Below are 72,089 nucleotides of genomic sequence, written 5' to 3' on the forward strand. Positions count from 1 at the left end.
ATGGACACTGGTGGTGTCACGCTGGTTCATCTGCCTTTACATCGACATCCTTCCAATAGAGGTAAGGATATCTGTTCGGTTAACTCCAGAGTCCAAACCAAGATCTCAGGTTGATCATCTGACTGGAATCCTCTATGTTTCTCTCGCTTCCAGACTGTTCTGAGGATCTGGGATTGCCTTTTCTACGAGGGCTCCAAGGTTCTTTTCCGAGTTGCCCTGACTCTCATCCTCCACCAGCAGACGGAGATCCTGAGGGCGCGCTCACTGCCCGACGTCTGCGAGTGCTTCAAGCAGATGACAAGTGGATCTTTCACTCTTGACTGCCACACCTTTATGCAGGTGAGCCGAGAAGGTCAAGGTTACAAATGCACCCATTAATTCATCTATATATATTCTATTCTAGCAAAGGCAATTATTTATTCTGCTATAAAATATACCCAATACAAAAAAACAATCATGTAATTTTTATCCCGCTTTTTTTTTTCTTTCTTTTTTTTTTTACAGAAAATATTCACAGAACCCGGTCGATTGTCGATGGCAACTATTGATAAACTGAGAGAGAAATACAGAAAACAAATCCAGGAGGAGGAATCCAGACAATGAAACTTGATATCTTTACTATTTTAGATAATAAAACAATGTGGGCTTCTCTGGGTGAGCATAGCACCTGCAGAATGAAAGCCTCCAGCTGCTAAATAGCTTTGTATAGATGTTGGTCTATTTCTGATGCTTTATGACACATAGTTGATTATTCTGTAATTCAGTAGATTTAGTATAAACTTTAAATCTTTTTGTCTGGAAAAACTTTCTGCTTTTCACATAATGAGATTATATATTTATTCAATAAGTATTAGAACCCCTGATGTTACTATAGTTCTTGTATCAATGCCCCATTGACAGAATAGTTAATTTGCTACCATATAGACTTCTGGTGTTTAACTTGTTGAACTGAATTAGTACAAATAATACAGCTTTACTTTGGTGCGATGACCACACACACACACACATATATATATATATATATATATATATATATACACACACCATCTGTTTCAGAAGTTAATGAAAACAGAAAAGAGATTAAGTTTTTGATTTAGTTGGTATTTAAAAGAGAAAACGTGAATCTGTAGAACCCTGTAGCTTTAACAATTAAAAACAAACTTTCACCACATCTAGTCTTCAGGGGAAAACAATGATTTCAGCAAAGCAACATGTTGATTTCTCTGTTTAGACACGTCGTTTTAAGGACTTTAAGTCCCGCTTCAAACTCATGACTTCCTCTAAGAAAGACTGTTGATTAGATAATTTAAATAAGATCTAATTATAGAGATTAAAGGGAAAAAAAACTTTTACTCAAAGGCTTGACTCAACTTATAAACTATGAGATACTGCTCTTTTATGAAACTTTGTTCTTTTTTTGAACCATGTTGAAAGAAAACACTTTTTCTGTGATGGAAATGTATGAAACCAGTATATTTATTTACTGACCCTTTGTGCACATTTCCAAGCTATACTCTTTCATTCTAATAAAAGTACACATACATCTGCCTTAATTTATCACATCAAGGACATATTGCTATTATCAGACAAATATATAAACTATCAACATTCTGATTTAGGGGAAATTGAATGAATTGGTGCATTTTTGAAAATTTTCACAAGAGTTAAGTTGTTCTTTATAACTCAAACAATGAGCCACTAACTCGATAAATGTATTTCAACATGAAATGGTCCTCATGAAAAGTGTTCTTACAATTAGTATTGAATTTTAGCAGATTTTAGAAAAAGAAAATCAGAATCAAATGTGAAAAAAGGATCAGATATGGAAATATTTCTGCAGCAATTTCTACTCCAATAACCCTTATTAAAACCGGGCTAATTGCTCTTCAGATGTGTGTAATTTAATCTTAGTAAAGAACACTATAAAGATCCTTAAATAAAGGCACCTAAAGGCTGAAGGAAACCTTAGGACAGTTTCCTTCAGCCAGGGCAAGAAGGCTGATCAGGGCAGATATAATAGAGCTAAATGGATGGAAATCTTTAGGGAAAAACTAGTTAGAGGTTTTAGAAAGAACACAAAACCAGAGCTACAAAGGTAGGGTTTAAATTTATTTAATAGGTCAGACTGGCCAGGTCAAAAGTTGGCACTTTTCTAAAGGAGGATCTATTAATTCAGACTCTCGATGCAACTGATCTGCAAACAAGCTCCACAGAAGGAGCTAACTTTTTCATGCAAATAGCTAGTTGAGACACACCTTGTAACAACTTGGAGCAGCAACAAGAGCAAAAGGCTCAACATTTTAAGTTCTTTAGAACAAAGTATACTTTTTCATTTCTGTTTGTTTAATCATAATTTTTAAGTTTTAATGTCATCTACATTTTTGGTTCTTGATATTAAATATTTTAAATCTGAAGTTTTCAATAAACATCTACAATTACAAGATGTTTAACCAATTTCTAACTCCTAAAGAACCCCGTGCATAAAACTGTTGTGTAGACATGTTGCAGTTTTCTTAGTTATAAATTGAACAAACTCAAATGACTCTAAACCCTGTGCAATGGACGCATCAATAATCTATTCTACTTCCACTTCTAGGACCTTCAAACAAGCAGGAACAGGTCTGACCTGATGAGGATGAAGGCAAAACATAAAAACACAAACAGCTTCATTCTTTCACCTTTATTGACTTCTCTTTTAAAAAACAGTTCCAACAATTCCAATAAAATATTATTTCATCACTATGTATTAAGGTGGGGAGAGCAAAAAAAAAAAAAAAAAGCATAAATAAGTATTTATTGTACCTTGAAACGATGCATGTTTTAGTTGCCGTAACAGTACATGGAGGCTATGTGAGATGTCTCCTACATGGCAGCACACTGTCTCAGTGAGGGTCTTCCTCTGTAATATTGGCTTGAACTGGATCCCACCCACCTCACAGCTGGGAAGGCACCGATCAACACAAGCGTTTGGCCATTTGGAAATCTTTTGTTCAGTGCAACATCTTTCCCTTTTAGCAAACAGAACCACAGGACCTACAAATGTTAGTGTTAAATGAAATGTAACTGGCAGACATATTCCCTTTTTAATCAAACTAACCTTTGGGAAGACCGATAAAAAAAAAAAATGGCCACCCGAGAAAAGGTGAAATAATAATCTGCTCCGATTCCATAATTCCTCTGCATTCCTTTCACAGAAATCATAAAATAGAAGAACGCAGCGTGACACCCTGATCAACATGCATCCCCTGCTTTACTGGGTACCAGTGAAGAGTTTTAATAATCTCAGTACCATCTCCCAGCAGAGTCCCTTTAGTATTGAAAGAAAGTTAGCTCAGAAAGCAGATGTCTAGTGTTACTGATGAAGGCGAAGAAGAAGAGCAAGCACACAGAGAGATAGAGGATGAAGGGACAGAGAGGGGGAAAGGTTGAGTGGTTAAATTCAGGAGTAGAGCAGCCCGCTCCAGCATCAGTGTGAGATCCATGAGCTCAGATGGTTTGGTAGCCGGCGTGGCTCCTCTTCCTGCCGATGAGGTAGGCCAAGAGTACGATGAAGACGAGTCCTGCCAGAGCTGCTCCGACTATGATGGGGATCAACATGTTATCTTCATCCAGCTGGCATTCCACAGCTGACAAGGAAACAGGCAGAATGGATCAGAGACACTTAGCAGAGGTTGTTTGCTTATATCTCACAAAATGTAAATAAAGAGTTTACCTGCTCCAAACTTATCTCCAGACACCTCAAAGGGCTGCAGCTGCACCTGGAAGGTGTTGATTGACAGGTTCTGGGACACGGTCAGGGTTTGCTCCATGCGGCACATGTAGGAGAAACCAAGAGTTCCCTGCAGGGAGTCCAGGCTGCTGTTCCTGGCAGAGAAGTTACCCACTGCAAAACAAAGGAAACAAAACACTCTGTAGAAAACCATTTCTCGTAGACTTTCTAGTGAGGTTCTAAGATGCAGGATGATCTCAAGCAACTTCAAAAATGATACCTACACAGCAGCCATAATTTTATTTTATTTTCACTTTACACTGCCACAATTATTTCAACTAAAGAAACTAAATCTACCATTTTGTTACAGCAGCTCAAAACATTATTTCCCTAGAGGGTGCCAACATTTAGTCACATTAGAACTATATATGTTCAGTCTATTTTTGGGGATTTGATGAAACAGGCACACATTAATGCAAAATTGTAAAGTAAACAGAAAGTTTCAAAATTTAAAAAATAAAAACAAAACTAGATGCAATTCAAGTAAACGACAGTGGGTTGATCACTCCTTAGTGTTTTGCAGCAGACCAGCAGCTTTGAACATTTAGAGACAGAGGTGTTTACTCCTTAAAAGATGACTCAACATTAGCTTGAGTGGATTGAGATAGTCTGCGAAGACCAGTGTTAAAGACTGGTTTATTCTTAGCTAGATTTGGCTCTAGACCTTAACTAAACCATCTAGTTTAACCATCATCATATTTCTTTGACCTGCTAGAATTCAAACCTCCACACCAATCTCTAGCCAGAATTTCTTCCATCGCTCCATGCATTAGCTTTAGCTGTGAGGACAGCTTACATGTCCATACAAGAAAAAAGCTTTTCAATAGCATCATGCTGCCACTACCATGCTTCAGAATTGATGTGCTTGCATGCCATCTATATGAAGGTTATTTTGTTGAATTTGAAGTTGTAGAGAGAGTTTTGTATTTGTAGAATTTAAATAAAAAATTAAATTAAAAATTCACAACTACATTTTTTTCATTTTTATTTTTGTTACACCTGTTCGAATTTTAAGTACAAGTACACAAAACGGCACTTGTTCTACAGGTGGCATATCAAAAACCTCTTATATTCTCAGTTTTTCTCCAAATGGTCCAGAACTATAGCTGCAAAACTATTTATGCATTGTAACTTTGGTGCTTTGTAATTGCAGATTTTTTTAATCTGTCACAATTACAACTTCACAATTACAACTTACACCTCTTGAAATTCTTGAGTACAAGTACACAAATTGTGTTCTGCGAGTTACACACCAAAAATGTCTTCAATTCAGTTCTGCTACAGTTGATCTAAAACTAATGGCACAAAACTAATTCAAACACATGTATCAAAATCTTCAAAAAATAAAATAAAAACATAAATCATATTTTTTTTTCCTTAACACAAATACAAATAATTAAATACAGCTGCACAAATCTGCTGCTGAGAGTCACAAATTCAACTTTACAAGTTATGCCTTTGTTTTCACTGTTGACACATATGTCACCAGTAAAAATTATCTTTGACTTGTGGGTAGTACCCTTGATCGGACAGCAGAGGGCGCTGCCTGCTCGATCAGTCTGTACCAACCAGAAAGGAGTACTGCCATGTTGCCTTTCAAGGACCCAGCCCATGAGAACAAAATAACCTTCATAGATCTACTATCAGCTTCTAAGTTCACTGTTGGTCTCTTAATGACTGAAGCACCTTCTACCTGTCCATTGTGTCACCTATCTGACTTATGGATTAACATTCAATCAGACTTTTAACAGCTTTCTTTGAAAATGCTTTTTCTTGCCATTCCTAAAAAAAACAACAACAAAAAAACACCGGAATTTGGTCCTCAGTGATAATCCTTTCAACATGCACCATTTAAATCTCTGAACTCTGGATGATTCAGTTTAGGATTTGTGTTTCTTTAATCTTCCTTTTACAGATGCTGGATTACATCTTTGAGATGTGAAAAACATGGGATATTCTTTAATACCCCACCCTTGATTTAAACTTCTCCACATATCTGACCTATCCATTTTGTTCCTTGTTTTTCATGATGCACTTTGTTCACTGTTGTTCTAACAAACCTCTGACACGTTCACAGAACAGATGGATTAAATTACACAGACGCAAATTGATGACTTCACCTTTATGCGCTACTTTCCTTTGTTTCAATTACATAAAATCCCAACAAACCACAATGGGGTTAAAGGATTTAACAGAAGAAACGTTTAAATGGTCTGATTAGTTTTGGAAGGCGACAGATTAAGCTGCAAATAAGCATGTAGTTATAGAGTCAACATTTAATAAAGTAAGAGCATATTTAAAAATACTGAAAAGTGAATTTGTGTGCTTTAAAAGGTTAGTCTTTAAAATTAGATTTTGTTGAACTGGATAAAAAATTGCTGAGCCACGATGGCTTAAAATCCACAATTATAAATTTAAACCAGAGTAATAATTTGAGTTCCCCTAATTCATCAATTATCTAAACAAATCTGAATCCAGATCAATTCTAACAATTTTCTGAAAGCCTAAAACATTCAAATGCAAGTATTTACAGAAAATCTAAATTTTAATCACATATCAGGACAGATACAAGGAGTTAATCAGAAATGAGGTCTTGTCAGGTAAGGAGGCTCACCTTTAGGATCGGACACAGTCGTTGTCAGAGACGCCTCACTCAGGTGGTACTTACTGGAAGTAGTATTCTGGAGAGAAAAAAAAAGGATAATATGCTCTAGCTGCCATCTAGTGGCGGGGTACAAGAAGTACAACCTTATGATATAGAATAAACTTACCAGAGTGAAGACGAAGGTCAGGGTGGTTTTATTTGCATCCGTTTTCAGCTCCAGCACAGCTCTCTCTGCTTCACAGGAGCCTGAGGCTTGTGTAACGTTGGGCTTAATGTTCACAACCTCCGTAATGATCTGTAGAGAATCAAACAGTTACAGTAAGTGACTGTCTGCAGCTTGGAGTTCCATGTAAACAAAGGCTTCAAGTCAGCACCTTCCCCTGGGAGGTGGAGTTGTAGGTGATGTTGAGCTGGAGGCCCATATAAGCCAGTAAGCAAACTGTGTTGTTGCCGTTGGTCACGTTGTACGTTCCTCTGTCAGGCCGCCCGGGGTCTGTGTGAGGCGCAGCGGTGGTTTGGGCGGGGGCCATTGTGGTAGCAGACAAAGCGGCAAAACTGTGATGCAAGACAGCAGCTGAAAACACAAAGTGGATCAAAATTTTAAAATTTTCCCCCTTTCTTTGACATAAAAAATTTTTTGTAAAAATATGCATTTAAAGTTCTTTTTTTTAAGTAAATAAATAGTTAACGTTAATCTTTAATACCGACCTCTCCGATAAGAAAACAGGCTCTAGTCATCTGTTCATCAGCTCATGGCTGCTACAGTCTCATTTATTCTCAGATAGAATTAGGTCTGAGCCCAATCAGAAGCATTTATTAAACCAAAACAAGCTGATGTTTATTATTAAACTTCACATATTTAAGTTGCTAACAATACAGCATACCCAGCCTTAGCAGATAGAATTGTTCCTTTCATTTTTCTTAAATACCGTATGAAAAACTAACAGCGGCGGTTTCCTTTAGATAAAAATATAATCATAAGTACAATTATAATACTTCAGTTGATTAAAAATACTTATTTCCAAATCATGAATCATTTTCTAATTGTTTTAGCTATGAGGATAGAAAAAAAATACAAATGAAGGTTGTTAAAATGTGAAGATTTGAAAAGAGGCTTCAGTATTGGCTATTTCAACCTCCCAAAAACCAATAAACACTTAAAAACATCATCAGGCGACTAGTGATTGTTTATTTACACAGTTCAATCAACAGCAGAAGTTATGTACAAAAACAAATGCTTTTATAACCCAAAGATTTAACTTTTTTCTGCAGTTTAACGAGCTAGTGAGGCGGTTAGTGTGCTTGTTTACTTTAAGCCATCCTCCTCACTCAGCAGCAAAAGCTAATTAGCCACAGAAACTCTGTCACAGTTTTAGAGATATTAAAAGTCTAATTATCCTTTGACTGTAAATATGGAAAGGTTAAGGTGTGCAGTTATTTTCCTGTCGCCGTTTCTGACTTACAAAAATTGCTGCATTTTAAGAGACGGTATGTTTTCCTGCCTTTAGCATTTTGTCCAAAGCCGTCCACGTGTATTTTAACATTATTCAGAAGGGCTGGGTATTTTCACCAAAGTCCTGAATCGATTGGATTTTGATTAATAAAGTTCTAAATCGATTAATTTCGATTCAATCTGTTTTTAAAATAATGAAAGTGGTTCAACTGTGTTTCAAAATACTTTTGTATTTTATTTTTTCCTGTCATATTAAACACAAAGTGCAAACTTGTAAATCAAACAGTTTAAACTTGAGATGGGAACAAAACTGTCTCAAACGTGCAAACTTGTTTGTGGAAAGTGAAAAAGTGAAGCCTCACTCGAGCGAGCAGATGTGACACAGCGGGGACACAGCAGACATGCGTGAGCTGCATTATCTTCACTGCACAAACCATATTTGCAGCGGTTTGTCTGTTCAGCCCCCATTTGTTAATGTCTTCACTCAACCTATTTGCTATATTTGCTGCTGTCTGGCTTGAAGTAATCCTGAGTACATCTTTCCTGCTCATTTGAATGTGAATGTCACGTGTGTCACTATAAAACTAATCGATATCATTCCCTAGACATCGATTTTGAAAAAATGTAAAGGAATCGATTCAAAATTGAGTAAATCGATTTTTTTACCCTGCCCTATTATTCAGTGAGAAAAACTGCAGCATCTATTTTTCTTTCCTACTGAATCCTTATGTCATGTTGCTTTTCTTATTATTTAGTTTGAGATCATGCTATGTATAAAAAAAAATACAAAATTCCTTTACATAAAGCTTTTTTTGTTTTTCCAGCAGAGGAAATAAATGTGGAGAAAACTTTATTTTTTCATTTAAAAAAAAATAAAATAAAAAGAATAAAAGTATCCCCACTCAAAAAAAACGGACCAATTCAAAATAAACTGCTTACTTTCTTTACGGCTTGACCTTTTATTTAAGTGGCTTGATATTTAGCTGTTAACAGTGAAGTCAGACTTAAATAAATTTAAAAGTTAAAAAAAAGATTATAATAATCCCTTGCATTTATTAAAATCTCTTGACTTTCAGCTCTATAGAAGAAGGTAAGCTTTCATAAAAACACAAAGAGCTTCTGTAGAGCGAAATGCAGTGCGGGCAGCTCTGGTTGTGTTGAAACCTCAGTACTGCGGTTATTTGATGCAAAGTTTCAAAACTGATCAACAGCTGCTGATAAACTCAAACATGTTACTCAATATTTTACAATAAAAATAAAAAAATAAAAAAAAAACATTAAATTCAGCCATCATACTCAAATCCTTAAAACATGCTTGCTAAGGTTTTCTGTACAATTAACACACTGCACAAATGCAGACATTTGGATACTACTTAGTGTATACGGCATAATATAAAGAAAAATAAAACAAAGGAAGACTTTAAAAAAAACAAAATTTCTACTGCGGAAAAGAAAAAAATACAAAAAAACAAAAACAAAGAGAATATCCTTTCTAATATGGAGGGGTCAAGTGTAGGGAACAGAGAATGTCACAAGTAAAAATTGTCAAACCACAGAGAGCTTAAGCTCAAGTCAACCAAACAGTGAAGTTGAAAAGAAGTTCTGCAGCAGGCTGATCCAGTTTACCCAAATATGATAACAGAAACTCAAACTGGTATTCTGGGATAAATGACAGATTGTGTTCTTAGGGGTACAGTCTGGTGGCGTGAGATGGATCTAAACAGGATGTTCCAGAGATTTATTTCGGTCAGGGGAACATGGAGCCACTGCTTGCATCTGTGACCAAAATGAGGCTCAATTTCTGACCCTGCATACAACCTTTTTTTCTCTGGCAAATTCTAGTCCCACTCTAGAATATGGCTGTGAACACAGGCCCGCCTCATGAAGTATATTTCTAAAACTCTGGCCTGAGAAATTCTTGCCAATGTCCCACTGGAGGTCACATTGTGCGCTCTAGCAGAACTCATCCATTTCCTCCTTGCACAGAGGGGCAGATACAAGTTAAGCAAAGCATACACTGTGCGATTTTTTCAATCGTTGCACGCAGCTACTGCTCACAGTGTATGACTAAACCGCAGGGTTTCGTCGTACTGTGCGAGTTCCCACTCAGGATTTATGTTCGGCCTGACGCTTTGATGAGTCTACCTGCTCACACTGTACGTCTAAAGACCACGTCGGACTCAGCTCCGCAGTGAGATGGAGCTGCTCTGACTCGTCTATCTGGGAGCCAAACAAATACAAGGGGGATCTTAAACTCACTAGAGTGGAACGCGCTGCCTTGGCGATTTGTGCAATTTTGTGCTGAAAGCCTTAAAAAGAAAAGGAGACGACATATTTGGAAAAAGACATGGCTGAGCAACTGTGGCTACTACTGTCAATATTACAGACAGAACTCCATTTCACTCATTGCACCCCCGCCATGCTTCTGTATTTACATCTGAGAGGAATAAGAAAAAAAGGAATCCTTGTTTGCGCATGCCCACTGAGCAATTTGCCCACGACGGTCAGGAGAAAATTAAACATGTTTAATTTTCTCCCGATTCCTGATCGGGACGTGGTCATGAGAGGCTGATCGCCACTCGTAACCCCCTGTACACTACACCACGCACGATTAGGCTGAAAGTTGGACAGATCGAAAAATTCTTGCACAACTGGAAAATTACCCCGAAAATCGCACAGTGTACGCCCAGCTTTAAGCTTGGGTGATTCTGTCCAGCTTGTCTGTCCCATCGCATCTCTTCGATGCTCTTGAGACTCTGCTAAGACATGAATCAGTTCTTCTGTAAATAGTACTGATCTGCTATCCTAGTTAAGTTAAACAACCTCTGTATGGTCCAATTATCACCTAATCAAAGTGACTGGTCAAATACATACCTACTTCACAGCAGGGATGCACTGAATTAATGTCGATGGAATGACACCGATCCAGGACTCTGACCAGTTCCTTCAGTTCTTTGTTTGCAATGCCGATTATTCAATCATCATGCAGAGCATGCACAGCACATACTTTATCTGTGTTTATTTGTTACGTTTTTGTTTTTGGTTAATTATACAGTTAATTCCTTCAACAGTAGGATCAGACCTGTACTGGCCGAGGCACTCAGCTAAGGTATCGTATCTGAACAAATTTGACCGATACATCTCTATGAAAAAGCAGTCGAAAAACTTTTCTTATTGGGGTCTTCACATTGGGGCCTTTATCCGTTTCTTTTATTAACACCAAAAAACATTGGCTAATAAAAGATGAATAATGGAGAACTGCAAAAATCTAATAAACTAACAGGACATTGAATTTGTGATTGAGTCAATTTTCACTTAGAAAAAAATATGATGGTGAAAAAATGTTAATGTATGATAGTGGGTTAAAGGAACGATTACCAGCACCTCATCCGATGTTATGATAAACTGCTGTATGCTCCCTACATTTCAGGGTTGGACAATTAATTAAAAGATACATTTATTTCAGAATAATAACTTAATTCTCTTTTACAGCAAATTGCAAAATACCCAGAATCGCCTTTGGTTGAATGATTCATAAAATACTTGGTTTGTAAGCCAATCTATCAAACAATCTACAGCCTCTGCAGAAGAAAAATACAAACCAAGATGTCAGTTGCATGATGGGAGGAAAAAGATAATGGAAACAATGCAGATTAAGCCCAACTAATTTGCTTAGTTAAATTAGCACTGCATAACTCTACAGAAAAACCTAGCAAAGCCAAATAATATGCAGTTCAAAATATAACATATACAAGCTAACAGGATATAGTAATAATATTTTTAACTATTAAATCACATTTGTTAAGAATGAATATTTTTATGCTACATTTCAAAGATATAAATAAATAAAGACCCCTAAAAATTTAAGAAAGTGTAGTTTTGACCCCAAGGAGATCTTAAAACATAATCTTCTCTCTGTAACAGCCCAATCATTGAATAAACGATAATGTTTAGTAAAAGTTTCAACCCAATAACATTTCTTTGTAATTTGCTATAGATGGTCAAATACTTATTCTTTGGACAATAGCAGAATTTTCCCACTGCTTTACTATCCAGTCCCAAAGCAGTGTGCATGATATACAGCTATCCTTAAAGTTTACATACCCTCCTATTAAAGAAAATTATAAATTCACACTAGTAATTCAAATAACACAAAACTGAAATAAAAAATGTACTAAATGTTAATTTTGTAAAATAAAATATTGATTTAGAATTTTAAAATATAATTTAGCTGTTTTTTTCCTGTCTTTAATAGCAAGAAATGTATGTTTAAAGGACAAGAAACTGGAAAATTTAAAGACAACGCAAGAAATGGAGGGCCTCAGCATCTATATACTTTAAAAGCCTGGAAATTGCCTACATTATTTGCTTTATTTTTCATCCAATGTTGCCTTGAAAATCACCTTTTTTGGTAATCAAATAGAACCTTGTATCTGTCAAATTGTGTTTTCTATAGATTCTTTATAGGTTTACTAACAGGACAAAACAGCATTTCTGTCTTTGTCTGCTAGTACAAAACAATCCCATTTAATGTGGTTTCCTTGTCCATTCAGATGCATAAAAAGCAGGTTCTTCATTGATTCTATGAGCCGTCTTTCCCAGAAGTCAGAAACATAAATAAGACACATTCCTCTACATAAACTCTTGTAGTAGATTGTAAATTAGTCAAATAAGGGCATTAAATGATAAAACTTTGACTATGTAAGGTATCCAGATAAAACAAGAACAAGCAAGACCTTTTTTAAAACAAGTTGGAAGAAATACTGAGTTGCTGAAAGAGAATAACAAATAAATGTCTTAATACTTCATATTATTTCCAAAAAAGAAACAATGTACAATACTAAAAAATAGAGTCATTTGACTATTCTATTGTTTGTTGAGACAGAAAATCTGATTTCATTTTTGTTTATTTTGTTCATATTGTGAAGCATTCATGTTTTCATGAGAGCCACAAAATGTTTAAAATTTATTGGATAAAGAACATGACATGTTAAATTGTTTTGACCCAAATGGATCTGGTAAACAAAAAAAATAAAAAATAAAAAATAAAAAAAATAAAAAAAAAATCAGCTGAACTTTCTATTCACTGAACAAAAATGGTATGTAGGTTAAAGGTAGCAAATTAGGATAGGGATTTATATTTGTTTTGTTTTTGAACAAAAGCTTGACATACCTCAGGACTGGAAATTCAACCTTTATAACTACTTTTTTTACCTAAACATGTCCATACAAAACAATTTCCAAATGTTTTTTAATTATCTGCATGTTTAACAAATCATTACAGGAGATTTAACACTCAGATAAGCTTTTTTGGAAAACAGGCTTACTTATGAATAATCCAAAAAAAGTCCTTTATTAAATGACTGTACACTTATCAATGGGGTTTGACAGTAACCTAGGTTTCCTACACATATATCCTTTTCAAAATTCCTGAATTAATTTTATCATTTCTATCAATCTGTTTAGGATATTTAATGTTTTCATTTTGTGTACATGTTGTTGTTGTTTGACTGCAAATCTATGCCAGAAAAAAATCTTCACCTTTAGTTTTTATTAGGGCTGCAACTAATGATTATTTTGCAAATTGATTAATCTGTCAATTATTTTTTCGATTCGATTGATTATTGGATAGCCAAAGGTTCCTTAAAGAAGATTTTTTTAATTAAATTAATCCAGGTGAAAATAAAACTTTTACACTTGAGAAATTCTGGATGGAGCAGATTGACAGACGAAATTTTCTTAATGCAAAAATGTTTACTAATATCATTAGAATTTTTTTTTTTTTTTGCAATTTTAATATAATTACTGCTCTAAGTGTATTGCTCTGTCAGGTAGAGATGTTTTAGAGTCTCTACACTCCAGTTACTGATCAATCGATTAGTTGACAATTATTTCAATAATCGATTAATCCGATTAATTGTTTCAGCTCTAGTTTAAATCTTGAAATATATTAATCAAAACATGAAAACTTTTGAGTTGGGTCTAGTAAATGCTCAAGTCGTTAAGCAATAAATCAAAGCTAAACATTGCTTGTATGGCATTCTGCAAATAAAAAAAATAATGTTTTTTGTTTTTGTAACTTAATCAAATACCTATCAATTAGTTTACACTAAACTGCAATCTACAATTCGTTGAATCTTACAAAGCCATGTTTGAAAGCATAAAGATACTCGATGTTTGAATCAAATACATTCCAGACATTGTATGTCAGGAAATTCCAAATTAGTTCATACAAAGAAAAAACACAACTTCATTTTAGGTTGTAAAATTGTTTTATTCAGAACAGAATGCAAGATATGTTTCTGCTATATGGCAAAGCATCAGCTGCAAAATTTAGCAGTGATTTTTTTAAACAATACTATAGTGCTTACATAAAGAGCTTTTTATAAGTCAACCATCAAAATGTATTCTAATCACTTAAAAGCATTTGCATTTTTACAGGATATAGGTCAAATTTTAGCCTTTTAGACAGCCTTAATTCTAATCTACATACATAATCTGGGTATAATTTGGAAGGTACGAGTTTATTTATTCATTATCGTTTATTAGTAATTTTTACATACTTGAAAACGTATTAAAAATGATTATATCAAAATCTATACTTTTCTAGTCTGACTTAAAAGAAGATGTGAAATTTGAGACGAAGCTGTCGAGGTTGAAAGTAAAAGCGTGTGATGCTGCTTCAGATGTTCACGTGACTCCATTACAGTACATTTAATGTATTAAAAAAATACTATAAACGATAACTCAGCTTACTGATATACTTTAATGCGGCTCTGAAGCATGAAATATTAGCAGGGCTAACTGGTAGCAACGTTTAAAGATAAATATCTGCACAGCTTCGGAGTTGCTAACGTTGTTTACCTGAATAAAGTCACTGTAACATAAAGAAAAGACTCACCTATAATGAGAAGGAACATCATTCCCGTCACTCTCCGTGACCGTTCGCCAAAAGGCATCATCTTTCTTCGCCGAGAAAAACTAAAATCACAGCAACAACACAACAAGCAGCTAGTTAGCAACGGTTGGCAGAGCCGTGCTAGCTAGCTAGGCTAACGTTGGTATCACAACGAAGCAAAAAAAATTAAAATAAAAAAACGGACAGGCGAAATTTATAATGCAGTGTTAGCGAGGTAATAGAAAAAATAGTTCGAGTTTAGTAGTCTAGGATTCCCTTCAGTCTGGGTAAGAAGGTCTGGAGGTCAATAAGCTCAAATTTGTCACTTTTATCAGCTCTGCTAACGCTGACTCCAGGGTCACGTGACTTTCGGTTAAGAAACAACGAGAAAGTCACGTGCTAACAGCGGCGGCGGCTTGACTTGATCTCATTTTCTTGCTGTTAAAGCAAACACTTTTATTTACTCAGTGTAACAATGACTCAGGTCATTTGACTGAGCTCAGGTTATGAAACATTTCGCAAGGGATTGAAATATATTAAGAGATCTGCATGAAGTGAAATTTCTATTCTATTAGGTTTAATTAAAATTCTATTACTTATTAGGTCAATATAAATTCATAATTTAGGAATTTTACATATTTTTGACTTAATTTAAGTTAAAATTACTGTTTTCTATAAAATCTGAATTAGAAATCAAGAAAAACTGATAATTTCAGCCATAAAAATTAGAGCAATTTGTTTTGAAAAAAACATTTAGTAAATAAAAACTGGGATCCTATCTCACTACCCTTGAAGCTATCACCTTATTGTTTTTAAATAATTAGTAAAACAGAATTCGTAAAGGAAAAACATTAAATAGATCCATAGGAGCTATCAGTAACCATGTCTGATCCAATGCATATCATCATGAGAATTTTTTTAAGTATCATGTCTTCAGGACAGGGGCCAGGACATGATCTACAGGGGTACTGACCCCCGCTGGCCCCTTTCTTGAATCGCCCATGATCAATGCACACATTCAGCGACACACAGGAGCTCTTTCAAGCTGGGCACCTTTTCATTCACAACACCTGTCCCATCAACGAGGAATCAGAAATACTCTAATAATCCCAAGGCGAAATTACTTTTGTTACATTAGAGTGACTATAGGACCAGACTGATATAACACAATTTCATACAGTATATACAATAAGGGCATCCCTGCTCCATCTCACCATCAGTTTGGGGGTCCTTGGAATTAAAAACGTTCAAAAAACCTGTTGTATGGGATCAAATGCTGATCCTGAGACAGTTTACAGGTATGGTTTGAATTAACTTTAGGTTAAGGTTATGTTTAGAAATATAGAGGCATTAGTTACAGTTGGGCTAAATATTGGGGTCAGACATATGTATGCAAAAATAAAATGAATGTAAGTCAGTGTTAAGTCTTAATATGGATAGCAGCTTCCTACAAATGATTGTGGACTCCTGATGTTTTATTAGATATACTTTTTCAGCTATTTGTATGTAGGAAACCAGCAAACATTGCAGTTAACATTGCATGTAAGCAACTAGATGTGGTGAGACTTGCTGAAATTTAATGAGTAGTACAACCAGGATGAAAATTAGATTATAGGGGTTTTGAACATGGCTGTTTAAGGGAGAAGTTCTGATAAATTATTTCAGCAACCCCTGAGCTACTGGGATATTTACTTACAGCCATCAGTCTGGTTTATAGAGATTAAGCCTGGAAAGGAGAAGAAATCCAGGGACCAATGGTTGCATGAACGTCTACCCTGCTGATGTCAGGAGGAAAAGGGGGCCGATTCAAGGTGATGGAAAAGAAGCAGCTAGGAACGTAACTCATAATATCATAACATTAATCACCGTACATCAAAAATGTCAACACTTCAAACAGTAATAGAAAAAACACACCTGCATGCTATTTACATGACCATTTACATTTACAAAAAAACAAGAAGCTTCAGTTTACACAGACACACCCCAAATTAGACAATAAGAATGTAAAGATTATTCCTGGTCAAGTGAGTCAGTATCAAATAAACATTTTTTAAACACTACAGCCATTCTGTGTTGTTCCCAAACATATCCATCCCACTGCCAATGTCTTAAAGCACCATTTCACAAAACTCCAGTGATCACTAATGCCAACTTTAAGGTCAAAAGTCCAAAAAAAGCACCATTTCCCCCCTGCTAGCTACCAATGTGTCTGCAATGATTGTGGGTTGCTGCTTTATAAGAATCGCGCAAAATATTTGAAACATGTTTTAGAGAACTTTGTGAATGTATGCCACAAAGAATTATGGGAGTTCTGAAGGCAAAATAGGCTCCAACTAGGTACCAACAGGTTACGGTTAATAAAGTGATGATTGGATGAATGGTGATGATTCTTTATGATTGGTTTAAGGCTCTCATAATACAAAAAGTTCAGACTCAGTATCGATATCTGGGAAAGTATTCAACGCTCTATACCATTTTCAATGCCTTCAATGGTGACTGCATAAGAATACATCATACAGCTAAAGGAGTCGCCAGAAGATTAATATTCTAGCTCTTAAATAAGTTTGCATCTCTGAGTGACACAGACCCCAGGTATGATGCTACCACCACCATGCTCGACCACAAGTACAGCTTTCTTACATTTGAAACATCTGAATTGATTTTTACAAACATTGTTTTCATCACTGAGACCAAATTGCTCAAGGTTTGTTTCATCAGGCCAGAAACCTCTTCAATCAAATGTGTTTGTCTTGTTTATCTTATGTTGGATTTTCATCATGTTGGAAAGGGACCTTGAATTTCCAACATTTCAGTTTATGGCTAGTTTAAGACTTTGTGACTCCTGAGTATTTTATCTGATTAATTGACTTTCCTCTGCCATTCAGATAGTATAATCACATTTAACATGATAATGACTGTTGGATTAATTATGTATAAGATATATAATGTTTGTTCTTATGATGTATAATGTGTGACATATTACTGCTCCCAAACAGGTGTTGCACAAGCAGTATAGGTCAACTCTCAGGAAGTATTGCTCAAGCTTAACGAAACCAGCCGTTCTCGGAACATTTGACCGCAAGATATTTAAATGCTCTACCTTTGACCTGTTCACTGAAACTGCAAATTGAATTGTCTATCTTGTTTCCTTTAGTGCAGCACTCAGGTATGTAACTAGGGAATGCCCTGACTTTAATAAATTGTGAGGAGAAAGCTGAGACCGGCAGAGTGGGTTGGAGATTGTAACTGCACGTTCTCTTCCTACTCTCTTCGCGTCAGAATTCTGACTCTGTGCCTTTCTTTCCTTGTCTTACAGTATTTTAGGTGTTTGAACCTGATAATGACACATCCACACACACCTCCAAACTACGGTAATTTGGAAAGGGATTTACAGAGTAATGTTGCTAAAATTGCTAAATAAATTTGATTATATAGATTAGATTCTGTTCATTTATATTTTATTTAACATTGCTCACACTCAGTCCAAAAACCAAATGAATCCCAGCTAATGAATTTGAAGTCCTCAGTGGTATCATGCTTGTGCTTAGAACAAATACCTTTTTTGTTAAATTGTTGGATTTTGTTTTCTCTTTTTTCTATTGGGTTTGATAAATAATGTAAAATCTTGGAAGTGTGTTCTGTTCTAAAGTTAAACTCAGTCAAGAGTCTTTGAACGAGTTAAACACTGGCACTTAAGTTGATTCTCCATGCTGTGCAGTCAAAGCCAGGCTCACTAATCTGCCTGCGGCTTGTTCAACAGTTTCCCTCAAGTGCACGAATCAGTAAGACTGTTCCGCCTCCGAAAGGCTTTGGAAGGATGCAGAAGTCTTATCTCTGTTTCCCCTTTCCCCTATAGAGACCCACTAACATTTAACTAAAGGAAACATATGTACTGACCTTTAGAGTTACATATGTTAAAGCAGCATTGCATTCGGGTGCTTCTTGTCTCCTTGCAGGTCTCCTTTTTACTTTTATGTGCTTTCTAAATGCTTACAGGACCATTGGCAATTTTTTTTTTTGTTGAAGCCTTTTAAAACTAAATGAAACACAAACTGTTGACTGTAATTGCCTCTTTTACCTTTCAATTGAATAAATCCGATTCTTTTCTTTGTGTGAGCGACAATGTAATAGCTTTTATTTTCCTTTATAAAACAAAGCTAAACGCAACTATTATGTTTTAGAACTATTTTATTCTTTAACATGGATGAACTTTTTGTATAATTGAAATTTATGTAAAGAGAAAACATGAGGAGGTGATTCACTCCATCTTGCAACCTAATAGTTTTTGTTTTTGTTCAGAAGTGTCCAGAAGTAGTTTGAGACTATATGCCAAATACAGCAGTAGGACATTGTTACACAATTTACACTGTTAATTTGGTAAATAATGCAAATTATAAAAGAAAAGATGTCAGTTGAGACCCTCAAGGCGGCTTCATTTAGTCTAAAAGTACTGAAGCAGATCAGATGAGCAGCGCAGAGCAGGCGTGATGTGAAGTGGGCGTTGAAGGTTGCAACAAAGCTTTATAATCTAAACCACGCTGTCTGAGTCCACTGGCAGGTCGTCATCCAGCCACTTCCTCTCAGCAGAGAGATCAGAGAGCACTGTGAGGCAGCTCATAGCAGCTTGAGAAAAAGATCAGTTTGGCGTCTAGAAACAGCCATGGATGCGCTGATAACAGGGGTGGTCGTGCTCTTCTCTCTTTTTATGCCCGTTCGTTGTTCAGGTGAGTGAAATACTTACAAATATTTTCTTAAACTCCATGTTCTGATTTGTTGTGTTTCATTATAAAGAACCATTTTTTTTAGATAAAGCCATTAGTTTGTATTGAGGCAGTTAGGTTACATGGAATTTAAACTTTCATTTTGTTTTAAAGATTGTTTCTTTAAACAAGCTGGTTCTACAGCAATAGTCTGAGTAGTCTGCATTAGCTTTGTGGTAAATATCCGGTCAACAGAAATGAACACTTAAAACATTAAATTATTTATGTTTTTTTTTTTTTTTTGTTACTTTTTTTGTGCAAAAAGTCTTTTTGTTTTTGTGTGTTTAAGATTTGTTTTACAAAGGATGTCAAATTCCAGGATAACAAATGAAAACCCACAGAAATATTATTAGATGCTCTTTTCTCTGATAATCCAAAATTAATTTTGGTCAAAATTAAAATTTTTCATTTCATTACTTTGAGTATAATCTCTTAGAAATCAAAAGTCAGTTAAAGATGTTATAGATGATGTTGTTGGTTCATGGGAAGAATTTTTTTTCTGATCTGGTTATAATTTATATTTCTCCACATTAAAAGATTTAAATTAGGACAAAAAGGAAAAAAAAGTATGCTTTCAAATCAAGATATCCTGGTTTAGTTTACTGTAATCAAAGTTTTCATTATTTAACTATAAAGAGTTTAATCCAAACAAACAAAAATGTCATCTTTATGTAGTTTGGTAAATATTGTATTTTTTATCTAGCAAAAATATGCAAATTTCAAAATACCTTTAAATTAAACTGCTTCACTGGGAAAAAGAGAAAAATAATCTTCACTGTATGGTAACAAGCCTCATTGAATTATTTATTTTTTATAGTGTTTAAAGATTTTATTTTACACCTTAGAGAAATATTACCAGAAACAAAAAACAAACCTTATGTCCTTTGTAAATCATCTTCAGTTTATAGGGGCTTTATGATTTTAAATAACATTTGTTGAATATTTTGCTTTGGAAGCAAGGCCATTAAAGATATGGGTCTTCTTGGCAGGGTTTTATGGGTTGATACCAGAAAGCATCAGCTGTCCGTAAAAACAGACAAACACAAGGCCAAAGCAATAAATACTTTCATCTGTGCGCATATGAGTAGTCTATGAGGACGACATTCACCACGCCACATTAAGTTATATTTCCGCTTTATTTCTGATGGTACTGAATTTATCTGTTCCCTCAAAATTTTAAAGGCAATACCTTATTATCACTGAGTGGAAAACGTTTTTTTTTAGATCATTGCAAATTTATTACAAATAGAGGACTAAGACATCCCATTTATGCAACTCTCTTCGGCCAGTGCAATTAAGCTCTAAATTAATCTGAGGTGTATATTGTTTCCACTGATCATCCTTAAGTTTTTTCTAAGGCTTAAATTGAGTCCACTTGTATAAATTTGTGTAGTTGGACAAGGAAAGGCACATAGTGTAATGGCTCAGAAAGTAGGACCCAGAATTCAGGCAAGACGCACAGTGAATTACCCAAGAAGTGTTTATTCAAACAACAACGGATCGACTCTGCAGTGGCAGTGGCTGCAGCGGCTAGGGCGTTTGAGGCAGGAACACAGGTTAGTTAATACGATAATCTGACGGAGGATTATTATGAGCACTTGAGTCACTGACCTGGTTTGACAGTTCAGTCTGTGCCCAGAGAATGAGGGTGAATCCAGCTAGTCGACTGGCAAGGCGCAGCAGAGAGTTCAAGATGCTGAAGCCTTGAAAGCTGCAGAGCTGACAGGAAATCAGATCCAAGAAGATGAAAGAAGGCAAGATGATCCACAGGGTAAAGTCAAGAGGCAGATCCAAGTTCAGTCCACAGAACAGTCCGACAGGTGTCGAAAGACAGACCAGGCAAACAGATCAGACAGGGGCAGGCAGGCTCAAAAGTCCAAATACAGAAACATATCAGACAATCAGAACACTATATTAACGGTAGAGAACTCTCAACACCAAAGGGTCAAGAGTAATCTGGCACTGATGGCTGGAAAACAGACAGCTTAAATACGAAACTGGAACAGGTAGATCTGATGAGTGATGAGGAACAGGGCAGAGGTAGACAGGTGAATGAAAGGAGTAATCAAGCCAGCCAACCGCGCCAAAACCATGACACACACCCATATGTATAACATGCCACAGAGAAGTCAAAGGAAATATCTGTAGTCCTCTGGGATAGGATTTTCTTGATGCATGGATCTGGGGAAGGATACAGAAACACTTCAGCCATTTTGAAGTCTTAATTTACACAGTGGCCCCCTTCATTTAAAAATAGAAAAAGTTTGGAAAAAGGGTTTGCTATAAGGCTCCTGAAAAACTCTTAGACCATGAAAATACAAAATTATCTGGTCTGATGAAGCAATGACTGAACACTTTCGTGTTAATGAAGAATGACTGCGTATTATTGGGTAAATTGACTATTTAAATATGTGTTTACAGTGGTATAGATTAAATGAATATACAGTGCTTTGAAAAAATAATGTCACCCAATTTTCTTATCCCCCTAAGTGAAATCACGTGCAATAAACAACCTTTAGAAGAGTCAAGTTTTTTTTGTCTGTTGTTCGAGAAATTAAGGTAACAAAGAGCATCATGAAGTTGAATGGTTTTAAACAGGATTAGACTTTCAATTTTTAATCCATCATCTAAAAATGAGGAAGGTGTAACATGATTTAAAATCCAGGGAGGAAATCAGGACCATCAATAGTTACAGGAGCTGCAACATGTTGGCTGTAATAAAGTCACAATAATTGCATGGCCTCACCATCATAGACTTTGTCCCTGTTCATGGACATTTGAGGGAGATTACATTTTGCCTGGAATTTCAGGACCGCTAAAGACCTACTGAGTCAAAGCTGCCCACATAAACTGGGTGGAAGGGTCTAGGCAGAGAAGCAGCCAAGAGGCTGTTTGAGCTGCTCAGTTTTTACAAATGTGTTCCACAAACCTGGCAGCTTTGTGGAAGTGGAGCAAAAGAATAGCAACGCTTGATTTTTGTCTAAAGCTGTCAAGGTTGGGTGGAAGGTTTTTGAGCACCCAAATACAGACATGATTTTTGCTGATTTAATTAGATTCCCACAGGCAACTGAGGCAAATTTCAAAAATCAAAAACACTGAAAACCAAAAAAGCACGAAACATCATGGAAAAACACACAAGGGGAGCGAAGAGATGACGAAGCAACAAATCAACAACAAACCAGCAACGAGAATAGGTAGGGTATATATGGGGAGTAGAACAAAGAATGGGCTAATGTGCTGATATGGAGCAGGTGTGAATAGAGCTAACTAAAGGGAGCCAAGGGAAAGGGAACAGGCACAAGGGGGCAACAGACAGAAAGTAACTCAAGAAATACAAAACTGACAGAAATCAACTACAGAGAACCAAAATTACAAAGAAACTAAAAATAAACCTAAACAGAGGGAAGAACCCAGACAAAGGCTATGTTGAGGGCACATTGAACTTGCACCAAGTGGGTGGTAATACTATAGTACCAGTTTGGCTTGTCATGGTCTTACTAGTGTGCTATTGCTGGGGCATAACAGATAGGAGGAAGAGATAGTTTTCTTTAGCATAGATAGGTCAGAACTGATGGGAAGATGGATGGAGCCATATGAATGGAAGAATTCCCTTTTTATTTTATATACATCCATACATAAATACATCTTTTAATGAAGAAAAATGTGTCTGTTACAAAAAGTTTTTACAATCCGCATCTGAAAGGTAATAGGCCGAAGCACCCATTTTGTAAATGCCTTTTCCTTAACAACCAAGAAAAAAGAATATAATCATAATAATCAAATTAAAAAAATTGAATATCCCAATATGAGAGTATTTTGTTCTCAAATGATCTTAATTTACAGCTGGCAACATAAGCACTTATTATTTTAATTTTTTTACTATATCCTGGAATAAAAATACTTATAATAAATAATAAATAATAAAATATATAATAAAATACTTCAGAAGATTCAAGCAAAATGTGTATCTTCATTCACAAATGTGTACTACTTCTTGTGGGTATGACATCAACTCCCAAAGAAACGGTTCAGTTTTTGAAGTGGAAACATATCTTAAGTATTTAAAAACATTTTGTTCTGGACTTCTGTCTGCTAAAATAACCCAAGACTTTGTAATGGAAACATAGTACAAACTTCAAAAATATAATTTACTGAAAAGTAAGTGAAACCTATGGTACATATACAAAGAAGATGCGGCATAACTGTGCCATCCTGAAATAGTGCTTAACACGATGGATGAGTAATACAGAGCTGTAAGAAAGTATTTCAGTTCTTCTGTGTTTTTGTTTATTAAAAAACATTTTAGAATCAATGAAAACACAAGCACAAAATGCTGTGTTCAAAGAATGATTTACTTAGATAAATATAGTATTTAGATAAATTACTAGAATCCAGCCAAAATATGTTACCCTACGGGGTAGGTTTGAATAATTTCTAAGCATTTGGTGCTTTTAAAATCTACAGGGAGAAAGATTATCCACAAATGGGGAACACACTCCACTGCAATGAAGCTTCGAACAAGCATTCAGTCTACCAAAACTACTCTTAAAGCGCAGCAGCAAATCATCTAGGATCAGGCCTCACTTTTCTAAGTTAAGGTTAGACCTGACATGGTGGTTTGATCCCCAGGATGATTGGGGGAAGTACTCAAACGTGAAACAGCTTAAAAGTGTATGTTATCTCTACTGCAAGGCTAAAAACCAGTCTATTTACCCATAATTATTAGAGTGGTGGTAGTGTGGATGGTATTGTGCTTTTTTACTGCCCTGGGAACTGGTAAAGTTATTCTACTCTCTAGCAGATAACCCTTAGGAACAATGTTCAACCATCACAGATGGATAATCCCTTAGCTATCCTGCAGGACAATTATCTAATGCACACCAAAAGCTGCATCTCTGAATAACAGCTGCCTAAAAAAGTCAAAACTCAAACCTGTTGAGGTGCTTTGGTGTCATGTTTAACTGGCAGTTCATACAAAACAGAAGAAAAAAAAAACTTTCCAATGTGGTCAAAGTAAGAGATGAAAATTCAACCACAGTGACGTAAACGATTCACTGACAGGTCTTACAAACATCTGACAGCAATTGTTATTGTTAGAGCTTTGCACAGCTAGATGTAGGTTATAGGGGGCAGATGCCGATTTTACCAGTTTGGTTTAAACAACTTATTTTTACTTATAATTACAGTGAGGAAAAAAGTATTTGAACACCCTGCTATATTGCAAGTTCTCCCACTTATAAATCATGGAGCAGTCTGAAATTGTCGTCATAGGTGCATGTCCACTGTGAGAGACACAATCAAAAATATATATATATTGTATTATATAAGTTTTTTTTACACTATTTATTTGTATGATAGAGCTGCAAATAAGTATTCGAACACCTGTCTATGAGCTACAATTCTGACCCGTAAAGATCTGTTAGTCTGCATTCAAAATGTCCACCTCCACTCCATTTATTATCCTAAATTAGATGCACCTGTTTGAGGTCGTTAGCTGCATAAAGACACCTGTCCACCCCATGCAATCAGTAAGAATCCAACTATTAACATGGCCAAGCTCAAAGAGCTGCCAAAGACACTGGAGACTAAACTGAACACCTCCACAAGGCTGGATAGAGCTACGGGGAAATTGCTAAGCAGCTCGGTGAAAAAAAGTCCACTGTTGTAGCAAATATTAGAAAATGGAAGAAGCTAAACATGACTGTCAGTCTCACTCGACCTGGGGATCCGTGCAAGATCTCAGCTCGTGGGGTCTCAATGATCTTAAGAAAGGTGAGAAATCGGCCCAGAACTACATGAGAGGAGCTGGTCAATGTCGTGAAAAGAGGTGCGACCACTGTTTCCAAGGTTACTGTTGGTAATGCACTAAGACGTTACCGTTTGAAATCATGCAGGGCATGGAAGGTTCCCCTGCTTAAACCAGCACATGTGAAGGCCTGTCTTAAGTTTGCCATTCACCATTTGGATGAGGAGTCATGGGAGAAAGTCATGTAGACAGATGAGACCAAAATAGAACTTTTTGTTCATAATTCCACTAACCGTGTTTGGAGGAAGAAGAATGATGAGTACCATCCCAAGAACACCATCCCTACTGTGAGACATGGGGTTGCAGCATCATGTTCTGGGGGTGTTTTTCTGCACGAGACAGGGCGACTGCACTGTATAAAGGAGAGGATGACCGGAGCATGTATTGGGATATTTTGGGGAACAACCTCCTTCCCATTAGTTAGAGCATTGAAGATGGGTGGAGGCTGTGTCTTCCAACATGACATGACCCGAAGCACAGCCAGGATAACCAAGGAGTGGCTCTGGAAGAAGCATAGCAAGGTGCTGGCATTGCAAACAAAGGCTACTGTAAAAAAAATATTAACATTGATTTTGTCACGTGTTCAAATACTTATTTGCGGCTGTATCACACAAATAAATAGTTACAAAAAATCATACATTGTGATTATTTATATTTTTTTAGACCATGTCTCTCACAGTGGACATGCTCGTACGATGACCATAGCAGCAACTTAACAGTAGAACCCACTTTGTCAGACCAGGCACATCGTTACACACATGGTTCCAGTGCTTCGGCCGCAGATGTGTTCTGAATAGCCTCAGATCTTACAAAAGAACATGGTTAGAGGAAAATGTCTGTTGAGCTCAAAAAATACATTAGAAACACATTTGTATTAAAATCAATCATATTTTTTCAGTTGTAATAGATATAATCGCCTGCTGAAGGTAACCTGATAATGAGTCAGAAGAAGTCCAGTAGCGCAACTGCTCGCAAAGACATGGTGTAGAAAACTTTAAAATGCTTTTTAGTTCAGGATCGTCTGCCTATTTTATTTACCACTCTGAAAGTTATACTAAACGCCAAGAGCAAGGCTACAATAGTGGACATTGATCATCAGTGCAGCCAAGAACTCATTAAGAGCGATAGAAGCTGGTTCACGCAGGTACAGCTGGAGGCTCTGGCTGAAGAAAGCAGTAAAAACGGTGTGATGCCTGAATGGATTCATTTTAAAAATAAAGTGGAGGATGTTCTTTTTCTGGGTGGATCATCAAAATAAGCAGTCCTCCTGATGGTCAATCATTTTACTGATATGTCTACGTAAGGCCGTCCTACGTGCTCGTCCCCATTTTCACTTACCGGTGGTGAGTCTGACATAGTGGAAAAATTGCAAATCTTCTTTTAGAAAGTAAGCATCTATGAGCAATGCAAACAGCAACTTTTAAACAGTGCGTGCACAAAGAGAAATGGGCTCCTGCAGGCTCTCACATGCGTTCAATAAGCGTTCTCTATCAGGAGCAGGTACAGGTTTGTGCATGTGCAGGTTTGTGCATTTTTTTAATAGGAGAGGGCAGGTCTTTTCAAAAATAAGCAAAAACCGTAATTATACCTTTAAGTTAAACCTAATTGTCAATTATTAAACCAGCAATATCGGTGTGGAGCTTTACTCTAAAAAGCATCATCAGCAGGGTTTTGAAGAGGGACTTTGACCCTACAATTTAAAGTGTTGTTGGATTTGCATCACGATCTGAAAAGCATTTGGTCCTTTTAGCAGCTTAAAGAAAGTTCTGTCAAAAAATGTACATTTTGCTTGCATAAACCCTCGTAAACCTCTGATCAAGATACACAAAAAAGTGTGAAACATAATTTTAAGTTGTGCATTTTCATCTTAAAGTCAATTTTGTGTTACATGGAGCAGAGAATTATGTTTACGATGTAACCAAACTTATTTTTCCCCCCGAAATTGTACTTTCACAATTCTTGGTCATCAGCTATGCTAATTAAAATAAAGAGCTGTTAGACATTTTATAAAAGCTGCTTCTTTGCGTGTTGTACTGATGATATCAGGTTAAAAAAAAAAAAAAATTTACCATGCACTAATAATGTGCATGTCTAGATTTCAAAAACTAGATAAGACCCAAAGGCTAGCATCAAAACTGCTACAACAGCTCCTTTATATGGTCAGCCTTCCTATTGTGTTCATTGAAGTAGAAATGTGACAAATCTTGGTTTTTAGATGTATAAAAATAACACATGAATGGAAGAACTGTTCCGCTCTAAAGCAGCCTTAGAAGATGGAGATGTGACAAAGACGTTATAGCCAATCTGAATCTAACCCGGCTGTCCTCTTTCTTTCAAGGCTGCTCTACCAACAGCACACAGAGATAAACGAGCCTCAACATAACCTCAAAAGCAGCCCATCGCACTGACAGGAAGACATTTAGGGCTTTCAGCTCCGGATATGTAGTTTCTTATTTCCTGTTCTTTCTAATCTCTCTCACTGTAATGCAATTTTACCACCCAATTTTACAAACAGATGAGTCCATTTATGATTTTTTCCCCCCACTGTTCCAGCTTCTAAAAAAAGCACAGTTTAAATTAATGTTTAAATGTATTGATTATTTCATTTGTAATCTGATTTTTTTATGCAGACTCAGGAAAATAAAGTTCTGATGATTAATCTTGTATATTTCACTTTAGGAAAAATTCAGTAAAAAAAAACCTGAAGGAAACAATATCGGCAAATTAAATCTATGATTGCAAGACAATGAAGAAAATGGCTTATTTCCTGTAAACAGAGGCTGCAGATGCAAGAAACGTGTAACATGGTGGCTGTTTAGTTTAGAAATGATGGCCAAATCTAAATCATGAACTGAAACAAGAAGCAGATATAAACTTAAGGTCAAACAGCATCACGTTGCAAGTTAACCGTCATGGAATCCAAAAAAAATGTCTGACCCATTAATGTGAGTTCCATTTAAAGTGAGAAGATCACCGCAGAAACGTGCTCAAAGAAATACCTTCAGCTAAAAAAAAAATCATTCAGCAATTGTGTGACAAAGCATGCAAATTGGGATGTACAAAAATATCAGCATGTGCACCAAGTATAGATTTATTTTGATTGTAGTTAATTTTTTAAATGGTTAAAGAACTCTACTGTACCCTTTTGCAAATATTAGTGGAGGAAACCGCATCAGTTTTAACAGGCTCCCCAACTTCAATTTGGGCCTGAAAAAATCCCCCTACTTAAAACATGCTACAGGCAGCTTGTGATCATGTTGTAACATCGTAAAAATTGTGTAAATAAAAGATAATATACCATCCACAACTGTGTATATGCTCCTAATGGAAACAAATCTAGTTCTGCTATAGATGAAGCAGTTACATCTGCTTCATCTGTTATCTTTCTGTTCTGTTTTCAGATGGTTTTTTCACTGATCCGGTAATCTGCTACTTTTTGGATGCGTTCCTGATGGTCTACTGTATCGCAGTAACGGCACTGTTCTTCAGAGAAAAAGTGAGTACTTGCACAGGTCAACAATACTTTACAAACTATAGGTCAGAATAGATTAAATGTCTCTGCAAAAGAATAGACTATATAATCCATCAGTAGCTAAACTTTAAAAACATTGCCTTCCTAGAGAATGTTAACCCCTCCGATTTTTTCTTTTTAAAGATTTTATGAGATAAACTAATGGAGTTTTGGAAAAATTTTGAAAAAAACCCTTTTTTTTTTTCAAATGAAAACCAAAAAGTGTGATCCAGCTGTCCTCTGAAAGACTCAGAAATTATTTAGTGAAGAAGCAGCATGACGAAGATGAAGGAAAAACAGATGGCAGACCAGAGATGAATAATTGCAGGTGTGTTAAGTCAGGCTAAACACTATCTGAAGGTTTGGATATCTCAGATTACCATTCATTCAATTTAACAACTGAAATAAAACAAAAGTGAAAGAAGGTACAATTGCAAATCTACCAAGACAATGCTGCCCACCTGAACTGTTATACCATACAATTAGAGCATTTAAACAGGCCCATAGCAACACTCGAGGGTTAAATCAGACTGAGAAGCTATGGTAAGGTTTGAGAACTGATGGTTGCACATATTCGACATCCAGTTTAACTAAGATTTAGCTAATTTTCAAAGAACTGGGCCCCATTTCACAAAGCAGGGTAAATGGGAATCTAGAATACAGTAAATTCTGGGGTAAACTGCATACCCTGATTTTTCTGTTTCATAAAGCAAGAATGCCACAATTTTTAATAAAATAATGACAAAAAATGAGTCCATGAAGCAACCCTGCTCAGTAGGAGATATTGGCAGCCATGGCCTGGTACACATTTTTTCATTCATTACTGCCTGTTATGTTGCACGGCAAGAAAATATGTAATCTCTGTGTTATTTTATCAAAGTTTCTTCAAATTTAGAGTTTAGCTGTCAACCTGTTCCCAAGGGGAATCTCCTCATCTGTGTTCCATTGATAAGGGCTTTTCACACGTTCAAAGATGATTCAACGCAGAGTTTAGTTAAGTGTCGATATCCCCTTTTTCTGAAATCAAAGGGATAGAACAACTCGGAGTATCTGCTTATTAATCATGGAAGGACAGCTCTGATACAGATATTGATTGATTGACTTTATTTATTTTATTGAAATTTACTGGTTACGTCGGCTCAATAGTCGAAAAGAAGAAGTGCCAAAAGGAGGAAAAGGTGCATGGGGGTATATACAGTATATACAGTACGTCCTCATATATGTATATATAACAGCTGTAGTTTAGGATTATTCATCCATCCATCCATCCATTATCTGACATGCTTGTCAATTGGGGTCGCGAGGGGTGCTGGTGCCTATCTCCAGCAGTCCTCAGGATTATTATACAGGGTTATTGCACAGGTTATTAAATGGGTATTTATATAGATGGGTATTTATATATAATTAAACCAAAAGTTCATCCTGCAATTATTGGCTCAGGGTATTTAGTGACAAAATATGTAAGCCCCAAAAACAAAGAGTCAAATTCTTCTCTAAAAAGAAATAAATATAAATGAAAGGCTCGTCAAAATATTGTTGTATTCCTGTTATTATTTATTTTGCTTAAAATGTTTGATTTAATCTTTGTTTATTTTTGGTTTAGTTCTCCAAAATGAAGTTTGCTCCACCTGAGTCTGTAAGTTTCCAAACTTGACAAAAATGTCTTTAAGCAATATTTTCTCTAATCAGCTTTCCATATAAACTATATACGTCTCCTAACTCCCTATGCATTTTATTCTCTTTTCTAAAAAAAATAAGGAGGATAAAGGGGGCATTTATCAGGTAAGGGCATTCACCCCTTTGTTCAAATGATCACTTTTTGTCAGACTTTGCTGCTCTGCTCACATCTATTTATTGCTTAATCCTTTTGTTTTAGGAACTTGAGAGGCCAGATGCTGATCCTTATCAACAGATTCATCCAAAAAAAGCAAAGGTTAGTGTAAATCTTCTTTGAACTCATTTCTACTTGTAACCTTCCTACTTTTTTTCATCATGTTGTTTTGTCCTTCCAGAAAAAAACTGACAAGAAGCGACCAAAGGTAAACTAGCCTGCTAATCTGACATGTGAAACTCATTTTGAATTAAGTAAAAACATTTGCAGCCTTTTTATGACTCCATTCAGCATAAGTCGAACCAGCAACAGTGTTAAAATAAATTTGTTCAAATTAATTATTTATCAGCAGAAAAATCTGAGAAAAAAAACTTTATTGATATACAATTTTGTTTTAACATCATAGAATTAAATCACCAATGTTCTAGCTGCTTTGTCTGACCTTCATGCTGACAGGATGTATTATATTGTCTTCCTTTTACATTGACCTGCATCATGAAGAATAAAAAAACACTATTTTAAGTAAACCCCAAACTTGCTAAACACAAAGTGTAGATTTGTTTTTAAAGTTATGTAAACTGTGACAATTTAATGTCAAATCACGGTCTACCATCAGATTTATAACATTTTAAACTCCCAAAATCAGAAGCATTTTGAAATCTATTTACCCTCTCAGGCTCAAATTAAGTTGTAGTTGCAGGAAAAATCTGATATTTGGAGAAAAAGATCATATGGGGTAGTAATATACAATTCAGACTTTTTTTTGATGCACCTTCACATGCAATGAATTCTGGGATGTTGCAGATTTGCAACAGTGGCCCAGAGTGGTAAATTAACACTGAAGACTGAATCTGATATGAACGTTAACTTTATTTGAATGTAACAAACAAAAAGTTAAAACAAAATTTGAAAAATAAATTTTCTCTCACAAATTAGAGACAACTTTTTCTCACACTTTTTCTCCACCGACATCTCAAAACCTCTTGAGGAGGCCGTTTCTGTTAAACTATTGCTCAAAATATAGGCAAACTAGTAGATAAAGCATGTAGCATCCATTGGTACCTGTTTGGGCACACGTTGCGAATCCACAACATTGAAATCGAGATGCCTCTGGTGAAAAACCCAGAGGAGATAAAATCTACTAATTGGCATGTGTCATATCTATACACATTCATGATTAATCTTATATAGTATTGATTTTAAAATAATGGAAATTGGTAGTGATACTTACATGAAATTGGTGCTTAGAAAATCTGTTTCAGTGACACCAAGGACTCAGCCATGTTGAAAGTGAGTCAGCAGTGCTATCTGGTGAGCTGGAGAGAAACTGTTTGTTGCAAATGCACAACTAAGTCCTTCTGTTCTACTTCTGAGTAACAAAAGCTCTTAACATATGGATGTGGAATAATTAGCTAAGTGGCTTTTAGCTGTTGCAAATCTGCAACATCTGCCTGGAGAGGGTTAATCTAATAACTATAAGCCTACTGTACGGTTTCAGCACTACTATTTCTGATATTGCCATACTTGTTCCCTGCTATAGCTATGGCATAGCAGAACATTTCAATGTGAAGCTTTACCTCTGTCTCTTCCCTTCATTACCAGGGCAACCCTGAAAGATCAGCACCCGTATAAATCCGTCCCTTCAACCTGCCCGGTCTCCTTAGGAATGTACTCAACATCTCCAGAGACAGTGAAGCGAACCGCAACTGAGATTATTGGATGAATCTTGCCAGTTTTACTTTTCAAGTTTTAAGTACTCTTTCCTTTTCTCCTTGCTTTAATGTAACCTATTAACACTTTCCATTTAATTTGCTGGTAGGATGTCTAACAGACATAACGGGCTTTAAAGCAGCCAAGAGCAGATATGTACATAGGCTGTATGAAACAAGAACCCAAGTTTCATTGACCTGCATAAATCAGACTAAATTTTTCCTTTTTTGGGTCAGTTAGTAATAACTGAATTATTTGTTTGCTTAAAATGGCAATATTTTTATATACATCTCCTTATATGGAATGCAGAAATCTATTTTAACTGTTTATTGGCTTGTTGTTTATTTAACCTGCAATCATTCTGCAACTATATGAATTACTTTCAATAAAATGAATTATGGCGATTTGTACCTTTAGAAGGGTAATGAACTGTATGCAGCAAAACACATGTCAAAACACTTGGAAAACAGTTTTAATGATGTTTACAACAAAAAAAGAACTGTACATTTACAGTAAAAGATTATCTTTGTATGTGTATAAAAACAAAAATACAGCAGACAAATGCATCAAATTCTACTATGTATCCTGATTCACATACTTAAAACTCCTACACCAGCTTTCATTTCTAAACCTCCATGACTGGAAGCCTTTACTTATGCTTTTTTTTTTTTATTAATATCAGAGCAGTGTCCCTCTCTCAGTGTTGTATTTTATGTGAAAACCAAAACTCTTTACATTAGAGTCCTGGAAAGTAAATCGATCAACTACAGAGTAAGAAACGGAGGAAAATAAAAACAAAAACATTCCTTTAGATCAGCCCAAGCTACCGACGTGAAATGTTTTACAGAAAGCAGTTTTTAAGATACACTGACATAATATGTACATGGTTGGCATCTTTTTTTCTTGTTTTTTGTTTTTGTTTTGTTTTATTGAAAGCCGTGGTTGCCTGGGCTGGAAAACTGATAATCGCACACATGACACACCCAAAAAAACATACAAAAATACTATATCTTTAACCTACTAAGAGTAAGACAGCTCTGCAATTAGTTCCATGCTGTGACAGAAAATAAAAAAACAGGTTACAACAAATAGACGCTTTTCACGCAAGTTTTTTTTTTTTTTCTCTTTTCAGAAATATACCAAAATATACATCTAAGCTTTGGAATTACTGAGGCTAAGGACTAAAAGCCAGAGCTGGGTTTTGTCTCTTAATACACATGCTGCAGGGCGGGAAGGGCGACACAGACACAGGATAGACAGAGAGAGAAAGACAAAGAGAGAGAGATATCTTTGGTATCTGCGTTTGTCAAAAAGTTTAAATATTTGGATTTTTGCTTTGGGATAGCGCTTGTGAGGCCTGGAAAGCCTCGCCTGGAGTAAAGCCTTCGACAAAAGTGTCACCGAAGCCCCGTCGGTCAGAAGGTCTGGGCCGCTCGGGGACGGACCGTGATGCATAGTGCCACAGAGTCTGTAGAGAGGAGACGATGATAAAGGGAGGGTTTCATGACTACAGGGTGTTTATTCCTGGAGACAATGGGAACAGATCTGGGTGGAGGAGAAGATGAGAGGTTTTTCCACCATAGAAAAAGGGAGGACGGAGGCAAAGGTCCTGAGCAAGTACGGCGTGCACAGGATCCACCCTCAGCATGTATTAAAAAACATCACCCAGCTATCGCCACATTGGTTGGTGCCTGTCACAGAGGCCCGCTCAGCCCCCTCCGATCCCCGCCCACAGGCACTGAAACCACTGCACCGACAGGACGCACATTCACTTCAAAAGAAAAGCAAAACTCCTTACAGTCGAAACGTGTTGGGAAGGGTGACCCAAGGGGAGAAAGGGGGGGAGGAGGAGTGCAGCCTGGATTAGATGCTGAGCAGTGAGGCGGGGATGGGCGAGACGGCGGCGTTGCTCGCGTACAATCAAGTTAGAAGTCTTTGGTTAGTGTTGGTACCACAGGAAACCAAGAGCGGGCCACGACAGAAAGAAACCTGCACATACTTGTACCGGGTCAGAGTGACCTAAAAAAAAATTAAAATCATAAAAAAAGATTGTCAAACTTAAAGAGAAGTGTTCAAACACAAGGACAACTGGTAGGAAAATAACTAAAGTGGCAACAAAGGATTGCAGATTTTGCTTTTAGCTCTGACAAATGCCAGAAAATACAGGTGCATAAGTGGTGAAAACAAAAAACAGCAGATATTCAAAAGCACTGAGTAATCTGCCTCCACCTTGTGGCAGTACAGGTATGCGCAGGCTTCTCCAAGGACTATTTTTTCTTTTTTTTTTTTTTTTTTTTTTTTTTTTAACATTTTTTTTCCTAAGCAGATTTTGCTTTTAGCTCTGACAAATGCCAGAAAATACAGGTGCATAAGTGGTGAAAACAAAAAACAGCAGATATTCAAAAGCACTGAGTAATCTGCCTCCACCTTGTGGCAGTACAGGTATGCGCAGGCTTCTCCAAGGACTATTTTTTCTTTCTTTTCTTTTTTTTTTTTTTTTTTTTTTTACTTTTAAAAACATTTTTTTTCCTAAGTAGATTAAAGCAGGTTTCACTCAGTCTTGAGTTAGAAATGAGGTATACAACAGTTTGTTTTGCCGTACTGGTGGTCCACCGTTTTTCCTCCACAGCAAACCGACATAATCAGGCTGAAAATAGTCGCCTGGCTGAACCGCGAGGACGCCTTGAAGTCTCAAGATCACCTACTGACAGTGAAGCACTAAAAGCCAAGAAAACAGCTCATAAGGATAAAAAGTTGACCACAAACCAGGTTTTTCCCCCAAAGCAGGCTGCCAGAAGCTTGTGGCCAAATCAGTAGATGAACTCAGTCCAAAACAAAGTCAGCATTCCTTTACAACAAAACGTTTGATAAAAGAAAAGAAAAATCCCTCAATACACCAGCTGGAAGATGGGGGGGGGCGTGGGAATGCACCATAAAGGTGGCAGACAACCCAAACACACACAAAAAGCAACTGAAATTATTAGTAGAGTTTTTCCCATCCTGTCGAGAACAAAAACATCATTCCACTCTTAAAATGCCCCAAAATATCTATCGTTTCAGTGAAATTAGCCCTCGCCACACACAAACCCACACAATGCTACAATGCTCAAGTCTTCTACGTAACAGTAAGGCATAAATGATAACGTTAATCCACTCAGTCGACATACGAAAGCCAGTGATCGCATCCTCTCACGGTATACAAAAACAATCAAAGGCATAAAGTTAAAGAAAAATGATTGTTAAAGACATCACAGCAAATCAAATCCACAACAAATTAGATTCTTAGCCTTAACAACAATAATAAAAATAAAGCATTAAGGTCAGATGCTTCAGCGTCTTGAGCTCCGCTAGTCAAAAACGGAGGCATCCTCACAGATTTCCTCATATTTTTGGTCAGTTAAAAAAAAAAGAGAAAAATCAAAAGCAATAAAAGGTTGTGGGGAGATTTATTCTTTTGAGTTAGCATGATAACCACTACATTCAATCTTGATAACATACTAGTTCAAATATAAAATATGAATATCTTACAAGTGTTTATATATATATTTATATGTATAGAATTAAGAAAAGGTTGTTTCTCTAATTCTTAAGTCTTTCCTCAGATAAATATTTCAGTAACATCCTATGGTGCCAGTCGGTTTGCCATGGTGCAGGGTGAAACATAAACTAGTGGGAAGGGACTGAGCGCCCCCTGCAGGGTGGAGGGGGCCACACATCCAAAAGCTTCAAAGAGAAAAAGCTTTTACTTTGGCAAAAGAGTTCTCAAAATAACATTTCAACCTGGAAACATCACTTAAATAGTAGTACTAGAAAATAGCAGTAGTAGTAGTAGGTTGTCCTTTAATGCTATGGTTCCTATGAACGGTATAACCTCTGAATGGCAAAGCCAGACAGTACTTATACATTCTACACCCAGAAATGTCTAAAGGTTAACCTATATTGAAGTGCTGCTGAGGTATATTTAGTCACAATTATTTAAAAAAAGAGGAGGAGGAGGACTGTGTGGACAGATTTCACAAAAATAATGGATACAGGATTCAAAGTCATCATTTGGATTAAAGTCCAATGCTACTTTTCTGTAGGATTTGACTAAATGTGTCTGCAGATGAGACGATACAAAGAGGTGGCGCTAAGAAGATGAAGAGTGCTTTCCGATGATCAGATTGATGCATTTACAGAGGTGAGCCCTCCTGTCAGGAGGGTGGAGACTACTGAACCCTGATTTCCACAGGGTGTAGTCATAAAGCTATAAAGGAGGCATGTGGGCCCCTCGACAGCTCGGCTTCCCGTCGGGAGCTCCAGCAGCAAGTTGTTAAAGCTATGTTTCTGTGATCTGAATCCAGCAGCACCAAATCGGGGAGAATCTGGCAAACTACTTGCAGGGGGTGGAGGGATAGTAGAAACCTTATGAATAACAACATGCGTGCGCCGACAGGCACAGCAGCTGCTGAGTAAAACTGCTTTGGTTCGAGCTGTTGTTTTATGGCTGAATATTAGCACTACAACAACAAAAAGGAAATAAATCCATTAGGCATGGGCCGGTTTGCTGTATCAAATTATACCAGGGTTTTAAAAAGCTGCAACTTTAAAATAAGCAAGATTGCAGTTCCTATGTCGAAAATCCGCTTTGTGAAATCTTTTAGGAACCATAGGTACCACTGCTCCAAATGCTGCTGTGCATTGCTGGTCAGCTGGCCAAATGAAGGCAGCGAAACCTCTCTTACTTACAACACATAAAAAATAGGCATCTCTTTGCAAATATTTCCAGCCTCCAAAACTTAATTTCCAGTAAAGGTTACAATGTTAAAATGACAATCAGTCATGCTGTTAGATAACAAAAGATTAGCAATTTGATCGAGGTTCATGTTTTTTTATCTATTTTTTCTTAATAACGTAAAGATTGTACCAGCCCATGCCTACTTTATACTACAGTTTCCAAAGAACGGCAAAAATGCTACCAGAACAGATTAGAAAAGGAAGCAAGCCTTCAAATGGCTCTAAAAAATTATAAAAAAAAAATTGAGGGCAAGGCCCAGGTGGTAAAAATAAACGGTTTTGTAAAAAAAAAAAAAAAAAAAATTCTAACAACCAAACCCCTCCCATCCCTCTCATTTGTTGGCGAGTAGTGCTGCCAATTTAGAAAAAAACAAAAAAAAAAAGTTATCTTTGGAAAATGGTCATCAAAATATTGCATTTTTATATTCTGTTGACAATGAAGAGAGATTCTGTACTCATAAATATATCGACTAGACTAAGCTACACTGACTACACACAGCGACTATTTTAACAAATATTTTTGGTATATCTTAAAGTACGTATTCATTCCTCCCAAAAACAGGCAGACTGCAGCTCATCAATCCAGTTTTTTTGGTACAGATACTGTGCACAATTCCATTATAGTACTACTATTGAAAAGAAAAAAGACTCACGATAAAGTAACCCCAATGAGCCAGTACCACCAGCACTAGTCCTAAAGAAAAACACACAGCCAGAAACTGATCTGAACAATCTGCAGAAGTACATTGCAACCCGAACCATCTCAGTCAGAGGTGAGGCTCCAGCCTGCTCTCTATAAAGCTCTTCACACAATATTTTGAGCTATTTTCCGTCCATGTCAACAATCCACAACTAGATCCTTGTTTTAAAAAAGCTTGAAGGCGTCTTGGTCGCCATAGCGACGCGTAAAACTCAGTGTTTCCAGAGAAGAGATGCAGAGAGACCCGCCCAGTCACCTCCGACCCTTAAAGCAACGATAACCTTTAAATCGGCCACTTATTACTTATTTTTAAAGCCTTATAACCATGATTAAAAAGTGATAGGTGAATATTAAATTAATCAAGAATAATAATTAGAACTATAAAGATCTCAATTTGAAAAAAAAGGACATAAAGCAAAAGGGAAGAAACAAAAAGTTAAACTTTGATATGATTAAAGTTAAAGCCTGTCAATGAAGAAAAAAAAAAAGTTAAAGACAAAGTGATGCACAAACCCTAGTTAGTCATGATAAACATTGTGAAATTAGTAAAAAACATTCTAGTTTAAATGTTAAACTGGAAAACATTTTTGTTTTTTGGTTAAAAGCATCACAATTGACTCTGAACTGGAGATAGAAGAGAATATGTACATCATAGAGATGGTGGCGAGTTTTTGTCCCTCCTGGACTGGAGGGCTCAGGCCAACATGAGAGTTTGTGAAACAAAATGTTAAAAAGGAGAGAAAACAAAAACTAGGCCCAATTACATTGGATGTCGTTTTCATTTTGGTGGCAGCAAATAGATTTAATAATGTTCTAGTTCTAATCATAAAAGTGTGGAGCGGGTAGTGAAGCCCGTGTATTCAACGACCGTCTTATTCCCTATCCCGCACGGCGTGATGGGAGCAGTGCTCGTGATGGGAAACGTGGGCCTCAAAACCCGGGCTTCACTGAGCCTTGGAGGCAGTGGTAATGGTCGAGGCTTGCACAGGCACGGCAGCGGTGGTGGCCTGGTGGTGGGCGTCGGTGGTGACCTGCAGCCCGCCCGTCCCCGCCGACACCAGGCTTACGGGGTTGCTGGTGAGCAGCGACAGGTTCTGGGGGTTAAGGAAGAGCGGCGTTGTCACCAGGTTGGGTGTGTTGGAGCCAGAGGTGTTAGCGAACAGCAGGTTGCCGCCTTCCAGGGATGTGATGGGGATAGAGCCGCCTGATGCCAATGCTGCAGAGGAGACATGAGGATCAGTTTCTTTAAACATTAAATCTTCCTCAATAATTAATTAGGAAGCAGGAAATTGGATACATTACACCAACAATTCAAGCCTCTATTTTAGCTCACTTTGATTATAATGTTTTACTGCTGATGGAACCCACCTTCCAATATTCACGGAAATTGAGTGGAAGGAATCTTTGGTATGTGCTTTAAGAACCTTAACTCTTCATTTTTTTGTTAAGGAAACCCTTAGCCGAGAATAAGCACCTGCTGTTAAATGAGCCAAAACAAGTATTACGTTTATGTAAGGTGATTCATTTATTTCCCCATCAACATCTACTTTAATTTGCCTTCTATAATATATGCTTCTATATTTAAATTTTGACCTTATTTACTAACATGCTGCGTGAATTGCAAGCACGTTTTCATGTAGTTTTGACATAGTCTTCATTTTAAAACCCAACAAATCAAATGAAAATTGTTTTATTACAGCTAAAGAATTATTACTTATCTTGCTTTTCTACAACTAAAATGAGATCTGATTGGATTTTCTCTCCCTCCTGTATTTAGTCATTTAAAAAATTGGAAATGACTCTGATCATTGTCATTATAATTAGGGTTTAGTTTATTTCTTTATGCATCAAAAAAAGACAGCTGACGAATTATTCTCTTTGTATTTCAGTCAGTGAAATAAAACAGAAAAGATGCACATGTTAAGAAAACACAGTCTGTGTTAAAAAAAAAAAAATAACAGAATCTGCAGATTTTTCTAGTTATCAACCATCAGCAGGACATTTGTTTCTCTATTTGGATGAACAGAAATTAAATGCATTGTTTAAAACTATGTTCTAATTATGCAAATCATGTGTCCTCATTCAGTGACTGCTAAGCGTACAGCTACTAATTATCCTGAGGACCTTTAGTAATAAGGTTTGGAATTATCCTTATGTGCTTTTAATTAAAGCACCCATTTGTTTTAGAGTGACTCATTTATCCAAACCTTATTAGGATTATCTGATCTCTGCAGTTGGATTTAGCTCTCTATATGCAGAGAGCAACAATAAAAACACATTTTCCTTTTCTTTTTAAAGACTGAAACACCTGCTGGTGCATGATGAATAATAAATTAGCTTAACAATAAACTTCACTTTACAGCTTTTTTCTTGGCTTCAAGACTTAATTAGATCTGCTTCAAAATCTGCAATGCTTAGTTTCATCCTCCACCAGAGAGATTGTTTTATGATAGCATTATTTTGATTAGGAGCCAATTCTTTAAGTCATTTTTTTGTTTTGTTTTTTTTCTTCTTTTTTTTCTTTACCTTTCTTAAGAAAACCTTTAAAACCCTCAATATGAGGGTATAGAAAAATAAAGATGAACTAACGACCCTTTTCATTAGATTCTTGCAGTGAATTAAGCCCCAAAAGATTAACGATTTCAAAAATAGCTTTTAAGGTTGCAAATTAAATATGGAGGATGTTATCTAAATTTAAATTTTAAGAAATTCTGATGTGCATCTTTTAATAATTCCAATTCTAGTAAACAGAAGACATAAAGGCAACACCAGCAGAATGTTGCCATCAGTTCGATTGGATCCATCCATGGTTGAGGATGCAACTTCTTACCTAGAGTATAAAGAGGGTGTTTTACTGGATGGTGATGCTAGCACACACCTTGAATTGTAGCCAGAGTGTTGTTATTCATAACAGCTGGACTCAACGTACTGCCGAGGCCACCAGGAGTCAGACTAAGAAGGGCGCCCCTGAAGACAGACACAATTATCAAGGCAAATTCCAACAAAAAACTGAGCAAAATACAGATTAATCAAGAGGTCTGATTATACCAACCCTGGAGCGAACTGTGATGACGCCATGAGTCCTGGGTTAAGGCCTGCAGCTGCAGCCATGGCTGCAAAGCTTGCACTGGTGGGCAGCGCTGCGGTGAGCCCCGGAGCTGCCAGCATCACCTGGCCTGTCGCTAGAGACGTAGCTATGGACGTCGGAGTGTGCGAGACCAGCGTCTGGATCCCGGCTTTGCTGTCTATGGATGGGGACTGAACAGTGGTCGTGGATGGGCTTATAGATGGAGCGCTGGTTGATGTAGTAAGTACAGGTGTGGTGGAAATGACAGATGCAGTGTTTGTGGCTCCAACTGTTGTGCCTTAAGGACAGAAAAGAAAGGGAGAAATGTAATTTCTTCACATTACATAAAAATAAGCCATTTAAAGCAGAAATGTTTTTAAAACAACTCTAAAGCTTCCTCCCCATTTGAAATACTTATATAAATATGCAAATTGGTTCCAACTAAACCTCCAGCATTCGTCTTCAGCTGTTTCCTATTGAACTAAAAGAACCACACGAAGCTCCACAACAGGATAACAGAGCCATGAAAACCAACACCCAAAAATTAACCTAAAACATCTGTGATATCAGGCTTAAACAACTAAACAATGAATACAAGATGAATTATTTTAGTCATTAATTGGTAGTAATAATAAAGGAATAAGCAGACATACATCAGCTGCAGGCATGCAGACACAGAAGGTATTTGCATATTTATAAGTCTGTGTGTGCCGACTGACACACAGCTGTAGATTTGCAGATATGGCATTTTGATGCAAAGCTTGTTTTTATATATATAAAAAAAAAAACAACAAAAAACCCAACAAAGCTTGGATTAATAAATGCTATTCAAGGCTTCAGGAAAGTCATTGGGGTAATTTGACATCTAGGAGTGGGCCAATGTTTCACCTGTGAAAGCCAAACTGGAGACACTGGTGCTGGTGAGAGGCATCATTGGGTTTACAGTCAGGGTGGCGGATGTGTTAATAGTTGGACTGCTAACAAGGCTTGCTGTGCTCGCCACCTGGGGAGGAAAGGATGAGGGAGAACTGAGTCAGCTTCTCTCTGCTTAAAGGTGTCATCATCAGGTAATCCGACATTTTCAGGCTTAAATGTGTGAGCTGGTGTTAGGCCTCAGTTAAAAAAATTTTTTTCTTAGTGTAAACCTGCAAAGCCCACATGTGCACGATCTCCACAGAGCTCAATTTTAGTCAGCCTCCTTGAATAATAATAATCCTCTGAAAAGTGTGATTTGCTATCACCCGTCTCTATTCTACCAAAAGGAGGAATTCCAACATTCGCCTGCAGTCGTTACATGATGCTGCTTGCATTATTTTTCACTTTAGGTGAGAGTAGGTGAACAGGGAATAATGCAAAATCATGAAAAATTGCTAATGTTGCTAACGTTATATTCACATGAATGCACATACAAGCAGGTCAAATTCTTAAGCATTTCCTCATAACAATATTGATACCGATATTTAGGGGTCAATATAGGTTTTATTTGTATATGCTGCCAGTATGCAATGTTTGGAAATATCATCCATACGTTATGAATGCTAACATATCGTGCGTAAAGAGAAAGATGTCTGTTTTTATTTAGGATCAACGTAACTGGATCTTTAATCCTTTAATAATTGGATTTGTGGATTGATTAATTGTAACATCCGCCTGGTTAGTAGATCAGCTCTGCTTGTGCTACCGGTTTAATATCAGGCCTTAAATGTGAAAGATCAGTTTAGCTGGAAAACATTTAACACAGCACAAAAAATGTTTTAGTATGATGGTGTGTAGTTACCAAAGGGCTGCTAGGGGTAAAGATGGTTTTAATGGAGGTGCTACCTCCTCCATTATTGACACTGCTGGGCGGGTTTATCCGCTTCTCCTTCTGTCGGCGATTGCAGAACCAGACCCGGATCACCTCCTTCTCCATGTTGAGCTGGTCGGCGATCATGCTGATCTCCTCAGAGGTAGGTTTTTGGTTCTGCTTGAAGAGGGCAAAGTAGCCAGGGATTCCCTGTCAGCACTGAGGAAACTATTGCACTGCATTATCAAAAACCTAACTAACGCCTCACGATTAGTGAAATTAAACATTTTCAGTTAAAGATAAATTTTTTATTATATATATATATATATATATATATATATATATAACCCCCAACAAAATAAGATTCTCACCTCCAGAAAGCTCTTTTCTAAGGCCACTCGAATGTTGGTCTCAATACTGGTCCTCTTCTTCCGTCTGCGGTTGATGCCCTCTATGCCCATGCCCGGGGAACCCAGCGCACTGGGGCTGGACAAGGATTGGTCAGATGACAGGTTCTCTGCACAAACAGCACAGACACAAAGAGAGGAGAGAGAGGTAAAGTAGATCATACAACACCCACACCCTCTGAAACTTGTGTCTACATGTAAACAGAGCTACATACAGTGCCTTGGACGTTTTATAGCGAAACGACAAAATTGATTTTTTTTAGGGATGCAACTAACAATTATTTTGCAAATCTATTACTAAATTATTTGACAATTATTTAAATATTAATTAATCATGATTAATTTGATTAATTGTTTCAGCCCTTGATCTTTATTGAGGTCAAGTATGACAACTAACACTTAGTTGTGCATCAATGAAGAGGGAGGAAGTTCCACTTGTGTTTCTTTGAAACAAAACAATATTAATATTGACACCCCAGAGTCAATACCTTGTAGGAGACAGAGTGGACCAAAATGTCTGATCTCAGCCCCTTTTTCTATGTCTGTTTATTCCAAAAAAGTTAAAAACAAACTACTGGACTTTGTTTTCCAAGTTTGAAGACGTTTCAGTTCCCATCCAGGAATCCTTTTTAATAAAAAATGTCAAAATTTGTGTCAAGTCCCACAAACCAAGCCTTGTTTTGGTTTAGAAAACATGCAAATTGAACTGGAAGAAAGGGTCCGCCCATTAGGAATGGGGAGTCGTTGAATTCTTCGTTAGCCTACAATACCCAATATGGGTCTATGCCTCTGAAATGGGGAGTCGTTAGGAGCATTGATGGACTGGCTGACCAGGCGAGTTGTCTTGCTCCCCTGCATGAGGATTATGGCAACGGGGAGGAATCAACTCTATCGCTACGTTATAGGTTTTGAGAGCTGGAATCTGAGTCCACGCCCTCTGTTTAAGGCTGGCTTTTCTCTCTTAACACTCCCCTTTCAAACCACATGTATTCTTTGTCAAAAATGTAAACATTCTGGTCCTCAAAAGAATGTCCTTTGTCAAAAAGGTGTAGAAGTACAGCAGTCTTCTCAGGAGGAGGCAACTCTCCTGTGTTGAGCCATGTGCCTTTGGAGAGGTTGTTAGGTTTCTCCAATAAAAAGATTAGAGCATTCCTTACTGCACTGAACTGCATACACCACTCCGTTCATCATAGGTCTGGGGGTTTTGTCTTTAGGATGCACTTGCCTCTGTTAAAAGGTCTTGCTTGGTTTGAAAAGAATCCCCATTTCTAAGAGGCAGAACCATACGTCTGGTTCAGTTTACCGGTACATATTTTTTAAAGCCAAAACAAGGCTTTGTTTGGGCTACATTATAAAGCTTGGAACTCAATGCTAATTACCACATTTTGAATAAAAAAAAAAAAACATCTTCAAACTTCAAATAAAGTCCAGTGGATTGTTTTTTAAATTCTTTGGAATGACTGTGACCTGGATGACTGAGAATCTTCATCAGCAAATGTCTGTTTATCTCTTTCATGGTCTGTGGTTAACTTCAAACTGGACTTCTGGTTTCTGCCAATACTGTTTTTTTATTCCCCCACTTGTTTTTTCATAAAGATTGGATTTGTGATGTCCTGTTAACTAATATTCCCACTTGAGCTGTGGATGTCTGCAGCTCCTATTGGATTTAATTTAGTGGTATATGTGTAAAGAGATTCCAAAGGTCAGCTGGCAATTCTGCAATCATTGTGGTCCACCATAGAGAATCCCCTTAAATACATTGTTATGTGGTTGCCATTGTTATGTTATGCCACAAAAATTGAAAAATTTCAAGTGTGAATTATTTTCATGGCACTGCATGTAAAATACATAAGGATTAACAAACTCAGGTCCATTTTCTTTACCAAACATTCCTCAACCGGACGCACATGGCTGAAGTAGCTCCTCGGTGTGGCATGGAGTTCTTCAAAATGCTGCTCATAAGCCATTTATTTCATTCAGGAGTATTAGAAACACCAACCAATCTGCCTTGGATCAAACTTAAGCAAACAATCTGGTTGATCAGGTGGGTTTAGGGACAAACCTGCATCATTAAGCCACTTCTCCAGCAAAGGCTTGAGTTTGCACATGTTCTTAAAGCTCAGATTCAAGGCCTCGAAGCGAGAGATGGTCGTTTGGCTGAAATCATTTCCATAGAGCTTCCCCATAGCTAGGCCAACATCACCCTGCAGGTTGGGGGTAGACAAAGACAGAGAAATATGAGAGCTATAAATTATTAACGGTCTTCTAGTCTCCTGGCTCTGATTAGAAACATAAAAACTAATCTCTATTCATCAAAATGACATCATAAAAAAGTATTTTTTGGGGGGCATTTCATAAAAATATTCCCGGCAGACCTTAAAACGGCCAAGATGTGACTTTCACACATTTCCCTCATTTAAAAAGCATGAATCTATAAGTATGCAGACTGATCCTCGCCTACATTCCATCTGCTGGCCTGCAGCTTCTAGACCTCAGCTTGGCTCAAAAGCAGAAAAACTAATTATGCTACAAGACAGGAAGAAGTCATTTAGAGAAAACTCATTCCGGGTTTAGTTTTATTATCTGTAAATTTCTCAAATCATGAAACAACACAAAGCTTAAAGCAGCCTCGCATTGGACAGAATATTAAAGGGCTATTTCACTTTACTCCTCCTTTTTTCTGGCGTCTGGTCTCATTCCAATAAAACTCTAAATAAAACAATGTAGCTAGAAAATTGATCAAATATGGACAAAATTATTCTACAGCCAATAAAAGTCTATTTAAAGTACAGCTTGTGATCTTTGAATGAATGAATGAATAAGCTAGGTTTGAACAGGTACACCAGCGGTCTTCAACTCAACCCTCTCAGAGCAGAAGTCCTGCAACCTTTAATATATGATTTGCCCCTGTACCTAAATCAAATACGTAGACAACTGGGTATTTAAGTCAGGGGTTTTGAAGCAGAGACGAATTTATAAGTTGCAGGACACTGAACCCAAGACCAGTGAAATATATACATTATGATGTGCAAAGCCAGTCCTTTTAAAGATAAATCAATGTAAAAATCATTTTGTTATCTGAAATATTTAGGCTTCTTTCACAGGACAGTATAAGGGCTAAATAAATAAACTTGAAAACATTTTACCTTGCATAATTGTGTTATTTTCCCACACTTATGCGATAAAAAAATGAAAAGGCTTGTTTTCTACTTTTCCCAACCTTTACGCACTACATAGAAGTAAGAGCCTTGTTCACAACAGTCAGGTGAAAAGATTTAAAACATAGAACAACCAAATCTGAACCTGCGGTATACCTGTGTGAAACCCAGTTTGATTCGTCGCTGTTTGAACGTTTTTGCAAACTGCTCCAGCTCCTCAAGGTCACTGGGCTCCTCCATGGTGGGGGTGTCCAACCGCTTGGGCGGTGTCTGACTGTGGGGCAGGCTCTTGATGTTTGTAGATGGTGTTGTACAGGTTGGAGAAGCAGGCTGAAGATGAAATATAACACATGATTTATCAAATCGGTTCTAACATGTAACATTTATAACTGACATAAAGAGTAAAAAAAAAAAAAAGTTTGATTTGTTCGACACCCTTAAGTTTGTATGAAGAAAGTGGCTACAAACCTTAGTAGCAAGGGTGATGCTTGGTTGAGTCGAATGGAGGTTAGCTTGGCTTTGAGGTAGTTGAGTTAAAAGACTCTGGGCTGGCAATATGCCTGTAGAGTTATATGCAACAGGATAGTTGGAACAAAAACCTGTTCAATATCCTTCAAATATTTCCATTTTAAATTCTCCAAGAAAATCTACTTGCCTTGTTGGCCCGACGACGTCTGCGAGATGATGTACTGAGCGGGCTGTAAGGGTGTTGCAATTGGGTGGCCAGGCTGAACCAGGACAAACTGAGGCAGGGTTAGATTCTGCGGTAGCTGCTGAATAAAAAAAAATAAATTAGGCAACAGTTTGCACCCACGTTTGGGCTCAATGTGAGTCAATGATGGCAGCTTACAGGGGCGATCTGGATGGGCTGTGACAGGGGCAGCTGGGTAATCGGTGTGACTGCGGTGGCCGAGATGTTGGCTCCAGTGTTGCTGTTCTGCTGGCTGGCTGAATGCTGCTGCTGCTGCTGCACGGCTGCAGCCAGCAGATGAGCCTGGGCCTGCTGGAGCAGCAGCTGCTGTGCTGGGCTCAGGGTCAACTGAAGGAAAACACAGACAAAAGACGTTAGATAAGAGCTGATGGAAAACCTGAAGTAGTAGCTAATTTGCTCTGAATCTAAGGATATATTACACAGATTGTAAAGAAAGTGCTCCATTGTATCAGTTTTTAATTTAAAAAAAGTCTGTTATTCTTGAAAGTAATCTTGATATTTTTTATCAAGAATTGGTTAACTAATGATGCCAACAGCAACTTCAGTGATGCTGATGAAACAGAATCACAGGTTGTGTTGGTTTGTGGGCCTTGCAAAAGCATTTACAACCCCGGAGTACTTCTCAGCTTGTTCTGGTGTCAGCCATGTGTCGTGTTGACGCTCGTATTCAGTGGAGTCAAAAAGCGGATCAGATTATGTGGGTTAAAAATGAAAGAGTGGGGAAGAAGAACATTGAAATAAAACCTTACTTTATGATTGGTTTAAGCCAGGGGGACTCAACAAATCTGTGGAAATGAGGCTTTGGTCAGATGAGACTAAACTGTACTAGAGTTGGAACAGTTAATCAGATTAATTTTGATTAATTGATTATTGAAATAATCGACAACTAATTTAGTAATCGATTAATCATTAACTGAAGTATAGAGACAAAAACATGTCTTTAGCTGACAGAGGAACACACTTAGAGGAGTAAGTATACCAAAAAATATATAAACATTTTGCATTTAAGAAAAAAAAAAAGTTTCCCCCGGCAAATTGCCCCAACCAAAACCCCCCCAAGGGAAATTTGGAAAAAAAAAAAAAAAAACCAACAAGAACCAACCGCTAGACAAACAATAATTAAATAAATAAAGAAAGAAGTGACAGACAAATAAACATGCAAAACAACCATAAAACTCACCCCTAAAACCGACATGCAAAACATTAATGCAAAATAAAAACTCCCGTTTAAAAAACGACGCATACACAACGATGAAAATACCCGGAAAAAACAGACCCGAGACAGGCCAAAAAGAAGGAACGGAGAAAAAGGGACAGCACCGAACGCAAACAACCTGAACCGAACAAAGAAAAAAAAAACCGAACAAAGCCAACAACAGAACAAAACCCAAAATAGAAGCAAAGAGGTAAACACCAAGCCCGATACACGGATAACAAGAAAGCAAAAGAAGAATGAACTAATTTAAAAAGAATGGACACAAATTTCCCTCTGCGTAAGGGCAAGGTTTGGAGGGAAAAAAACAAAAACAAAAGACCAATAAGTCCTTCTGCTGAACATCTTGTGGTTGCAACCAGAAGGAACTTCCTCAAAGACAGACTCTGGGGAACAGGGCTTAACTGCACACACATTGTTCAAGACTATGACAATCAGCTTGATTAAAAACATTTATATCTGGTTGAAAATTTGATTATTCTCAAGTGCTTCAAGAGTTATAAATACTTTGCAAGGCACAGAATCAGATGAAAATTAAATTTGTAGGAGTTAAATGCAGAATTGAACTTTTCCCACAGATATCAAAGACTAATGAAAACTTCAGAGGTATTGTAAACACAAATATGAGCCAATAGAGGCAAAAAGAAAAAGGACCCGTGCAGCGGAGCCAAGCAAAAGAGCGAGTGAGATTGTTGATGTTAAACACATAACTACATGCACAGTAAACATTCACTCCTGCATTGCACAGCAGCAGCAGGTGAACCAGCCATTTGATCCCCTCAAGGCTTTGGGAAAGTGGTGGAAATGAAATGTATGGCATGGTCTTTTTATATTTTCTGTCATGGAGAGGTTTGAACATACACTAACAACCACAGAAATGAGCAGGCAGGCAGGCAGATGAGGCCAGAACTTATCAGGGGAAGCTATCATTTCATCACGTATTGTTTCCGAGCAGAATTGATCGTATTGAGGTGTAATCAAGGGGATGCATGGAAGGACAAGGTCGTGACCAAGAACAACAGAGCCACTTACTCCAGCAATCTGTCCCCCTGCCAACATTAGCTGGGTCTGAGGCAATACGCTCTGCTGGACGGAGGCAGGAAGAGCACCAGAGTCTTCCGACTTAGACTGGTGGAAGTTAAGCGGAGAACAGAACTTAATTTGATGTCTTTCAAGTCAAAATCATAAAAGTATGAAGAAGACACTGATGCTTATAATTAAATACTTAGAAATAAAGCACTGAGCTATATAAAACAAATGCCTTAAAAAAATGTAACAGAAATCTAATTTCTCTGCTACCCGAGCGGCTTAGTCAGAATGCACCTTTTCGTCTTTAAGCAGTGAGAGGAATTCAAATTAAGGCAGCGATAAAAGTGGGAATTGAAAATGTGTCGCAGCCTTCAGAGACTGGAAAAAGTGAAGTGAAGGGAGGAGAGAGCAGAGATGCTAATTAAAATAACTGTTATGCAGCGCATGTAAATTCTGCATAGATTTGCATATTCTCTACCATCTGTTTCCGAGCAACCGCAGAGCAGCTAATTAGCATACAGGGTTGATTAATCTGCCTTGTTGCCAGGCGACACCCAGAAAGCCTGGCTCATTTAAATGAACTCTCTTTGCTTGCAAATGTTGTGCTGATGAGCGAACCTCCCCTGGAACTTCATCTTTCATTTTTTTTGTGCAAGTACTTTTATGAATATTTAAAGCAATAGTTATTACTATGAAAACATCTACTGTAACACATCTGCTCTTTGAAAAAAAACAAAAAACAAAAAAAAAAACCAAACATTTAAAGGTTAAAGTATGTGCTGCAGCTCATGCAAGCAGGCCTGATGTGTTACCTGTTGGAGGAGCGCTTGTGCATGTGCGTTAGAGATTGTGGTCGGCACAGACTGCCGCTGAAAGTCCAGTCCATTTGTTTGGACTCCTAAAGGAAAGAAAGACAGACAGTCAGACACATTTTCTAACCAGTGAATGAACTGAAAAAGCAAGAAAACAACAATCTGCAAAACAACAATCTTCAAAGAAAAGAGGAACACAAAAAATACTTGCAGGTGGAAGGAAACCATTCTTTAAATGCATATGAAACAGCTGCATATTACTGATTATGTGCTTTAGTGTTTGCATTTGTGGCCTGCATAAGAATATGAATAACAATGCAAATTCAAACAGTGCATCTTCAATATCTAATGTGATGTCACATAGCAGTATCAAAACGTCGCTAAAGCATTAATTTAAAAAAATAAAGAGAAATTCAATTAAATTAAGATCTTTTTGGAATGCTGGTGATTAAGATGTGTTTACAGAGCCCAAAAGGATGGCTTGTGCTGCAAAATTTCTATAATAATATTTGGATCTGTTTACGAAACCTGTTGAATGAGCTGGTAAGACTTTAAAAATGTATATCTGACTGTGCAAAAAAAAAAAAAAAAGTTTGATTAAAATGAAATAAACTTAAAAACAAGAAAAAATGGCTGATCGATACTGACTGGTGTTCCCGTCACCACTTTCCATTTCACATTTAGTAGTTTCTGACTGATTATTCACTTTAGCATCTGAAAGAACCAGACAGAGACATAATGAGATACTCTCATATATCAACTGGTGCTAAAATATAATTCCCTCCCTGCATTTAAGTGTCCAAAAGTATTTCACCTTCACAAAAAAAGACTGATGAAGAAAACAAGTTGATGTTACAATCACGTTAAATAAATCCTAAGATTTGCATGTAAACATTCCAGATTATCCTTTTTGAATGTTTAGCAAAGTGTCCTGCCAATAGTTAGAACCCAGCAAAGCCCCCTCACAGCCTAAAAAAAAAAAAAAAAACTCACCGGCTCTAGTTCCACCTGTGCTTTCCTGCATGTTTGCTGGACCTGTCACGTAAAACCGCTTCGACTGGGCAACCCCACCGACAGGATGTCCAGAGTCTACTCCTTGCTCCTACCCGCACCCCCCCCACCCTCTCTTGTTTTCACTCTCCACTGGTCAGCAGCGAGCACACAGAGACACAGGGACACCGTGGCAGTCTCTACAACACGGTCTGCTGAGCAACACTGGGAAACGCACACTGGGGAAGCCAACAGGGTTTAGGCAAACAGCTCTCCTTGCTTCTCTCTTTTCTTTTCTTATGGCTCTGCCCCCTTCCTCTAGCACTCCCTCTCTGCTGCTGAGATCGGCTCTACTCTGAAAAACTTCTCTCTCTCGTGCTTTTGCTGGAATGAAACAAACGACAAGTGCAGCTGGCGGCCTCCTTCAACACTGCCATCCCACCCCTCCTCCTCCATCCAACTCTATAATGAAGCATAATCAGTATTCAGCTGATTAAAGCCGTATGCAAATCTGTTCCTGCCTCGTTAGTGATGCAAGGCTTTGAAGTCCTGCGAGCAACGCATTTCACACCGGGCTCTGAAAGCTTTCTGCATAATTTAAACCCCTATAAATATTTATCAGCTCATTAGCATATTAATTGGATGGCTTTTGGAGGACGATAAAAAACAGGGGAATAAGGACGACAGAGAGGGAGGGGGGGTGGAAAGTGCTCAAACTAGCACTTGGCGCAGAGCAAGGCAGGGAGGCAGCAGCACAAGACCAATTACTGTGTGAGCGCTGGCCTAAAAAGTAATTAGCTAAGAGCAGGTAAAGGAGCTGGAGATATCCCAGAATGCAACGTGAGGGCTGGCAGCAGTGATTTTGTAGGGTTAGCTTGATGAACCGCTTCAATGGTGTGCTTGTGACTGTTCGTTCAGAACATCTCCAGGAGCCGTGGAGACTGGGCCGGGCTGCTTCAAAGGGAGGGGGTCTGGGTTTTGTGTGGGAGGAGGGAAGACGGAGAAGGAGAGGGGTGGGGGGGCTTGAGTTGAACTCGCTCAATCGGAAATAAATAACTCCACATTAATCCACCAGCAGCTTGTCATTACTGTGAGAACCCCTGCGGCGAAAACATTCCAAAGCGAATGACTTCAGAAAGTGGGTGGCGGGCCGCTGGCGTCTATGTTTATGAAGTGTTTGGGGGATTAACATATTTAGATTAGCTTTACATTCCATTAGTGTTTCGTTTTGGGGGCCCCTTTTAAAATTCATTCGGAGCAAATGCTTAGAGTTAATGCGGCAGGGAACAACCCAGTTATGGAGCTGCACAGGTGTCCAACCAATCGCAGTGGAATGCAACGCTGTATTTGGGTCTTCTGGGGAAGGGGCTTACGGACTAAATCCACAACAACTGGTCCTGGCTAAAGGCTTAATCAACCTCTCCATTTATCCTGCTGCCTGACCAAAGGCATTTATAAATATTAGCCGACCAACACAGATAACCCTGCTAACAACATAAACAACTAATAAACAGCTGATCTTTCCTTACTTTCTGCCACTACATCTAAAAAAAACACAGCTGGGCAATTCATTGCATCTGCAATACAATCTTAATTTAGCTAAACGCAATTTTCAAATCACAGAGGCACTATATTTTGGTGATATTACATTTAACAAGAATAAGTAGCTACATTTCTCCTTCCAACCCTATAGATGGCAATAATATGCTTTAAGTGGGTTTGCAACGACACAGACGGGAAGAGAGATGAAGGAGGTTTGCAGATTCATGCCTGCAACTTAGATAGAAAGTAGCAAAATACATTTACTTGGTTACTGTACTTAAGGACTAATTTGAGTATCTTTAGTTAAGAGATTTTATTGGGGAGAAACTCATAACTTTCCTTCCAATAAAATTACGAGGAACCTGCTAGTTACTCATTCCTTCTGGCTCAGCTTAGCTTTGTAATCCGCTGTTGCTGTTTTTCTTTCTGAAATGCTATTTGAACATGGACACCACTGTTTTAGAGATTTGCATGGCATTCAAAAACTGTGAGAAACTAAAGGCTGATCTTATTTGTAGTCTGTCCATATTATTAAGGAGTTATTTGTGGCCATAGGGCCAGGATGTTCAGTAGGGTGAATTATAGTTTCTTTGTGGTAATAGATTCAATGTTAAACCACTATGCCACATTGAATGTGTGTTATTTTTATATGAGAAATAATCAAAATAGCTGTGCTTATTTTTTTCCCCATTTTTATGCTGAAGTTCATTACAGGTTGGTGTAGAAGCTTTAGCAGGTGGTTCTACGCATTATTAAATCAAGGGATTTCTGAAAGTTACAAGGTTCTTTAAAATCACTCTGAAAATTATGCAGACATATACTGATATTAGAAAATGTTAATTGTATTTTTGAATACCTACAGTAAGTACTTTTAAATGCAGGTACTTTTAAATAATTGAGTATTTTTAAAAGTGATTACTTCAATACTTTCACTTGAGCAGGTTTTTAACTGAGAAACTTTCACATGTAGTTGAATAAGATTCGAGTATTAATACTTTTACTCAAGTACTACTGTTGAGTACTTCGACTACCACTGACTGCAAGTAGAAGTTAGAACTTTTTCCACAAAAGATTGGTTAAGTCACCCAACAATGGACTCTGGACAAGCAAGCTTTCAACATCATGAAAAATCCTAAACCCTTTAGTAAAACATTTATACGATTGTGGTTAGTGAAAAGGAAAGTAATAAATCACAATATTGGTTCAAAAATAATCGCAATATTCCATTTTGGGCTATTTTAACCCCACTTAACCCTAACCCACCTTCTCGTTTGATCCTACTATTACCTACTACGTCATGGGCTAAAAATAGAGGTACCTCAAGAAAAAAAATTTGTGAAATTAAATACCTAGAAGAAAATAACTACCGGTACCTAAACTTATTTTTTCAGATCAAATTTCCAACAATTTTACTCCTAGAATAAAGCATTTTTCTTTTTCTTCTATGAATATGCCAAATTTCATATCTTGAGGTTTGTCAGGATTCGAACTAGAGATGCACAGTGCATGTAAAAATAATTGTCACCCCAGTCCTTATCTGCACCATCACAGAGGACCACTAGGATGCAACATTATGCAGTTTTCAATTTATAGTTTCATACATGCCAAATATGTAGTCTTAATGTAAATTTAGACTGTTTGCTAAACTCACACTGCTCTCAGAGCCCACAATTAATTAATATTTTCTAGCAGCTAAGACAAGTGTCTCAGGAAATGTGATCATCAATTATTCGATTACATTGCCGCAGGCAGAGTTTAGCGAAATCAACTCAAGTTACATGTTTTCTTGATGTCTCCCATCCTAGCTGGAATCTAAAAAATAAACTTTGTGACACTTCCTTTACCCAAACTTCAATGGTTTTTCAGGTTGGAGGAACTTTTTGTCCCACCTATTTAACTCAGTATATGCCTTAAACTAATAAGCAGTCTAATTTGTGGAACGCTTTCCTGCTAGACATAAAGATTTGATTCTTTTGGATAAAATAGCAAAACTTTCACATAAAAAAAAAAATCTAAGAGCACTGAATCATACATAATTATATTGATACTTGAACAAATGTCAACTTTTTTTTTTTGTAAAAAAAAATGTACATTTACTTGTTTAATAGAAACGGTCAAAAAAGATTTTGAAGTTCTTATCTGAATAGGGTATACCTGGAAAGCTAAGAAACTATGCATCTTGTTTTCAAGCAACCAAATGAGGAAACAAAGAAGAAGAGAATGCAAACTTAGTTATCAGCAGCACTCCTACACATGCACAGCTTCTTGGCTGAATGGCTTGCAAAACCACTGAGTGGAACAATGCATTATACAAATATCCTTCGCAGAGAATTTTAAACCGTTATCTCATTAGCGTTGTAATACGGGAAGGCTGGCTGAATACTGCAGGGACATTAATGTGAGCGGAGAGGTTCGACACGAGAGTGAGCAAAAAGTTAATTAGCACATCCTCTTTCTGAACTACAACCTTTGTTTTTTTTCTGCTTTAACAAAGTCTGTGTTTAAAGTACTGCACATTTAGGTCAGTCTTAGCATCATGCAGGGTTGTTTTATTGGTCTGGGAGTATGGACAAGAAAAGTTATCTCTGTGGTTTGAAACAAAAACGTCCAAATAAAAAGCTTCTAGCAGTTTGAGTGTAAGAAGCCAAAAAAAAAAAAAAAAAAAAGACCAGAAACTGCAACTGAACAGGGCCAACGAATAAACCATAAACCAACACTACAGCACACCATGTAATCTGATGAGCAGTAATGGCTCGGACACCTCTGTAAGCACAGCGGTTTCTCTCATGGGTGGTCATTAAGCAACTTTCAGTACACTAGGAGAAAAAAAAAAATCCAATCGGAGCAAATTAAAATAATTTTCCCAGGGACGACAAGCCTTCCATTAAGTACATGCAGCAGAGGTTAGCCACATGACTCACTGTTGCATTTTAAAATCACATGAACATTACTGATGAATGACATCTATATCAGCTCCAGGATATTTATGTAGTTGTTCATTAGTCTGAATTGCTGCTTGGTACCACCTTACACACACTTTATTTTTCTTTTCTAGCTGAAAAAACTTGATGTTATGAAACATTCTTACTAATCTTATTGTTTTCCAAGGTAACACATTTTTTCCCCATCAACTTAAAAAAAAAATGCCACAGTGCCACTAGAAGTATTCAACTATAAATTTGAATTATGCTGGTTGCATGACAGCCGTAAGGGACAGCATGGAGATTATTGCCTGCTTCATGCAGCAACTTGCACACTGAGTTCCTATTCCTCCTAAAAGCCTCATTAAATATTAGCTTCTCTTGCTACAATGTAAACACAATTTCACCTTTACTTTTAGTCGGCCTAGGCACCACTCAAGTTTTTTTATGCCGTTTTTATTACAAAGCATTTTTTGTTACTAATCAGAATACATTTGACTATTTTTGCATGTCATTTGACAGTCAGAGTAGGAGTACTTTTTTAAACAACTTCCCAGAAAGATAAGAAGTCCTAAGCCAACACAAAACTTATCATCTAAAATGTTGCTTGCATCACAGTAAGTAAAAAAAAAAAAAAAGAAAAGAAAAAAAAAAAAGCAGCCTGTCTAACTGGAGCCTGCATGGAGGCCCTCTCAGTACTCTAAAATGGCATGTCCTGAATTTATTACAGCGGGTGTTGCATTATTCATAACAACCGTGTTTACATCAATGAATATTCATGGTGAAAGTACAAGGCTAGAATGAGGGTGGAACTATGAAACTGATTAAACTAGAAAAGTAGCTTTAGTTTGAGGGAAACATTCAATTCTCAGCTACTATTTCTAAAGCCTGATCTAATACAAGCCTTTTTCCCTACATAAATTAGCACATCTTTCACACAGTTTTAAATGCACTACAGAAAAAAAAATGCAAGTAACATGTATGAGGGTGTCATTACATTCAAAACATAACTACATTAAATGGATGGATGGATGGATGGATGGATGGATGGATGGATGGATGGATGGATGGATGGATGGATGGATGGATNGGATGGATGGATGGATGGATGGATGGATGGATGGATGGATGGATGGATGGATGGATGGATGGATGGATGGATGGATGGATGGATGGTCAAACTTCTGATGTCTGTAGATCTGCCCCCCCCATAGTTATTCAGAACTAGAGACAATTTCAAAGATATTTTATAGCATAGCAAAGTCAAATTTCTTAATGAACCAAGTAGAGGAGAACAGGAAATCTTAATTATGGTCGAATGAGCTCTTAACTGTTAAACCGCTGGATCATAAGAAGTCTTACTAACCCATTCTGGGTGCACTTATCTGACCCAGTCAAACCATTTTGAAATACAACTTTCCTGTAGAGTTCAGTCATTTCTTCTGCTGCCATTTCACATTATCAGTTCATCTGGAGCATTTGCATTAGAGTACTTGTGTGCTATTTTTGCACATTCAAATACCACAGCATCATTATTGGCAAATTTAATATGAGCGAGAAGAAGAAGCAGCCAGAAAAGCTACTACTAGTACTACTATTGAGTGTGTTACTATCAGTCAATCTGTGGCTGTTGATTCTGCTCCAATCATTATATCGGTGATTAGCTCATAGCTGTGCTGTCCTCTCATAAAACAGCCATTTATTTACTATGGGAGGTTGGCATCGGCCAGCCACTAATATCAAGCTTTTTTTTTTTTTTTAAACAAAGATCTACTGTCATGCTGCCTCTAAAGTTTGAAACTCCTATAATGTAATAGATGGTGTCCTACAACCAGTTTAGTTTTTTTTTTTTCCTTCCACATTCCCAAAACCAGTGATTAGTTCAAGGGAAATACTCTGTAGAAACTTCTGTTTCTTGGAGAAAAGCCTCCTGGATGGTAAGTGAAAAGGCTTCAAACTTGGAAAACAAAGTCCAATGGATTATTATTTTTTTTAAGGTTTTTTTTGGAATAATTGTGGGCCTAAATTATGAGAGGTCTCTAGATATTTCTGTTTGCAAACTCTCACCAGTAGAAGCTGTTACTTGTCCACCATGGTTTGCTGAACAAGGCTGTCCCAGCAGTAAAAAATTTGAGCAAAACCGGGCTTAAGTCTACAGTTGGCAAACAAATGTAATTGAAAACATTGAAAATATATCACACAATTTGGGTTACAATGTTTGTATTGATGCAATATTACTAAGCAATACAGCGAGAATCTAACACCACCCCAAAGTCTAACAGTGGGCTGCAGTTTTGAGAATTTCCACTGATAAAAAATCCCAGAAAATTATGGATTGACGTTGACGTTTCTTATTATTACAGTTTTTTTTGTTTTTTTTTTTTTTGTGGAGGCTCAGACTAACAGAACAATGTTGATTTCCAAATAACATGTAAAAAAAATCAAACAAACTGGCATTTGAAAGCATACCTATTTCAGGATTTCTATAATAGTAATTAGGGCTGCAATTAACAATTTTTTTGCAAATCGATTAATATCTCGATTTTTTTTTATTAATAATCAAATAGCCAAAGGTTCCCTAAAGTGGATTTTTTACTAAATTAAATGAGGTGAAACTAAAACTTTTCCAATTGGTGAGTTCTGGATAGAGCATATTGACAGGAAAAAAACTGTAAAAACACATATATATCTTTTTACAATTTTTATATAATTACTTGTCTAAATAAGTTTCTCTGTCAGCTAAAGGCATGTTTTAGAGTCTCTATACTCCAGTTAACGATAATAATTTCTATTATTTACAAATGTTCCAATATTAATCCTAAAAATATAACATTCTACAATAATAAATAGGTTAAAAGAATCAGCTATCTTTTCTGTAACTATTTCACTATATTATCCCAAAATTTTTCAAAAATTAAGCACTTTTTCATAAGACACAGATAACATGCATCAATGTAAATAGAAAATTACAATTGATCAGGAACTTTTCTTATGTGGTAGTAGTCAGATGTGACAGTTATAATTTCTTAAAGTCAAAAAATTTTACTTTGTGCCTCTTGATATACTGAAGGTAGGTTTAAACAAATAAAATCAAATAAAACAAAGCATATAAAGAAATGGAGCCCTAACTTCATTCATTTTGTTTCCAAATCCAGAAAGCAGCGTGCAAAAACGCATCCTTCGCATGGATTTATGTGGTTAAAATAAACTAAATGAGAAAAGTAACAGCATGGGGTTAAATACTGCTTGTCATGCCATGTCTTGCCTGGTCATGAAACCAGCATGGAGAATAGAACGAAATAATAATCCTGTCTGTTATTACTGTGGCCTCCCGGAAGTGGGCCTCACCACCCCTCCCTGTGCCTCAGGGGGATAACACAGGTACAACCTCTGAATTCACCACAGCTTCAAAAATTCAAGAAAAAGAGGGGGGGAAATCCAAAACAAACATTAGGGATCAATAAAGGCTGAACATAACTTATATTTAAATCCAGACAGAAGAATCGATTCACTAGACAAGCAGATCACACCTCGAGAAGAAAAGTACAGAGCAACTTCTTTCAAGTTGCTCTGTGAATCAACAGCTCTACAAAAAACTGCTAAGATCACCTAAGAAAAAACAAAACTAACACCAACTGTGGTAAACAAGAAGCTAAAGTTAACTCCAGCACGTTGGACTAACTAATAGGTAGCCACTCAGAGGATGACTACATGAAAATAAAGAATAGGATTATGGAGCGGGTAAAGTATGGTGTTGACATGCATTTGGTCTGTGAGCTCCTCAGCTCTGTGGGGAATATGCTGAACTCCGCACTCTGGCTGAGGGAGGCCTGCATGAATAACACAACAGGCTGCTGCTGCTGTGGCTCCGCTGCGCCGAGCACAAAAGACAGAGGCAAAATGCTAAGCTGTAGAGAGGAGAAAGGGGGGAAAAAACCACGACTAACCGAGATGACACTGTGGTCTTAATGCGAGTCATGTGTGCCGTGTTTTGATTAATATATAACAGACGTCGTGGTTGTAAAAATAAAATTAAAAAAGAGCGCTCAGTCACTGCCTGGCCGGTGAGAGAAAAAAATGAATATGCAAAGTTCCCTCAAAAGCCCCACTGTGGGCATCAACACAAAGCAAAGCGTTAGCCGGCGAGCTAACGCTAACTGACTACAACCGAACTGTCTTCGGAAAACACACATATGCGTTACATATGAGCCAGAGCCACGACGGCGATTACTAATAAAATATGCTAAGTTGTATTTCTCGACCGATGTATGAATATGTAGCGGCGTACGGGCCGTGTAATCACACAAAGGGGGAGGCATGTTTCCATGTATTTCTGCCGTCGCACTGCAACAGCTCGTTTCCTCCTCTGTCAAATTACAGTTTAGGCTAGCTGTGTAAACTAAAGCAAAGGCTGTTATGATCCCCGTCGAGCGGTCTTTCTGTGTTTCATCGGCGTTCTGCTATCATAAATTGCGAGTAACGCAGTTTGAATATGAGTATGAATATGTAAAATGCTGTAATCATTACCTGGTGCTGAACCCTCATCTTGACTCGCTGCTCCTCCGTCCGCCATTTTGAATATTTAACCAGAAATCCCAACCCTGAGCCAGCCAGCCAGCCTCACTGACACAGAGGGACACACACACGTTAACAGCTACATATTCACACAAAACACACAAAGTTCAAGTTAAAAATAAACAATAATTGTGTTCCCCATAGAAATATACATGGTAAGAAAAAAAAAGAAAAAAAAAGGGAAGAACGGAGGCAGAGTGGATTCTTCGATTTAATGTGTTCTGTGTCGTATTTACATATATAAATAAAACAGTTTTCTTCTCGCTGAAGAGGATTAGGGCTACTGAAAAAAATGTTAACTGATTTTTAAATATTATGTCAGTTTCATATGGGAAAAAAGTCAAAATTCTGACTTTAATCACAGAATTTTGATTTTCATCTCAGAATTCTGGCTTTAATATCAGAATTCTGACTTTTTTCTCAGAATTTTGACTTTCATCTCAGAATTCTGACTTTTTTTCAGAAGTCTGACTTTAATCTCAGAAGTCTGACTTTAATCTCAGAATTTGAACTTTTTTTTCTCAAAATACCGACTTTATAATTAGAATTTTGACTTTTTCTCAGAATTCTGACTTTTTTCTTGGAACTGGAACTTTTTTCTTAGAATTCTGACTGAATTCTAACAGCTAACAAACATGTTAGCATCAAGCTGTAGCCATGTCTGTTTTAGAGATTAGCTCTCTTGTTTCAAGGACGTTCTGCTCTTCCATTAATGAAATAACATCACTGGGGACCCCTCGGACACGTAAAAAGTGGCCTAATTTTATAATTTTCCACCATTATGTTACTGGCCCTTTCAAACAACTCACATCTTTGTCAGTGAAGCTGAATGCTCCCACATCTCTTCCTTCATGGTGCCAATCTTCATTAAGATCCAAAATTCTGAGATTAAATCAGAATTCTGAGGAAAAAGTCAGAATTCTGAGATTAAAGCCAGAATTCTGACTTTTTTCTCATATTATACTGAAATAACATTTAAAAATCTGTTAACTTTTTTTGTTTTTTCAGTGGAGCCTTGGAGGGGAACATTGAGGGGGCCTGAAAGTTGACAGTCAAGTGATTGCTTGCTTAGACTGATTATTCAAAAACACAGTTTTTAATCCCACAAAGTCTAAAATCAGAATATCAAGTAAAAGTAAATTTATTAATTTTATTAATTCAAAATTCAGTTTTGTACTTATATTTCAATACATAGTTTATACATTGGTTTTAACTAGTACCCACATGAAAAGCACCAAAAGTAAAAAAAAAAAAAAAAAAAAAAAAATTGTTTTATAAGATATTTACAGAAATCAAATGTTTTGGCATGTTTAATCATGATACATGAATATTGACTGATAGCAACTGTCCCTAAGCTTTTAAATGAGTTAATCACTAATAATAATTTGAAAGTTTAGTGGAAGCAAAAAAGAGATACAAGTATTGAGTGCATATTCCCTAAAGTGTGTGGACATATATATATATATTTAATAATATTTTTTCTGTTTTAAAAATGAAGTGACATTTACATTTTCTATAAAAATGTTTTCATTGGCTTTTATCAATTAAAATTAACAGTGCAAAATACTAGGAATTTAGCACTTTTAAGTTAATTTATTAATATCCATTTTTGAGGTAAAATGGTTTAGCTTTTTAATGATATACAGATTGAGATACACACCTGCACTCTCATTTACATTTTCTCTTTGTTACCATTTGCTTGGCTGTACATTTATTTTGTGTTATGCTGGTGAAGATTCTCAGTCATCCAGGTCATAGTCATTCCAAAAAAGCTATAAAACAATCCACTGGACTTTTTTTTTTTTTAAGTTTGAAGATGTTTCGCTTTCCATACAGGAATCTTTTTCAATTCAAAATGTCAGAATTAGGGTTGAGTTCAAAGCTTTATAGACTAGTCCAAAACAAAGCCCTGTGGTTTAGAAAACATGCAAATTGAACCGGAAGAAAGATTCTGCCCCTTAGGAATGAGGAGTCACTGAGATCTTTTGTCAACCTGCAATACCTGATACTGGCCTATGCCTCTGAAATTGGGGCACTCGTTAGTGGCATTGTCGGCCTGGCTGACCAGGCCAACAATGGTCTCCTGCCTGGGGATGGGGGTTGTTGTTTTTTTAATCACATATTTTTGTTGTGAAAGAAAGCCACTAATATATTTATTGCTGCCATTTTTGTGCAATGTCCTGTTTTTCTTCTTCTTTAAAAGTACCCCTGTGCCAGTCTTTATGCATTGTTTCTGATTCTTTTAACCCTTAGATAGTTGGTGTAGATGGCCACATTCTGAGCCTGGATATGGTGCTTCCTGTTAAAACAAAGTGCTTCCTCTCCACTTTTGCCATATTCTTGATCTCATACTAAGGAAAATTCTGCAAAGTCAATGACAACACAATCAGCCAAGCTCATTAGATGTTTTTAAAGGGGTCATAGAATGCAAAACTGAGTTTACCTTGTCATAGATGAATAATGATAGTTCAGTGGGTGAAATGGACATACAGAGAAGTTCAAACTCCATCGACACCTCCTTTCTCTGCAAATCTCACAATTCTAAGCTTCCACTATAAAATGGCGAATTCAAATGAAGCCCAGAGTTGACGTAAACTCTGGGATGTTGCCTTATTTGGTTCTGGCCTTTACTTTTGTCACGCCCCGGGGGGGCGACTGCTGGGCCGCTGATTGGACCGGATCTCAGCAGAGAGCCATGAGCTGCCTGTCCTCAGCAGGAGGAGAGGGGGTTGGGGGAAGCACGGGGCTGCCTGTGTCGAGGCTACCATCATTGGGTCGGGTTCGGTTGCTCCGTCCGCCAATGGCTCCTGCCCCCGTCCACCGGGGTTCCTGGACCAGCCCCGGAGCTCACAGCTCTATTCTGCTGCACTACAGTCAACCAAAATCCCAGACGATTTTAAAATTCCCCCTGGAATTTTTTTTAGGCATGAAAGGTAGGACATGTCAGGGAAAAAGAGGACATCTGGTTACTCTACCATTTCAATAATTTTGATGTTTCAGTGAGTGAGTGCTTGTTGCTATGATGCATGCTAAGCAGCTTTGCTCGTTGTAAACCAACCAATCAGCGCACAGCTCATCTAAATATTCATGAGCGTACCATAAAAGGAAGAATACCTGTTGTTTCATTCTAGGGCTTATAACCAGGCTTGCATTAGGGCTCACAGAACAGCAAATATGCCATTTTCAGCCCAATCAATGTTAAACACCCTATTCAGAGACCTTAAGGACCAGCAGCAAATACCCTATAGAATCATTCTATGAGCCCTTTAACTAACTGCCATTAATGAATTTGACTGAACCATTTTATGATTTAGACTGTAAGTAATTCAATCTGTGTATGACATTTCCATGATTAGCAGAAAATAACATTTATGTCTATCTAACCTCTATATCCCTATATGATCTCGATCCTCTACTTCTTACTTGTAAAGTGCCATGTGATTAGATATTTTTTTGGGGGAAATGGTGCCGCCATCAACTTACTTTAATATTTTTCCAGGCTCACTGTGGAATCGTAGCTTTCTTTTTTTTTAATCCTTTTTTTAGTGCTAAATAAATTATTTATCCAGCAATCTGGCTCATAACTCTCTTCTGCTGTTGGGTTTTGATGACAAGATAAAAAATGTGCCCACGAAAATAACTGACAGATTACAGCATTGATTTTGATTGAGAAAATGGAGGCAAAAAAAGTCAAATTTTTTGTATATAAAGAACTATTTACTCTCAATTTGTTATGGCGGTCCTTTGGATGGGATCAACAATCAATATTTTAACACAATATCTCATATTTTCTGACCTTTGTTTGACCACAGTAAGACATTTTCACTTCTGCAATATGTAGGGATGTTAAGCCAAAATGGCTTTCTTGATGTTCCCACCACTTCCTGCAGATTAACCATCAAGCTGAACTGCAATAGTTCCCATTAGATTACAGAGCTTTTTTTTTACTCACTCACATGACCCAGATCATTAAACTGATATGTTCTGTTTAATCAACATCTTTTTGCATTTCCACCACACTAGACAAGCTTTTAGCTTACTATCCTGTAAATAAAAAAAACAACAATCCTGAAACCCTTCAGTAAGGTAATAAAAGAGTATGTCATTTTGTGCACCATAAAATAAAAAATAAAAAACATGATTCTTACTTATTGGTTTATTCCAGCTGGTTAATCGCCCTGAAGGCTATGCATTTTAATATTCTCAGCACATAGTTTGTATTCCTGAACTACAGCTCACAATTAAATTCAACAATGAATGGAGACTGGACTTGCCTCTAAAAACTCAAGACTTGATTCAGACTCAAGTTTTACAACCAGAGTCAAATGGAGAATCTTTATCTGATTTATCCGAAGCACAAAGGCAGCATAAAGAAAGGGAGGCGGATGCATCACATGGAATGGATAAAAGTTATGTAAATTAAATTCAAAACATTTAATTCAAATTTTTTTGTATGAGAAATGAAAAAACAGCAATATATTGTGTGCATGAGTGGACAATTTTTGTGTAAGTGTTGTAGAGTGGAAGCAAAATAAGCTACAAAGCTAAAAGTGGCAGCATAACTGTAAAGGTGAGCAAAGAGAGGTTCATTCTAGTCAGGCTTTAAATATCTAATCCCATTACCATATCCCCTAGTATTATAACAGTAATCAATGTTCTGAAACCAAAGTAAATTCCTAAACTAATCACAAGGAGGCCTGTGGGGGCCTCATATAGTCAGAGGGGAAAACACCAGTAAGCAACCAACTGATTAAGATCATATTCTTGATTGAGATGTGATATTTATGGATCTAAATAAAGTTTCTTTCAAATTTCTGTAATTTTGAAAATTTCTCACCAAGAAATGTGTTTATTAAATTACTTGTGATTGTCAAGGTTAAGAGGAGGTTTTTGAGGACCCAAAAGCAATGATGAGTTTGCAGATTTAATGGAATAATCCAAAAGGCAACTGAAGAAAAGTCCAAAAAAACACAAAATACTAAAACCAAAAATCTAGTAAACCTCAGGGAGAAAACACACATGGGGAGCAAAGAGATGACAAAGCAACAAGAAATCATATACCGGTATATGGGGAAAAGAACAAAGGAATGGCTAATGAGCTGATATGGAGCAGGTGTGAAAAGAACTACCTAGAAGGAAACCAAGGGAAAGGGAAACAGGCATAAGGGGGCAGTAGAGAGTGACTCAAGGAATACAAAACTAACCAAAAATAAATACAAAGTCACAAATAAACTGAAAAAGACGGCAGAACCCTGACACGATGATTTTAGAGTAAAGTAAACTTCACTTGTATTAGTTTTTCTTTTTGTGCTGGTCACTTTAGCACCTTAGCTGTAAGTACTTTTGCAATTTGGGACATTTTATACGATGGTGAATGTTTTGCATCTGCTTTGGAAGAAATACTTTAGACTACCTTTAAAGATCCCTCAAAATCAAATGGTAGGAGATGTTATATGTATAAGTTATCTACCAGGTGTAATGGTTATTGTGTTGGTCATACTTTTCTGTTATTAATCAAATCTAATCCAAACTGTGTGTTATTGAAATAAATAATAATAGCGGGTACAAAATGGTTTAATTATCTCTATAAAGATTTTTTTTTCTAAAACACTGATCAAAAACTGTGAAACTAGAGGTATCAGGGTGTAACACATTTAGGAATAATAAAAAAATACAAACATGTTTAATCTCTTACCTTTTTACCAATAAACTTAACAATAAACTACAAATACAACTGATGGAGTAATTGCAGGAGTGACAGGGTAGTAATAAGTTAAACACATCAGCAATTTTGAGACATTTTTTATGCATTGTTACTTTCATTGAATTTAAAATAAAACAAATAGTTAAACTGAAAATAATTAAATATAAATGCAGGTAGTTTTGCAATTTTAAGGATATCGTTTATTTCCTTGCAATGTGTAAATTATTTTAGTGGATTTTTATTTATTTATTTTTTTTGTTTAACTGTTGGGATGAGAAAACATTAATAACATAATATGTAATAACATAACATGTATAATACAAATGGGGGGGGTCAACAGGAAAAGTTTGGGAATCACTGCAATAAGGGCAGATAAAAAAAAATTAAATACAAACAAAAACAAACTCTTCCCAATTATGAGTGACAACACACATTCAGTTAATTGAGCAAAGATGTAAGCTGACTAATGGTAGATAAACAAAGAAGTTTTATTTTCTATTAACATTACCTCAGATAACTAATGCCCAAGATAAATAAAATAAAACAGACTATTTTATTAAATTTACACCCATCTTCCCTGATGTGATGTTTTTCATTATTTGACCATTAGAATAATCCCACTGTCAGTGAATCAGACCCTCAACATCATACTGCCATCCTAATCTGTGATAACTGGAAAAGTCTTTGTTAAGTTTATCAGCCTCTCCTTGAGATGGGTTCTGTGTCCCCCTTGTGGTGTAAAATGTGTGCATCAAAAAGGCCAAACAAGATTTTTTTAATGTTCACAAGGACAAAGGCTAACCGAGGACTGTTCTGGCTGCAATGTTTAGGAAGAGACAGTTTCAAATGTGGGGTAATACAGCATTAATAATTAACACACTTCATAAAAAAGAAATGAAGAACATAACATGAAAATACTAAAACAGAATCAAAACACAACGTGCTATTTTTTTTTAGGCAGAGTTGAGAGTGTGCAAGCAATGTGTGGTCATGATGGTGATGCATTGGTGTGAGTGTGTTTTAGGCTCTTCGTTGAATAGTCCTCCACTGGTGGGCATCATCAGCACGCTAAAGATCAAACACCTGACTGCAATCTCCTAACAACCCTGACTGCGGTTAAAAGGAGCTGCTTTTCCACCTGGTAACAACAGAGATAGATACAAGCTTTGTAAATTTTCATTCCTACATATTCTTTCCTTTATTATGTTGTCAATGCCTCCATCACTTGAATCATTACTGCTACTTAGACACTTGTTTTTCTGGAAACCCTTAACTTCTCCACAGTTATCCAGGATGCACACGGAAGCAGTACAACAAGGAACTATTCGTTTTGAGATATTCTTGTCTTCTCATTCCTGTTCCATGCTATTCCTCCTATGCCCTATTTAGACACTGCTCTAGATGAGAACCCAAATCATCCACATTATATAATGGCACATCTCCCTTCTCTAAATAAACCATTTGGTGTTGAAATCCAGGTTTCTGAGGGATCTCTACACATCAGTCAGAAAATTAAACAGGGGGCCCTCCATCCTGACTATGCTTCAGGAGGAATGTGCCAAAAAACAGCAAACTGTTGTGAATATTCCAAAGTCTTTCTGCAAATAATGTAAACTAAAAACAATTTTTAAGAAGCAACAAAAATATCTAAGAACAAAGAAAAACACGGGAACTAAAGAACCTCTGATAATATTCAGCTACCTGATCAAATACCTGATTCTGATGTGTAATAGCGAAGAAGAGAAAGTTACAAGTCTTCATTCAAAGTGGATGGCTTCAACTAAAAACAGACCAATTCAATGAATAAGAACATTATTGCAAATTTAATTTATTTTATATCTATTAAACACACGCAGATGTTTTCACAGCTTTATTGTGATACTTATGATGGTTTCCTGCTTACAGCTGATGAAAACACTACATTTAAGACTAGAATATTACATTAGACTGATAAAGAAAACCATTTTGATTCAGAAATAATGCAAAGTGTTTAATATCTGCTTAAAGGTTATTATCAAAAGTTACTTTTAAGTTGACAAACTTAAAAGGTGTCATTAGCAGTTGTAATCTATCATTGACTGTATGTCATTTTTGAGCTTTTCTAACACCTTTAGAAGAAAGATCACAGCCGGTCAAGGAAAGAGCTGAACTGTGGTTTGGATTGGTTTTTATATTTATGAGCTCTTTATGCTGGTGGTAACACAGCAATAAATTTTATTAATCTAAATATGACCCGTGTATTGCTGTTGTTGGTGCTGCCTGCAGGTCAGGTGGAACATGACACCATTTGTTGACTAGAAATAGTAAACATACATGACTTTCTAGGAAAAGCAACACCTTTCTACCCAGCTGCTTATCTGTGGCAACCTGCCAACATAGTAGTGGCAGCATCATGGTTTTAGTAGCAGGAAAGATGTATGAAGGTAATAGAAGGCAAGAAAACCAGTAAGATTAAATCAAATATTTAAATGTGAACGAGGCTGAACTAATTTGCAAAGATAAAGTACAATTTAAATCCCAATATGTGTAGCCGATGCAAACAAAATAAAAACTAAAGCTGATTTAGCTAAATATCGACAAAATGGTCAGATTATAAATGCATGGAACAGTTTCTAAATTTTTGTTTCTCTCCTTGACTCAATTTTTTCTTCCGCTTCACTATATGAAATAAAACCCTGACGTAGGATCCACAGCTTTTTTTAATTCCAAAAATGAAGGCCCTCTTTGAAAGTTTTGACTATATATTTATTGTTAAGGAAGTAGTAAATGTTTGATTTCATGTCAACCTGCACCAGAGCTACAGCCATGCACATGGGGCGTCACTGTGTTGCCATAGCAACTTTCCATTTCCAGTTGGGCAAAGAGGGCGTTCCATTCTCATTTATATTCCCTCCACCTTCCATCAAGGCGCCCTCCACAGCTGTGTGACTACGCTTGGAGTGCCTCTCCATAGTTAAGGGGTAGTGCATAGGAGGCGATTTGGGATTGGGACTCCCTGCACCCCAGAGTCTAGAGTCTAGAGTCTAACTAGATTAAAAAACATAAACTTAAAAAAACTTTTATTGTTGTTTTGTATACAGAGTGTATACAAAACGAAATCTCTCAGACAGTGAATGGACATTTCCATTCCATAAGGTGCAGCAGTGATCAAATGTAAACAGTGTGGGAGAGAAGACATGATGAAAAAAAACCCCGCATTGATATGGAAGTTCAGAGCATTAATAGACATGCTGCAAATATGCAGTATTTTTGGTTAGGTGTTATCAGTGTGATAACATGATTTAGAGTTTTTTCAACAGTTCAGATTTCTGATGGCGGTGGGCAAGAAGCGGTTGCAGAATCAGCTAGACTTGCATCGGATGCTGCAAAGCCTCTTCCTAGAGGGCAGCAGGGAGGACAGTCCATGGTGGGGGTCTGAGGGGTTGTTGATAATGTTATGGGCTCGGGTCACGCAGCGCTGGGATGAAATGTCTTTTACAGAGGGAAGAGGAACCCTGATGATGATGAGCCCTGATGATCTTCTCTGCTGTTCTCACCATTCTTCTCATTTTCTACCAGTCTGAGGCGCTGCAGCCTCCACACCACACAGTGAGTCAGCTGGTCAGAACGCTCTCTATGGTGCTTCTGTAGAAGGTGGTGAGGATGGGTGGGTCCAGGTGGGCTCTCCTCATCCTCCGCAGAAAGTGCATGCGCTTTTGTGTCCTTTTGACTAGTGAGGAGGTGTTTACAGTCCAGGTGAGGGTGTCTGTGATGTGCACCCCCAGGAATTTGGTGCTGACTGTTGACCACCTCTGCAGCTGAGCTGTTGATGATCTCCTTCATCTTCTCTGCGTTCAGGATCAATATCACAATGCTAGGAGAGAGAAAATGAAATAAAGGCATAAAAAAAAAAAATAATTCAGCCATTTCATATTTTCCTTATACTTTTTATTGAACATCTTTGTTTATAGGTGTTGATGCTCGGTCTGTTTTTCAGTGTAATCCTGTTTCTCTGACTGTGACTATCTGTATGTGCTCTCTTTCATCATCTGACAGTTGGCTTGGAGCTTGTTTGCCTGGCTGTGTGTTTCTAGATGGGACCACCTGTGGATCTGGTTGACAGTTGCCTTTTGTATCTCTGTTTCTGCTTCTGTCTCCTTGAACCCCAATTGGCCGCTCAAACTGAGCCTGGTTTTGCTGGAGATTTCTTCTTGTTAAAAGGGAGTTTTTCCTCTCCACTGTCACTACAAGCAAGCTTGGTGTGAGGGATTGCCTTTGAGTCAATGAGTTGATGCTATCAGCTGGTTTTCCTTAGATAGAAAACTTTGAACATATCTGACTGTATGATCTGGTTGAATTGTCTCTGTAAAGTGCCTTGAGAGGTCAAGTGTATTGAACTGGCACTATATAAATAAACTGAATTGAATTGTTTTGATAGTGAATGATGTAAAAATCATTTGAAAATATTTTAAAAAGGTGTGACTACTTTCAGCAAATAATATTTGAAAATCTAAATCACCAACGTAGGCTATCAATATTTAATTATTGAGACAATTACAATTTTGAAAAATTATAAAACGTGATAAACAATTGTGCTAGTAAGACTAGAATACTTTAGAAGATAAACGTAGGACATACAGGTATTTTTTTTACACTGTAATAAAAAAAAAATTTAAATTCAAAATTTTATATCTTTAATATCATTGAATTATGGAAAATGGTGTGGAAGCAGTCAAAAGTTTCCCTGTTCTTTACTTTATTAATCTGCCTTTAACTGGTTTAACTGCACTTTATCGAGCTGTTAAGATGAATCGCTAGCGCATCATTTTACATGCCACTCTAGTTCTATTAGGTTTTAGTTTCAACATCTTGTCTTAACTGGAAAAGAAATATGAGAGTAGGAAGGTGTATATCATTATTAAATGCAATATGTTCATTTTGCTCCAGTAAAAACAAGTAGGGTGTTTCCTATCAATACTTCCTTTAGCATAAGGAGCTCCTGACATAAGCTATACTGTTTCCCATTTCCAATTTCCATTTATATGGTGCTAATTGTGTATTCATACTAACATTATAGAGCAACAGCCTCGACAATTAGAAAGACACAAATACCAGAAGCTTTCTTCTCAACATATAAAAAATTTAGTGCTGTTTTTTGTTCAAAATAAAAAAAATTACTTTTTTTTCCTCTTTTAAAGTGACTTATCATCTTGTGTTTACATGGTAACAAAGTTTTTATTAATGCAAACATTTATACTAAGCTGAGTAACAGTTACTAAAGGATTGCTTTTAATCTGGTAAGTAATCTTTTCGATTAATATATACATTTGACTAGAAAATACCATTAAATGCTTGTTAGTTGTAAAAAGTCAGTTACAAATCCATACATTATTATAATATGAATAATCATTGTGTGAAATGTCTGCAGCACCATGGATTCTAGCAACTCAGATGGACGCTTTTGTGGCAGGTGTTGTGCCGAGAAATACCTCCCTGCCTAGAATGACCTCCCCTGTCGCGGGCGCGCGCATCACCCTAAACACTTACACAATGATGAGAAAACGGATTGAAATATGAACGAAACTAAACTTTTAAACGTATTCTTAGTCTTTTCATATTTCTTATGTATGAATGCCCTAAAACTGAAAATGTAGTTGGACAGATACATTCAATTTGTATGGAGACACGTTTTAGTGGATCATGTTAGTGGAGCATGGCATTTTCCACTTTTGCATTCAACAGCTGTCTATATTATTTCTGACACTTTAATTCTTAAACTTAGAAACTGGGTCGGGCGAAAATTCCCTCCCCTGCCTATCCGTTATCCCATCAACGTGGAAGAGTTTAGGGCGATGCGCGCTCCCGAGACAGGGGTGGTATTTCTCGGCACAACACCTGTTAGGTACAATAAAAAAAAAAACTCAAAAAAAAAAAAAAAAAGACTGATGACAAACAGACAGCAACAAAATATCCAGCTGTACGATGATTGAAAGCAGATAGACTACATGCACAGACAAAGGTTGTATGGGTTAAATGTGTTTATATTCACAATTAACTAATATGCCAAATTCAGAAAACAATTCTTCGGCTGTCCACAGGGTGGCGGTAAAACACCGAGCGAAGCTGCAAAACAAGAAGCTGGCCTTCGTCAAACTGACGGACGAACGTCACAATCCCGGAAGTTAGGTTTATCCTGCCTTTTGGAAATAAATTACTTCTTACTTGACATTTTTAGTTGTTTTTTTTTAGTTTGTAAAAATTTGTAAAATATATTTGCCCCTAAGCTTTTACATCTACATAGTGTTCATTAAAACATGCAACTAAAATAGCAGAGAGAAAAAACAAGTGTTTATGGAATAGAATAGATATTTTGTG

General features: G+C 37.0%; 4 protein-coding genes across 12 annotated transcripts in view; 2 read left to right on the top strand and 2 right to left on the bottom strand.

Moving 5' to 3' along the window:
* LOC107099891 (growth hormone-regulated TBC protein 1-A-like) overlaps positions 1-2,759 on the top strand; it is an 11,443-nt gene extending 8,684 nt beyond the window's left edge. Inside the window, exons 6-8 of the mRNA XM_015398182.1 lie at positions 1-61; positions 154-339; positions 505-2,759. The exon at positions 1-61 is cut by the window's left edge and continues 112 nt beyond it. Of these exons, the coding sequence (XP_015253668.1) occupies positions 1-61; positions 154-339; positions 505-603 (346 nt within the window). The 3' untranslated portion in view covers positions 604-2,759. The remainder of the gene's footprint in view (positions 62-153; positions 340-504) is intronic.
* A 17-nt stretch (positions 2,760-2,776) lies between these two features.
* On the bottom strand, positions 2,777-15,098 carry LOC107099893 (lysosome-associated membrane glycoprotein 1-like). The gene is made up of 6 exons (XM_015398184.1): positions 14,729-15,098; positions 6,749-6,948; positions 6,541-6,669; positions 6,384-6,450; positions 3,713-3,883; positions 2,777-3,626 (listed from the first exon to the last, which is right to left on the bottom strand). Exons 1-6 carry the CDS (start codon positions 14,787-14,789, stop codon positions 3,487-3,489), a joined length of 768 nt encoding a protein of 255 aa, XP_015253670.1. The 5' UTR covers positions 14,790-15,098; the 3' UTR covers positions 2,777-3,486.
* Positions 15,099-19,264: 4,166 nt separating this feature from the next.
* On the top strand, positions 19,265-33,295 carry LOC107099890 (T-cell surface glycoprotein CD3 zeta chain-like). Its single transcript, XM_015398181.1, has 7 exons — positions 19,265-19,449; positions 28,693-28,787; positions 30,406-30,438; positions 30,561-30,584; positions 30,679-30,735; positions 30,815-30,841; positions 32,236-33,295. The coding sequence occupies exons 1-7, from the start codon at positions 19,386-19,388 to the stop codon at positions 32,263-32,265; spliced, it is 330 nt and encodes a 109-aa protein (XP_015253667.1). The 5' UTR covers positions 19,265-19,385; the 3' UTR covers positions 32,266-33,295.
* Positions 33,296-34,870: 1,575 nt separating this feature from the next.
* pou2f1 (POU class 2 homeobox 1) lies at positions 34,871-60,066 on the bottom strand. 9 transcript variants are annotated; one of them, XM_015398175.1, is made up of 15 exons: positions 59,984-60,066; positions 50,652-50,717; positions 50,004-50,089; positions 49,195-49,290; positions 47,088-47,276; positions 46,893-47,010; positions 46,706-46,797; positions 46,394-46,567; positions 45,142-45,283; positions 43,044-43,189; positions 42,664-42,849; positions 41,775-41,889; positions 40,872-41,184; positions 40,698-40,786; positions 34,871-39,035 (listed from the first exon to the last, which is right to left on the bottom strand). In XM_015398175.1, the coding sequence occupies exons 1-15, from the start codon at positions 60,027-60,029 to the stop codon at positions 38,764-38,766; spliced, it is 2,130 nt and encodes a 709-aa protein (XP_015253661.1). In that variant the 5' UTR covers positions 60,030-60,066; the 3' UTR covers positions 34,871-38,763. The 9 variants fall into 9 exon arrangements, with proteins under 9 accessions (XP_015253661.1, XP_015253658.1, XP_015253660.1 ...); XM_015398172.1 differs by having other exon boundaries at positions 42,664-42,852; positions 43,044-43,198; positions 46,893-47,007; positions 59,984-60,065; XM_015398174.1 differs by having other exon boundaries at positions 42,664-42,852; positions 59,984-60,065.
* Between the last annotated feature and the right edge of the window lie 12,023 nt (positions 60,067-72,089).

Source organism: Cyprinodon variegatus, unplaced genomic scaffold, assembly GCF_000732505.1.
Source record: "Cyprinodon variegatus isolate N-32 unplaced genomic scaffold, C_variegatus-1.0 Scaffold916, whole genome shotgun sequence".
Lineage (NCBI taxonomy): Eukaryota > Metazoa > Chordata > Actinopteri > Cyprinodontiformes > Cyprinodontidae > Cyprinodon > Cyprinodon variegatus.

Excerpts from the sequence above, each read along its gene's own strand:
- LOC107099893 (XM_015398184.1), bottom strand. The coding sequence starts at position 14,789 with ATGATGCCTTTTGGCGAACGGTCACGGAGAGTGACGGGAATGATGTTC. Across the intron at positions 3,884-6,383 it reads GACTGTGTCCGATCCTAAAG|TGGGTAACTTCTCTGCCAGG; the intron begins GTGAGCCTCCTT and ends TTTGTTTTGCAG. Across the intron at positions 3,627-3,712 it reads TGGAGATAAGTTTGGAGCAG|CTGTGGAATGCCAGCTGGAT; the intron begins GTAAACTCTTTA and ends TTTCCTTGTCAG.
- LOC107099890 (XM_015398181.1), top strand. The coding sequence starts at position 19,386 with ATGGATGCGCTGATAACAGGGGTGGTCGTGCTCTTCTCTCTTTTTATG. Across the intron at positions 30,439-30,560 it reads AGTTTGCTCCACCTGAGTCT|GAGGATAAAGGGGGCATTTA; the intron begins GTAAGTTTCCAA and ends AAAAAAAATAAG. Across the intron at positions 30,585-30,678 it reads ATAAAGGGGGCATTTATCAG|GAACTTGAGAGGCCAGATGC; the intron begins GTAAGGGCATTC and ends CTTTTGTTTTAG.
- pou2f1 (XM_015398171.1), bottom strand. The coding sequence starts at position 60,029 with ATGGCGGACGGAGGAGCAGCGAGTCAAGATGAGGGTTCAGCACCAG. Across the intron at positions 42,853-43,043 it reads TAGAAAAGAGCTTTCTGGAG|CAGAACCAAAAACCTACCTC; the intron begins GTGAGAATCTTA and ends GCCCTCTTCAAG. Across the intron at positions 39,036-40,697 it reads CACTCTGGCTACAATTCAAG|CATTGGCATCAGGCGGCTCT; the intron begins GTGTGTGCTAGC and ends TCTCCTCTGCAG.